The sequence below is a fragment of the Ursus maritimus genome, unplaced genomic scaffold (genome assembly GCF_017311325.1).
Source record: "Ursus maritimus isolate PB19 unplaced genomic scaffold, ASM1731132v1 scaffold_1, whole genome shotgun sequence".
NCBI classification, from domain to species: Eukaryota; Metazoa; Chordata; class Mammalia; order Carnivora; family Ursidae; genus Ursus; species Ursus maritimus.
Window position 1 is genome coordinate 94,595,187 of NW_024423343.1, and position 72,089 is coordinate 94,667,275.

The window sequence follows — 72,089 nt, forward strand, 5'->3', positions numbered from 1 at the left end:
TCCAGCTGTTCTCTGTGCTGACCTAACCAAGACTGTGGAAAGTGTCAGAGCCATTTAATGTAACGGAATTTCCCCAATGGCTTCAGCATTCTTAAAGTGACTAATTTAATTGGAGTTGTAAGGCATCAGATAATAATGATATCCTTCGGCTATGTTCTTAGTAGATTGTACACCTGTAATGAAATCCATAAAGGAAAATTGAAGTATATTTGGGAAGCAAATCTGAATTTCCTGTGAAGCCGGTAAAAACGTGTAATGCTTTTCCTTTGTTTTTACCTTCAGAGAATTATGATGAGTCTGGTTGTAGGATAAGGGCATTATATTAATAGAGGCAGTGGAAATTCCTATTGTACCCTAAATTCATACAGTATTTCTCTAAGTGGAAACCCAATTCATTAGTTTTCAGCCTTGTAAAACTGGGATATAATGTGGGCTGCTAACTGTATTAACTATGATTAATTTTTTCTCTTTCTCTTATTCCTTTTTTATTCTGGGGTCCTGTCTGCTATCTCCTTGGTCCTCATGCTGGGGTAATTCGCCATGGTATTTATTTTGGGGGGGCATAGGGGGAAGAAAGTGGCTAATTTGACTTCTCCTTTTCTAGTACATGCACCGAAAGCCTGACAGCTAAGTGTTCATGCATGTGTACACACACACACATACACACACAAAGTCCCTTTCCAATGTTGCCCGGGCTCCACAGAGAAAGCAGACAGGCGGAGAGATAAATGCTGTTCCCCTGCTCACAGATCCACTTCTCCAAACACAGTATCTTAGATACCTATGGTGGCAACAACATCCACCAGCATGTGTCCCTTAGACACCTTGTCTAAACCAGCCAGGTGGACAAAAGCAAGAGCCTTGATCTTGCCTCGATAAGGGCAGCTGCTGCCATCAGACATCAGGTAACTGAAACTCTCTCTTAGGATGCCATGGTTTTTCTGCCTTGTCTTTCTGGTATTTCCTTGTATTATCTTTCTAAGAATGTTTGTATAGCAGATAACCTTGGAAAACAGAGGTACTCTCCCCTTCAGGCTAGAGGGCAATATAATGATGATAATGTGACCCTCAGGGTAAATGTTGGACAGGTCTGCTTGTGGCCTCCTTCATAGATTGGGGGTTATATAATCTGAAGGTTCCTCAGCTATGGCACAGACCTACCATGTGCACCACACCCCCAGCCCAACTCTACACGATCTCCACCGTGGCACTTGAGGGACAAAGGCAATTGATGTGAGCACGGACCTCGTGCTCCTTCATAACAAAGTCCTTTGTCGATGATCCAGGAGTCTCACGTCTTCTTTGAACATCTATGAAACTAGCAGGCTAACTTGGGGCTCTCTGACTGGTAAATGTCAGACTCTTCACAGTTCTTGGTACCTGGTTTCTTCCTTTTAGAACCTTGGTCTGAGATGCAGGTAATCGATTCCTGCTGCACCGTCTTTCCCCAGTTTCAGGGGTTCAGCCCATATTTCTAGTATCCCTTCCCGCTGGATTAATCCCCAAAGTGTGTCTCCCTCCCTGTGTCACAATGAAATAGAAAATTCCTGTGGTGTATTTCAACTTATATGCCAATTCTGATTTGTTAGTAGTGACAGCCTGGAGCTTAGGATAGAAAGATTCAGATGTTATGTCTAAACTCGGGGTGGAAGGGTTACAGGATCTACAGGGCTAGGAAGGAGAAATGGTCTAGACGTTTCAAGTCCAGAACCTCTGCATTAAGGCTCTGGTGTCAGCCATACCCCGTGCTAAATGATATGGTCACTAGAGCAGTACGTATACACAACATGAAATTAACTAGTTTTGATGATGGTGAAGCCACTGATTATCCGAATAGATAACAACTCAAACTGTTTATAGAAGATACATTTGCTGAGTTCCCTACGATCCTGGTCCTGACCACTCTATGGCCAATCAACTAGGATCCTTCTAAGTAGTTTTAAGGGCGGAAAAGCACAACTAGCAAAGACATTAGTTTTATAATGCCACCGTCAATTTAATAGGTTTATAGAATGCACTATTAATTTGTGAGGCTTTTAAGTGATGACATTTCTCCCTATTTTCAACACCAGGAAAACTGGTAAACCTCCTGAACATTTGGCTTTTTGTTTTTGTTTTTTGTTTTTAGATTTTATTTTTAAGTTGACTTCTATACCCAGCCTGGGGCTTGAACTTACAACCCTGAGATTAAGAGTCACATTCTCTACTGAGTGAGCCAGCCAGGTACCCTTCTACCTTTTTTTTATTCTTTCCTTTGACTGCTAGAAAGATCAAGAGCACATTTCTTTATTAACCGGTAGTGGTTCTCAAACTTTGCTACACGTGGAACCCAGGGAAGCTTTAAAAATACTGATGCTTGGGTTCCACCCTCACAGATAGTTACTTAATTGGTAATGTAATGGATCGAGGATTTTTTTTTTTTTTAAGATCACCAGGTGATTATAATACGTAGCAATAATTTAAAAGAAACTATTTTATAAGATTTTCCATTGAATACTTTAGACTATCGATAATTTAATTTTGGACTGCTATATAGTAGGGTTCTTACTCTAATTTTCCCAAATAGCCAAATTTTCCAACATTATGAAATCCTTCATTTTTCTAAAACTAGTTTTGTTTTCCTTACTGATTTTTCAGTAATATTCTTACACGTATAAATTCCACATTTCTGATTCTGTTTCTGAATTCTCTTTGCTAGTCCATTGATCTATTTGACTGTTGCTTACCAATACCATGCTGTTTAAGTGCTACATGTTATATGCGTGGAAGGACAAGTTCTTCCTCTTTGAACTACTTTTTTAAGAAATGGTCTTGGCCAAGTTATTTTTCTTTTTCAGGAAAAAAAAAAAAGATTAGGGGCACCTGGGTGGCTCAGTCGTTAAGTGTCTGCCTTCAGCTCAGGTCATGATCCCAGGGTCCTGGGATCCAGCCCCTCATTGGGCTCCCTGCTCAGCGGGAAGCCTGCTTTTCCCTCTCTCTCTCCCCCTGCTGGTGTTTCCTCTCTCGCTGTGTCTCTCTCTGTCCAAAAAATATATTAAAAAAAAAAAAAAAACTTTCAAAAAAAAAATTAGAATAAGCTCATCCTGTTCCACCATCTAGTGTTTTCGGGCCATTCAGAATAAGTTGCTGTGAGCAAGGAGGTGTGGCATTCTGATTGCCAGACCTGAGTTCCACGCTCTAACCTTGAAGTACCATCTAAGATCACATAATCTAAGATCCAGAAAGAGGGTTTTAGTAGATAGGGTGTGCTGTCAGGACTGTAGCGTAAGCAGAATTTGGAGTTCTGTTACTTAAAATGGCAAAGATGGCTGTGACGCATCAAAAAGTCAAGTGCCCACTACAGTTTATTTTCTTTTCATGGCATTGGGAATCAGCTCAGGATGTGATACTACTTGGTCGTCCTCCAAGAAGGAAGCTATAGTTACAAGTGAAGAATGCCACGCGACCACCATTAAATTTGTTTTTCAACACTTCATTACCATGGCAATCTTCAGGGTTGTGTTGTATCATAAAATTTCCCTACTTTCAACTTTTTAGTTATTCAGAGCATCCCCTTAGTTTACATTAAAATAAAGAAATTAGAAAGATAAATAAGGAATAAAGGAGGCCTTCATAGTAGGGAGAATTCTATTACCTATAATCAGGAATGGAGTCTCTTAGAATTAAATTTCAGTTTCAAGGTCACAATTCCTATCAATCTGTCCTCTGCAAAATCAGCTTCCCAGATGAGCACTAAGACCTTGCATTTTAAGTGAGTTCATGATCTCTGATTTGAAATTCTATTGAAGATACCATGGCTTTTCCTGTCTCAGGGCCTTTGTACACGCTCTTTTCAATGCCTGAAAATTTCTCTGTTATCTTCCTTCCCTTTATTAAGCCTACTGCAACTCATACATTAGATATTTTTTCTGGTATATTTTTAGAAACACCTTAATGACTTAGAGTGACATTTAAGCTCCTTCCTACCCTGACTACCACCTGTTTATTTTTTTGGTCTATCTCCTCATAAATCAACCTAGTTGCCTAAATGCCCTTTTCCCTCCTATTGTTTATGCTGTGTCACTTGCAGAAATTTCCTCTTTCCACAGAAATCCTTCCACTTGGGAGTAATAGTTTGGTTTGTTTTTGTTTTTGTTTTCTTGGTTTTTGTTTTTGTTTTGTTTTGTTTTGTTTTCTATTCACATCCACTTTGCTTGTATTTAGTCACATTCTGACTAGAATTACAGGGCTTGGAAAGTATGTGTCTTGTTTGCATCTGTCTCTAGTCAAGGTGTTTCCTCCAGGTAAATTTTTCTTGTTCCATGGCAAAGACCAGACTTCACTCATTTCTGTGCCTTCCATAGACTTTGAACAAGTGGCAAGAGATGCTTGATGGCAGTGTTTCTCAAACTTCAAACCTCATCACAGTCACTCGGAGGACTTGTGAAAACACAGCTTGCTGGGCCCACCTCCAGAATTTTTGGTTCAGAAACCTGGGATGCCGGCAAAGAATGTGCATTTCCAGCAAGTTTGGGGGATGCTGATGCCGCTAACTCAGGAACCACACTAAATCACTGTCCTGTGATGACAGTGCTTTCAAATGTGGCTGTATATTAGAATTTCCTCCGGAACGTTAAAAAAAAAAACCAAAAAAACAAACAAACAACAACAACAACAACAAAAAAAGAAAGACTGTGTGTGAGCTCCATCCCAGAAAATTAAATTAAGATCTCTGAAGGGTGGAGCTTTTTTGATAACAATAAAAAAATCAATAACCACAACTCTTCAGGTGATTTTAATGGGCAGCTAGGGTTAAAATCCATTGCTCTACACAAATAGCGGATGAAGAAGTAGAGTTTTGAGCAAGAAAACATGCTTGCTAGGAGTCCAGACCAAAGAAAATGTCATAACTTAGCAAGCAAGTGTGAATTAGAGAATGCATTCACACTTTAATGTGCTTACGGTTAAGATGCAGAGAGTAAAGCTGGGATGGTGTCTGAGGTGCTGCTGGTCTGCAAGCTTGTAGGTGATTACAACCCATGAAGTGTACTTATTAGGGAAGAATTTGGGCATCTGTGAACAAATATGGTGGGGGAAAGCAGGGGATGCTAAGGACAGGTGGAGAGATGAGACTGGGAAAGCGAAACAAGACTAGAGGACACACATCCAATAATGCTTTCGGAATTCCAAAGTAGGAAGGAAGGGGGAGTGCTGGCAGATGTCCCTGCGTGGGAAACTACTTGAAAGCCATTGGTTTAAGATTTTAAGTGAATTTTTGGAGAAAGCATCCAATTTTGCCAAGACTGGCCCAGACTAAGGATTTAATTTCTACCTCATTGAGTAGGCAGGTATGTGAGTAAATAGGCAAGTGCAGCTTCTAGAGACACATCGTAAGAGAGTCCCAGAGAGATTTTGTTAAAGCCCGTGGGCTTTCTCCATCTTCTTAGTTGCCTTAGTCAAGAGGGTAATTTCCATTGCAAAAAATAGGATTTTGCTTTATTCCCAGTAGCTGGCATTAAATTAGTCCCATAGAATGTGTTTGGGGACCAAGTTGATGAGCAGAGATTGTCTAAGTAGCAGGTGCATTAGATTCGTCTAATCATTTAAACCATGTGCCCTGCACATATTTCAGCTTTCTTAGTTGGGTTGACTTTTATTTGCAAAACACCTATCTGAAGGTGTGCCGTAGTGGATGTCTAATTGATGATGCCTGTCGGATTTTATGTTCTATAAATGCCAAGTGCATTTTCCCCAAATATACTCTTCCCTGATCCATTTTTCCAAAGTAAGCATTTGAAAGAAGTTTAATTCTTTCGAGATTCTTAAGCAGGACCCACTTTCTCACAGATATTTAGGGTGAAGAGGGGAATTACAGTCTCCAGATTCAGCCTAAATCCATTGTACTCAGAAATCTTGTGAATACAGAGTACAAGGAGGGAACCTCCGTGTCACCGATCCAGAGCCGAGGCTGCTGCCGGTGGCTGTTTTCCCTCTTTCCTCTCATTAGGGGTGTGTGTGTGTCTGTCTGTGTGTGTGTGTGTGTGTCTGTGTGTCTATGCATTCTGTACATGTGATGGTTTGAGTGATGACCTCCCAAAAGATATTTCCACATTTTGGAGCCTGTGAATACGACCTTATTTGGAAAAAGGGTCTTTGCAGATGTACCTTATTCATGGACCTTGAGATGAGATCATCCTAGATTATGTGCTGTGTCCTAAATCCAATGCCAAGTGCCCTTATAAGAGACAGAAGAGAAGACATAGAGGAGAAGGCCATATGAAGATGGGGCAGAGACTGGAGTGATAGAGTCGTAAGCCAGGGAACACCTGGCACCACCAGAGGCTGGAAGACGCAAAGAACAGAATCTCCCCAGAGCCTCAGGAGGAAGCTGGCCCTTTGGACACCTTGATTTAGGGCTTCTGCCCTCCAAAATTGTGACAGAATACATTCCTGTTGTTTTTTAAGTTGCCCAATTTGTGGTAATCTGTTACAAAAGCAGTGGAAAACTAATACACTTACTAGTAGCTGGGCTGTGAACCTGAGAGAAAAAGGGAAAAAAGGAAAACAAGCTCACTGGCCCTCCAAAAGGTCATTTTGTTTAAATGTTGTTTCCATGCACCTGTTGGAAACTCCTGCTGATAACAGATTGTCAACAATGCTTCAATAAGACAGAGCCTTTTTTTACTTCTATCCTAACCTTAAAGCCAAATACAGCCCGGTAGGGCCTGAAGCCAAGGGGATTCTCTGTGGTTGGGTCAGTGGGGAGTTTTGGGTGTGCATGTAGGGTTGTAGCCAAAGTCTTCAGACCTCTGTGGACTAAATAAAATGCTTAAGATTTAAAAGAACATTCTCTGTGGGAATGCCTGTACACCAGCTTCTCTGTGTAGTGAATACTGTTACTTTTTCTCTCATAAAATAGTCAGCTAGAAAGATACTAAGTCTCCTGGGGGAATCCACAGACTTCCAAGTCTATTTCCTATGTCTGGTTGATGTTGTTAGTGGCAACATTGTACCTCTTCTCACTGGTGTTCAGTCTCGCCGTGGAACAATCAGTATTCATCTCTCAAATATTTTTAAGGAATTGATAAAAAAATAACGATTCTCACCTGACCGATTTTTCCCTGCCCTTACCATCCCAACTGTCATTCCAACAAAGACTTACCACGTTTCTACATACAGATAAACGGCGTTTGATAAAAGATTCTAAATGTCCCTGTGCCTCCTTGGGTCCCCAGGTGGGTAAGCAGCCTAACTAGATTACAGATGAACTACATGCGGTTAAATGACTCGCCCCATTATATAATATTTGGCTCCTTTTATTGTCTTGACTATTCAGGGCTAACGTTTGGAAAGAAGGAGAACCTACCTGCCACTGAGAAGGATTTGAAATCACTTAAAAATGGAGAGGAACAAAGAGCAGAGATAAATTCTGTGAAGCGATGAAAACAGTCTGTGGGAGGCAGGAGCCCAAACTATAGAGAGGACGGATCAGAAATCCTGCAGTCCTCAAGTGTGGTAGCAGAATTTAAAGCAGACCATATAAATTGACAATCTCTGGGCCAGGTCTGACCCATACATGTGCCATTGAAAAATTTAACCGTTATTTAAAAATCAGGATATTTCACATAAGAGGATGAATTTTTCTCTTGAAAAATATTTGGCTGATACAGCAGCAAGAACTGGGTTATGGAGGCCCTACCTGGCCAAGACAGACAGAGGGAGGAGCATATGGACTGGGGTGATTGGGCGAGACCTTGAACAGGTTCATAAGCTAAAACATCTTAAATTAAGGGGAGGAGATATTCGTAGGAGTCCTATTTTCTAAGGAATGGATGTGGAATTCAGAAATTAATGTTAATTTCAGTTCCTTTTTTTTCCCAACTTCCCCACTCTGTGAGCCATCCTGTAGTCACTTGGTGTTAGAGCTTAGATAAGTGATTAATATTCTTGAACCCCTAGTGCTTCATACATGAAACAGGAATAATAATACCTACCTCATAGGGTTTTTGTAAAGACTGAACAAGACAGTGCGTGGTAAGTGCATACCATGACTGGGACCTAATCAGCCCTTCCATAGTAGCTATTATTGTGATTGTTAGTATTAACAAAGTGATAATACTTGCCATTAATGATTTTGAAATGGAGGGTTCAAACAAAGAACAAGGTGTTGGATGGTGTAGGCAACCAGGACGGTTGGAAATAATAGGAAAGTTAGTTACTGTTATACTGCACTAGCCCTTGAAAAAACTGGTGGTGTTTAAAGAAATTGCCTGCTGAACTTCTGTATGGCTTCAGTAAAAAATTATGTTCCATTTTCACAGCATGAAAGAGGCAGTTAAAGCAAGAAAAGTGCGTTTAGAAGTTGGAAGAGTGCAAGTGTCTGATGGGTTGAGAAATGAGATTAACCCTTCACTGACTAGTGCTCCATTTTCTGTCGGAGTCAATTCTTTAGGAAAAAAGTGTATGATGGCTCATGGAAGCCAAACAGTGACAGTGTCCTCTTGGTTGTTTTCTGTGTTTCTCCTCCAGGTCCATTTCATTATCAAAAGTAGCTTCTTTCCCTAAGTCCATCTGCTTTTTGGTAAGATTGTTCTTTAAGTATGCAGTTGACATAATTAAGTGTGGTTTTGAGGTTACCTTGTATATCCTAAGGTGAGACCTCCATGGGATCTAATTATTTTTTTCATTGAAAAGAAGATGTTTCACAGACAGAAGCTATAGATTAGGACTCATTACAAAGACATCTCATTATTTTTAATGAGCAATTCCATTATTTCTGACTCTGCTTGCGAGCGGGACATAATTCTGTTAAGAAGAGAATCTTGTTAAAATTTGGTGGTCGGAAACATAGGGCTTCCCGTCAAATTCTACGGTCCCGATTCCTAAGTTTAAAGACATAATATTATGCTTACGTGCACTTCATAAATGTATGTTGATATAGGGAGCATACTTCCTTTGAAGGAATAATTAGATATATTGTGATTCAGTGTTATATATAGTGATACCTATATCTTTGAAATTCTAAAATTCTAAAAATGAGTAATTTTTAGCAAACATTCTCAGTATTCAAATTAGTTGAAATGGTCGAAAATTAATCATCTGATAACCCTAAGATTTGGTCTGGGGTCTTAGAAATCCTCGTTTTCTTCCTGACTATTGGGATCTATCTTTTGTTAAAATATAGATAGGTAATGAATTTGTCTAAGAACTTATGGAAGAAGATCAGTAAAAGGAAAGAAAGAAAGGGGGTCATATATTTTTAGAGCAGGGGAAGAGTTATTTATAGAAGAAAAGAAAGAGGATAAAAGAGAGAAGAGAAAGGAAAAATAATGTTCACATAAATTGCTTATCACTGATAACCATGAAAGTGAACCATCTTGTAGTAAATACCTGCAATCTATTGTTCCCATAGCCTACAAAGGGAGAAAGGAACCGAAATGTAATGGAACACCTGTTATGTGGTGTTGTGCTTGATGATAAGGATATGTAGCAAGTAAGAGAACATTTCTGCTTAAAATTATATAGTGTGTGTGGACATGTGTGTGGGAGACTGTATGGAGAAGAATGGTTGTAATGAGTAGAGGAGAATGTAGATAATTATAATAGAGAAAAAGGCACACAGACTGTCTCATGATAGCTTAACTCCATCTGTACTTTGAGAACAGAATGACACCCTCCAAAGGTAAATATATTAAAGAGTTAAGGACAAAGAGTCATTCAGCCTCAGTGGTCAAACCAAGTTAAGAGAAAATGAAAACTAAAGCAAACCAAACCAAACAAAAACAAAAACAAACAACAACAACAACAAAAACCCACAAAGATAGAAGCAAGTATATAAACATCATTTTTGCTTCAAACTCTTTGTGGAAAAGCTGGGGAAACAGAACTGTACCTATGGGAACATTGTAAACCTGGACCTGTCAGGGGTCTGAAGAGCCCATGGAGCTAGTACCAGGCCTGCGACCTGGAAGATTAACGTGTAGTTTCAATTTCCTGGTAATTCTTCATAGGCCCAGACTTATACCTGTTAAGATCCAAAGATATAATAAAAATTTTATCAGAAAATTTGTAATATACACAATTATATTCATATTCCCATGCTCATAATATTTTTAAAAGGATTTTTGTCAGTTTTAAACTTTGTCAAGAAATAGGCATTTCCCCCAAATATGTTTTAAATGGAAACTTTCCAGTGCACCTTTTCCTAACTAGTCATAATTTAATTTGATAACTTGTGCTATTGCCATATTAGTTATTAGTTGCTATTATTGGAGTTTTATACACTTAGTCAATAAATCAGCTTGTCAGATCTATATACACATTATTTTCAATGTTTTTTTCTCTATAATTTAAAATCATAAACAAAATAATTGTGTCCTTTATACATAGTTTAAGAATAACCCATTGTGAGAAAGCAAGGTATAATTATTATTCAACATATTATTTTTGCCAAATAACATGTTACTAAATTTGATAGAATTTCTTTGTGCGTGATATGTGAAACCAACTCCTTAAGCAATGCCTTGATCACATGTACTAGCATTGTGAAAAACTTGTGCAGCTTGTTGGTGTTTTATGAAATTCAAGCACAATTTGGTTCATGTGTAATCAGTTTGGGCTTAAAAACTCATATATTTTTTATTCTGTAAATATTAGTTAAACCTCTGTTATGTGCAAGACATTATACTAATTGCTATAAAGTTTATCAAGATGGATCAAGTTTCTTACCTTAAAGAAATTTCAATCTATCATATTCATATTATATATATATATTTATATATATATCACTCACAAAATCACTGGCAATTCACTCACAAAAATGAAGAAGATAAGCAGACTTCTATAACAGGAATAAGAAGATGAATTAAGCATCACTCTCCAGATGTAACCCATAGCTTGTGGCATGTACACCTTGTGTTGGTACCTGCTGTTGAGTGAAATTATTAAATCTTCTAGAATATGAGCACGGATTTGTGTCAGACATGTTGGAATGCCTCTGCCCAGGGAACCTGTGTAGCAGGAGGGTGTCAGTGTCCCTTTCAGATAAATAGATGAAAAAAAGAGACTATGGCTAGTTTAAAATTCTCTAGTAAGTAAATATTTAAACCAAAAAAAAAAATCAGAAGTGACTGTTCCAATGAATAGTAATAAGGGTGATGGAAAGACCCACATACCTGGAACTATTATCTTATCTCTGTACTGGTCACGAATGGTCTGATACATTAGGGATGGTGCCTCATTGCTGAGTTTTAAAAAATTCCCGTACCAAATAGGGTTTGGCATCAAAGCCAGACATTCTATTTTTGTTTTTTATGAGTTGGCCAAACATGATTGACTCAGAAAGCAGTCATCCAAGAATCCATCCACTGTCTCCTGTAGCAGTGCTCCCTTTATAAAAATAAAAATAATAACTTGGGAGCTCTGGTGGGTTAAATTCGGTCCCCAGAAAGGGTGTGTTGAAGTCCTAATCTCCAGTTCTATACATGCCACTTTATTTGGAAACAGGAACTTTTCAGATACAATTAAGCAAAAATGAGATTCCACTGGATTAGGGTGGGCCCTAAATCCAATGGCTGGTATCCTTATAAGGAGAGGAAAACTTAGAGCCACGTAAACACACGTATACACAGGGAAGGAGTCCCTGTGCAAACAGAAAAGTCGAAGTGGTGCTGCGGTAAGGCTAATAACACCAAGGACTGCCAGCGACCACCAGGGGTGGCTGGGAAAGCAGCGTGGAACAGATTCCCCCTCAGAGCCTTCAGGGAAAACATGACCCTACCAACACCTTGGCTTCAGATTTCTAGAATTGCGCGAGAGTAAATTTCTCTTTTAGGTCACTCAGTCTGTAGTGCTTTGTTCCAGCAGCTCTAGGGAACTGATACACGAGTGAAGAAAAAGAAGGACCATGAGTAGGTTATATCACATTTCCAGCCTGACCACCATCTTCAATAAATCTACATTTATGTTAAGAGATTTCATATTGAATGTGCTTCATATTAACACCTACATGTGTCATCTGGAGAAAAATCATGTTGATGTTTTTTTGTTTGTTTGTTTTTTAGAATAATTAGGCTTTCTCACTGACCCCTGCTTAGATCTTCTGGAAAGGGAGATTCCTGTGAATACTGTGTCTTACTAAAAATCAATGACCCACTGTCACCTGCAACCCTGATCTTGGGTTTGAGACAAGGTCCCCTGGCTAGATCTTGGACATGAGATCTAGAAAGATTTACTCAGTATCTAGTATGGCTTAGCCAAGTATTTCTTAGAAAGTGCAAAGGACTTGGAGGCAGTAGACCTTGATTAGATTCCTAACTCTGTGACTTTTTGGAAAGTGCCCTTGTACTTGCTGAGGAAACTTTCCAGACCTCATCAGTAACATGAGGGTTTTGTAGGAGGTCCCTTTTCAGCTTTCTGATTCAATGACTTAGGCAAATAATTTCCCTAACGTCACTCCCAAAGCATCTGAGTTATGCAACTAGAATTTACAGTTTATTCACCTATAAGCACGGGCTTTCAAATAATTTTAATTAGCTCTTGTTGAATTATGAAGTTTATTTTGTGTTTTGTTATAAATGAACTGCACTCTTACTCTTAGATGATTTTGCTAAGAACAAAAGGAAAAGCGGTCATTTGAATTTCAAATTTCTAGCCCATCAAATATGAAATGAATATTTAAAGATGAACAATAAAATTAGGCTACATTTTTGAAAAATATTTCTGCTTGCTAAAGTCAGAATTATACAGCCGCGACCTTTAAAATAAAATACAGAGTTTCAGATAAATGCAGTACTTGTAGATTATAGTTTCTGGAGAGTTCTGCCCAAAGTGATATATGCCCATTCATCTTTCCTTTCAAAGAAAAAAAAAATTCTTTAAGTCAGATGAGTGTTCTAGAATGCTAAAATAATATGAATGGCTTCCACTCTTCCATGTTAATATGGATTTCCCTCAAAGGTTTATAATCTTTGATGTCCAGTCATGCTTGACTTGGCATTTAAAAATTCGCCAGTAGATTTGCATCAGAATATGATTAACTACTAGGGACCCTGGAAAGAACACGGGGCTGCTTGTTTTTGCTTTCTCTTTAGATCAGATGCTATATTGAGTGATATATTACTGACAGTCTCAAGGTAAATGGAGGCAGAAACAAGGTAAATGGGAGTTTCCCATAGCAAATTTGATTTTGCTTGAGATACGGTAATACATGTACATAATATATATGACAATTACTCCACAAATTGGGGCATATGTGTTAATGTCATGAAAACATCAATGAAAAATAAACTGAATTTAACAATGTAGTTGTATGGGGGGGTGATTATCACATAATTTGTATGGTAAGACCGAAGAGAGGCAGTATCCCTGGAAGGATTCAGACAATACAAGTCAACACATAGCATTTCTCCATCTTTAGTTATCTTCTCACATCTTACTTCACCCACATTCATTAGCTACATAACTCAGGGCTCCCTATTTCTTTTATGTATATATTTTATTCTACTGCCCAAATGTAGTGCAAATCAATCTTTGATACAATCAAAGTACAAGAGAGATGCAGGGCATTTATAACTCACTATGGACTCCTTGGCATTTGGATGCTCAATAGTGTCGTGGTACTTTATGAAAATGTGGACAGTGGTAAGAGTTTTGCTACGTGTGTTCCAGGAACACCATGAAAGCATCGCTTCCTCAATGAAATAATGACACAGTAATGAAGATTCCTGCTGCATAATGAGCCCGGGGGTTAACAAAGGAGCTTAATCATTAAAAGCTTGGGCTCTCCAGAACCACACTACTTGGACTTACACAGCCCTGCTACTTACTAGCTGTGTGACCTTGAGCAGTTTACTTAATCTCTCTGCAGATTGCATGCCGTAAAAGGTAGAATGGGAATGATGAGAGGGTCTTCCTCTGCGGACTGAGTTAATACATATAAAGCCCTTAGAATAGGATCCTTAACATAAGCAGTTGATAAATCATAGTTGTTATTATTAATGAGAGTTTAAAGAGAGGTAAGAGAGGCAATCTGGGGGAAGAGGCATTAAGTGTGTATCATCTGCAAACATCCCAGGGAGCAATTAGATAAAATTCTACAGTTGAATCTTGCAGTTTGATTATTTTAAAACTTAGGGTACCACGTTTGAGATTCTTGTTGTGGTTGGCCAACCCAGAGCATGTTAAATCGAATTTTGATTATATTTTTTGCACCCGCAGCTGGCTCTTTCAGAGCTGGTCTGTGGAACTCAGGCAGCACGTGGAAGTGAAATTCTGAACTCCTTTTCTTCCCTGTCACTGAAGAAGCATGTGGGTAAATGTAGAGCTAGCAGGAGGGTCATAACAGCTTTGAGAGACTCAAGGGTATAACTGAGTAGGGAATGGTTATCTTATTGGAAGCTTTTTTTAATTAATTAATTAATTAATTTATTTATTTATTTATTTATTTATTTGACAGAGAGAGAGAGACAGCCAGCGAGAGAGGGAACACAAGCAAGGGGAGTGGAGAGGAAGAAGCAGGCTCCCAGCGGAGGAGCCTGATGTGGGGCTCGATCCCAGAACACCGGGATCATGCCCTGAGCCGAAGGCAGACGCTTAATGACTGAGCTGCCCAGGCGCCCCTATTGGAAGCATTTGTAGTCCCAGCCACAGTCAGGGGGGTGAAGAGGAATAGTCGCATAGGGCAGACAGAGGATGCTATGGATGCTACAGAGGGGGTCTTGACTTCCCTGACATAGCATAGGCTTCCCATAAATTCATAAGTGCAAATTTCATAACAAGAGAAAATGTATGCTGAGTAATGTGTTTGCATGTTGCTGCGTGCTTTGCCCTGTTGGACATAGCCTTATGAGTGGGTTCCACTGACCAGAGAAACCGGAACAAAGTTAAGAAGGTGGATGTCACACTGTTTGAGATAGGACAGTGGGTCTGTCTTTCAGGAGCCTCCGCCTAACAGCCTGATCCAGGGGTGCCCTCTCTACATCCCTGTCCTTCCCTCTCACTCATGCATGATCTCAGCCAAAAGGGATATGAGCTTATTCTTAACTGTATGCTTTTTCTTCTTCATTATTTTTTTTTCTCGTGATGCTGCCCACAATTGCTACAAGAGTTATATAACACAAGACTCTTCCCCAGATGCAAAGTGCTGTGTCTGTTGCCACTTCCTTGCTTCTGAGCAAAGGTAGAAGTGACCCATGGCTTCTTCACATCTGTCAAAGAAAGAAAACAGCTGTCTTTTGGAATTCCAGGACTAACCTTGTGTAAGACAGCCTAACAGAGGGGGCGCCTGGGTGGCACAGCGGTTAATCGTCTGCCTTCGGCTCAGGGCGTGATCCCGGCGTTACGGGATCGAGTTCCACATCAGGCTCTTCCGCTATGAGCCTGCTTCTTCCTCTCCCACTCCCCCTGCTTGTGTTCCCTCTCTCGCTGGCTGTCTCTCTCTGTCGAATAAATAAATAAAATCTTAAAAAAAAAAAAAAAAGACAGCCTAACAGAAAATTTTTCCTATCACCCGATTAGGGGAATTAGTTTGGAATCTGTATGGATACCAGGGGCACTGGCATTCTTAGCGTACTGCAATTCCTAGAAATACAAGCTTTGTGATCCCAAGGACTTGTACTGGTTCCAATGGACTTGAACAGACTAGTCCTTTGGAGAAGCGATGGGGTCTAGCTGCCCTCACTCACATCAGTTATTGCATTCTATTCGTTCAGTAATATATTTTTAGACTTGGGGACAGTCATGGAGTCGAAGGAAGTTATTTTTGCTTTAGCAGCCCAATGAGAATAGTAAATCCTGGTTCTGGCTGTCCGTCCAAAACTCAACATATCACTAAGCTTGAGTATAACTGAAGCTCATAATATACAGCTGATCAGATTAGAACCAGTATTACATTTAAACTAAAACACAGCTTTTGTAGGCCTGTATGATACTGAGCTTTAGTTTAAATATAATACTAGCTGATGGGACTTATCTTCAGGATTTAGAGTCTAACTCATCACCAAGCACTTCATCTGTATAATATCTATCCCGCTTGTGTTTTTCTCTCCATTGCATAGCCTAATGGTAGACACATGTTAGGCATTTAGCTTTTGTTTTTTTACAAGTGTATGGATGAATACTTGAGTATAAAATTAATGTTCTGTTTATATAAACATTCCAGTGAGCAGATTACAAGTGTAAAAATCAGGAAAGGCCAAATACATTGTGATTTTTCTTTTATACTTTATTTCTGAAGTTGACATAATTTGGCCTCCTTGAAAAAAGAATACCAGGGAAGAAAATGGGACATCATCTCCTTTTAGCAGAGGTGGGCAACTGTTTATTTTATTTATTTATTTATTTATTTATTTATTTATTTATTTATTTATTTTTGAATATGAAAACATGAAGCTCTACACCTATTAGTAGGAGCTGTATGATGGGTGTTCATCAAAGACCCAGAGTCTTTCAGTTTTGACTGTAAGAGGAGAATTTAGAATCTGATTGCTCTACTGCCCTCTGATATGTTAGAATTAAATAAGTGAGTGTATTTTTAACTTTTAAAGCCACATTGTACCGCTGTGGAAGGGAGATGGAACCAGAGGGGGCCAGAGATAGAAGTACCTTGCAGTTTATGTGTATGAGTCTCGTTTTCCCCCAACCATGAAAACTGGGGTCAGGGATGGATGGTTATACAACATATCTATACGACAGAATACTAACTGGGGCTCATCATGGAAAATAGGTATATGATAGAGTAAATAAAAAGGAAAATAAGGAACTTTGTATATGCTCTCATTGTTTTTTGTTTGTTTTTAAAGATTTTATTTATTTATTTGACAGAGAGGGAGAGCACAAGCAGGGGGAGCAGCAGAAGGAGAGGGAAAAGCAGGGTCTCTGCTGAGCAGGGAGCCGAATGTGGGGCTTGATCCTGGACCCTAGGATCATAACCTGAAGTTGAAGGCAGACGCTTAACTGACGGAACCACCCAGGTGTCCCTATATGCTTTCATTATAACTGCATAAAATTATGCTCATGGAAAAGATGACTAGTGATTTTTTTTTCATTTTTCAGGCATTCTCCTATTCATGCATTAGGAAACATTTTTTTTTTTTTTGGTAAAGAGCCAGATAGTAATTTGTTTTAGCTTTGCAGGCCAGGAAGCCTTTGTAGCGTGAAAGTAGCCATAGACACTACGTAAGTACATGAGGAAGAGTGTGTTCAGGGACTGTGCAAAATAAGGGATGGCCAGATTTGGCCCAATGGGCACAGTTTGACCACTGATGTTTTCTCCTTTCAACAAATGTTTATTTATCAAACAAATGTTACATACCAGGCACTGTGTTATATACTGGGATAAACAGGCAAATAAAATCTGATCCTTATGTTCAATTACATCTCAGTCCAAACCATAGTCATTGTCTTATTTTTAAATTAAAGTCGTCCATGAATTAATTTTCTCTTTATCTTGTTGACATCTTTCTAGTTGATGTAACCTAAAGGATAGGGTTCTTCTTCCAACATGCTTTGAGAGTCTAGGGAAGGAACAAATGCAAATGAGTAAGGCAACTTTGAGCCTATATGAATAATAATTCTTCACTGAATATAAATTACCATCAAAGTATGTGGTTACTACTGTTGCTTAGCTCTGCAAAGGAAGAACGGAACTCAGTGTTAATGTAGAAATTTGCCTTCAAAGACAATAGAGTCAGTGAACTACAGAATCCTTGCTATCCTTATGGAATATTCATGCTTGGCAAATCCCATTCTGTGTACTATTGTTGCTCAAAGAGTGCTCAGGGGATATTGAGTAAATGCTGCTAGAGAGGAGATAAGACTTCAGAAAAGACGAGCGCAAATAGAAACGTACATTTTTACAAAGGACTAAATTGTATGAGTGCTAATAAGAATGCAATCTAAGTTTAATCAGGAGCGCCTTGTAGATGAGGGGTAAGTACAAATCTGAAACATTCCGATGGCTTTGCCAGAGAATGTTCTACATGCTAAAACTTGGGCAAGAGTTCTTATCAAGTAATGTAAGTTTTAAAAATATTCAGTAAGTATACACTGATTATCTGTTGTGTCCTGTAGTCAGTGACTTCTTGAGATTTGAGGGAATGAAACATTACTTTTGGCCCAATGGGAGGTGGTCCAGTGGGAATTTTGCAATCTAACATAGAATGTTGGTCATGAGCTTGCTTCTCCCCACATAGAAATTTTGTTAGCCTTCAGCTCAGATGAGTCTAAGCAGCAGGGGAAAAAAACCCCTTCAAAATCCTTTCCATCCCACATGAAATCATACCTGAAAACTGAACAGTGTATCATAGAGACACTTGCACTCAGAAACACAGCTGGTTCTCAAAAGACATGTTAAGTTTAAAGTTCTTTCAAAGTGATAAAGAGCAGGTTAAGTCGGCTGGTCCCATGATGTTTTAAAGCTATGCACAGTTTTCTCCTGCTTAAGGGTTTACATAGTGTTTGCCATCTTGTGTCCTTCTAACCTTGGTAAGTTTATCTTTGGCAAAAGACACTCCACATTCAGTGCTTACCACTCTGGTGCGTTATTTCCGAGGAACACTAAGAAGAACGCACATCTGGGCTGCATCACAAGTTCCCGTGCTTGTTTCCTTGGAATTGCTGCCAAGCCTCTTATTTTCTTTATCTCTAAAAGTGGATAAAAGCCTATTTGGACGCCTGGGTAGCTCAGTGGGTTAAGCATCAGACTCTTGATTTTGGCTCAGGTTATGATCTTAGGGTCAAGACATGGAGCCCTGGCTAGGGCTCCCTGCTCAGCAGGGACTCTGCTTGAGATTCCCTGTCTCTCCCTCTGCTCCTCCCCTGCTCTCTCTCTCCCAAGCCCGCACTCTCCCTCTCTCTAAAATAAATCCGTCTTTGTATAAAAAAGGTAGTATATACTTTACGGGGTTACTAGAGTAAATATAGATCAAGCACTTCAAGTGCCTGACAGATGATATCTTTTCATAAAGATTAAGAACTATTATTAAGAATACCAATTAAAATATATTTATGGTTAGCAAGAGTGCAAGCAACAATTCAGTCCTTGTGCTTATTATTCTGAAATTAATTTCCAAACTTTTCCTGAATTATCAGCATGCTAGTAAGACATTGTATATAACTAATAATCCTGGAGGTAAAACTTGGACATTTTTCTTTTTTTAAAATTTATTTTGTCATTTAGCATAGTCTGGCACTAATGATTTTTAGTGTAGAAGTAGAGTTCTTCATGTTGTATATGGCTATATCCTTCACCAACCAAATAGGGTCATTTGTAAAAGTAAAAAGGGTATTAAAATAATTAAATTCCATAATTTTTAATATTTACTTATTGACCAATACAGTGGGTTTATTGTTTTGTAGACCTATATGATAATTATATTCAAAAACTATTTTCAGAAATAAAATTCTTTCAAAAAATAAAAGTAGCATATGCATTTTATTAAAGCAAAAATAATCCTATTTGATTATCTGGATGGTAAAAAAATAGCATTCATAGTTTAATTATTCTTAGTACACATTTTCATACTTTAATCAAATTCTTATTTGTATCCATTTCATACTACATTGCTAGTATATTTCTGAAGAATACATGTTCATTTGTGATATGGACTTTAAATTATTTTTCATAAAAATATGAAATCAAAAATATGTAATTTTCAAAGTTGCATTTTGTGGTTAATAAATTTGAGATTGTTGACATCTTCACTTGACTATCTTTATAAACCATAATATTTTTAACTGAGAATGTACTTTTTTTTTTTTTACATATGCTGAAGTCCTAATTGTGAGTGAGTTTCTTAAAATCTCTCTCTATAGATAGATAGATGGATGGATGAATATATATATGAATATATATATATTCATTCTTTTTGGTTCTGTTTCTCTAGATAACCCTAATACAAACATAATGCATTTTTTAAAGCTCTACTTTGATTCCATGAATTGACAGAAAAAAAAAAATGGAACCACTACAGGAATTAACTTTCTGTTTGATGAGTCTAACAACATTGATATAAGACTAGACGCATTTAACTATTTCCAGAGTTCTTTTGTTATTCAAGTCAATAAATTAACAGCTATCACTTCATATTTTATTCTTGCACATGAGAAGTTGGAATTAAAAGGGAGCAAGATTAATTTAGAAGAATAGTAATTTGATCTAAATAAAAAGTCATGTTGCATAGAATGTTATATAAATATGTCTTTTCTGGCTACATGTATTAAATCCTTATTTTCCAGTATAGTCATCTTAAATTAACTACAACATTGGAAGTGGTTTTTAAATATACTTGAGTTCTCCAGTTTTAATATGATCAGTGATATTGCTACAAGTCCTATGGTGGAGAGTGAATAATGACGTTTTGTGAAAGCGACATTATCAACTTTCTTTAAAAGCAGAAATCTAATCATTAAATTTTCATTAAATATGTACTTTTTTCATTTCTTGCTCCTAAAATGGTTTATTATGAATAAAAATAAGTTATAATTTTATACCACAGAACGAGGAAACAACCATTATGGCAACAGACATCAGAATACTCTCACTTGCTAAGTCAGGACTTCTTGGCTTCTGTTTCCCACTCAAATTTTACATATGCTCTTCCAGTATTTCCCACGTTTTCCATGGCCTTGCTGACTGATATCTTGGTGGTTTGAACTTCCTGAGAACTGGGGACTGGTTATGACCTTGGTGAAAGTAGATGGTGCACGAAGTGGGTCTTCAGGGGACAGCACCCACTCCGCAAGAGATTTGAAGCATTTCTGAGAGTGCTTCATTTTATCAGCAAGAGCCCAGCAACTATGCCTTAAAGAGTTAAGTTAAAGTTACATTGCATTTGAAAAGTGCTGGGAAAAGAAGAAAGGTATTGATGTTTGTCTTTAAATTTAACTGCCAGTGAAAGCGAAAACTCTGTTCTGTGAACCTAAATCCCTCATGTGCTAAGAGAGATCACAGCAAAAACTCACAGTATGAAGTAGAGAACTCCTAAACCTATACCAGATCATTTGAATTCAACTATTTAAAAAATAGCATTGCTTAAAAATGAAAATTCTGGAACAAATACCAAATCAGAAAGACATTAAGGCAACACATGTAAATTGGGCCTGTCCCAAACTAGGACATATGGTTAGCCTATGCATGAGTCACCACCAGACCTTCTGAGTTACTGCCACTCACAAATGATTTATCTGATACATACATAAAATATTTGTCAATTTCACTACTTTCTAATTTAATTATCTCAACCTTCATTTCTATAATAATTATGCTCTTCATTTATGTTCTTAAAATATCCTTAATGCTTTTGTAGTTGCTGGATATCATAGGAATAAAAACATGAGTTAAATACTTCAAAATTAAACCCAAACTTAGCAAAATGTGATACTTGGTCACGATTCCCACCACCATTTGTTGGTATGGGCAGAGCTAATGTATTTTGCTATGGAGCATACCTTTTTTTTCCCCCCATATGTGTGAAAGTAAATAACAGGTCACTAGAATAGAAGCTTCTTGTTTTAATACTATTGAGTAAATTATACAAAAAATTCAGGGTACCTAGGTGGCTCAGTCGGTTAAGCATCTGCCTTCAGCTTAGGTCATGATCCCAGGGTCCTGGAATCGAGCCCCTCATGGGGTTCCCTGCTCAGCAAAGAGTCTGCTTCTCCCTCTCCCTCTGCCCCTCCTCTCTGCTCATGCTCTCTCTCTCTCTCTCTCAAACAAACCAATAAAATCTCTAAAAAAAAAAATACAAAAATTCAGCCCACATGAAGTTACATAAAAAGATTGAAAAAATATGATCTATCACAGAAATGCTCAGTTATAAATCTGTGCCCCAAAACTGAAAACCAGAGCACTTAATAGCAGGGAGAATATTGGTTGACCTCTTGTTTCTGTATTGAATGACCATTCTACTCTTCTCTGATAGAAATATTACTGTTTCAAGTTTCAAAAGTTATGCCTTTCAGTACCTACTCTCTCTCCCATGGTTTTTTTTTTTTTCTTTTTAAGATTTTATTTATTTATTTGACAGAGAGACAGCCAGTGAGAGGGGGAACACAAGCAGGGGGAGTGGGAGAGGAAGAAGCAGGCTCCCAGCGGAGGAGCCTGATGTGGGACTCGATCCTGGAACGCTGGGATCACGCCCTGAGCCAAAGGCAGACGCTTAACAACTGAGCCACCCAGGCGCCCCTCTCCCCCATGTTTTTATCTCAACTTGTAGCTACATATAATGAATCATCATCATGTTCTCTTATAAATACTTGTTTATTTTTCTGTGTTGTATAAGGTTCTGTCTAGGACAAGGTCAAGTCTTATTCCTTAAATTTAAACATCCACTTAGTGTGATTTAAAACAGAATAAATAGTTTAAGGCATGTTTGTTGAAAAAACATCAAGATTTCATTCATTTTCTGGTCATAACTGTCCTACTAATCACCTAAATGATTGCCATTTTAAAAATTCAGATTAATTTATAATACTGAAAATTTTGTAGATTCCGCTGGGACAGTTGGATTCTTAGTAACTCTACTTGAGACAAAAACAGTATTAAAAACTATTCTGATTACTGTACTACTTTTAAATAAGTGTATAGGCAGGCAGAATTTGTGTAATTTTTAAAAACCAGTAATACACATGTTTCAGACCAGTTGTTCAGCCTGTTGTAATTGGCGTACATATATATTTCTAGCAGCCCGATAATAAATATGTTGCTCTTAAAGGGGCCTTTGGTCTTGTGGATGGGAAGATGGTTTTATATCAATAAATGAGTTGTATCTTTCTGCAGAAACTTTGTCTCTCTCATATTACAGAGTGTCAGATTCAGTGTTGAGTTGTTGGCACTATAATAGCGAATAGCAATTTTCACATGAAAGAGTTTAATAAAATCCTTTCCTTCTTCTGCTTACTACCTATACAAGAGAACAATTTAGTTCAAGTACTTAAAATGACATATTTAGGGGCACTTGGATGGCTCAGTCGGTTGTATGGCTGAGCCTTGGTTTTGGCTCAGGGCATGATCTCAGGGTCCTGGGATGGAACCCTGCATCATTCTCTCTGCTTGCATGGAGTCTGCTGATTCTCTTTCTCCCTTTGCCCCCTCCCTACCTCATGCACTCTCGAAAGAAAGAAAGAAAAAGAAAGAAAGAAAGAAAGAAAGAAAGAAAGAAAGAAAGAAAGAAAGAAAAGAGAAAAGAAAAGAAAAGAAAAAAGAAAAGAAAGTCTTTTTGAAAAATGACATTTAAGATTATTTAGTAATTTGTCATTTAGGCTGTCTTTAAGCCATCAACATTTTTGTCACATGGAACAAGCTTTGTCACATAAAAAGGGCCATTTTCTAAAATTATGAAGAACATAGAATATTTCAGGGAGAAACTATGTTTAAAGCATCTCCCTTTGTCAGTGTCATTAGGCTTGCCCTAAACATCCCATTTAATTTCTGCAAAATTTAAAGAGTGACTTTAAGCACAAAATCTACACATGCCAACATACAGAACACGTGATATTTCTATTTCAAGGGAAAATTGTGTTTATCCTATTACTTGTCATCATAATACCTGTCTGAATTGTTGTTGCAAGTCATTCATCATCTTAGAAGTAAATAATTTTCTTGATGTGTTGTAGGAAAAATACATCAATACAGAGAATGATGATGGTGTGATTATAGTAATTATCACATGTAACATGGGTAGTTACTATTATTTACTTCTGTTCTAATTCATTATAGAGCTAGTAAAAGTCACATTAGGGAGTCTATACAAGGTGAAATAACATTAAGGAATTTTTGTTCACTGGAAATGAAACGAATGAAGGGCTTTGAAATAGACTTGATTTACAGGGCTTTTTTCTGGCTAAACTCTAGGCAAATTTTAATTACCTATATTATGGTTTTGAGAGGGATTAAAATAACTTTCAACTGGGAACAGTATTATAAATAGTTATCTAAAAGATGAGAAAGTCAAGAGGATGATAGACTTTTAAATGTTCTATTTTTCCAGAAGTTATCATTTGTGTTGTTGATTATCATTTTCTTTTACTAGAGCCTGGATTATCCAGAGGCAGAAATCACTTTATTTTTATTTTTTCCATAATGCCAAGCAAAGTGGTCGATGGAACATACTGGTGTATGGAAAACGATCCATGTGTGCTGGGTCTCACTCATGCTGGTGCGTGAGAGCTGATTGTTAGATTTTTCAGGAATTGTACAGGCTGGCGTTGCCATGGTAGTTTGTTATCAGGCATGGTGGGAGTATTTATAACATAGAATTAGGCAGGGAGAGGGTTTTTCCCCAGAGAACAGATTATTAAACACTTACTAGCATACCACTAGAAAGCTTTCAATAAATGATGAATGAACAAAGAATGAGCGATCGATTTCTTAAAAATAGTGATAATCTACAATAATACAAAGAAATAAAAACTACTCATGAAGTAAACACACAGCATTAAATAAGATAAAATATTTGTAATTTGGTGTCAATCAGGCTTCCCATTCTAATGTGGGCTCTAGCACTGACTGGTTGTATATTCTTATACAAGAAATGTACCTTCTTGGAGGGGGAAGCTTCTTCCATCATGTGAGGATACAAGGAAAAGTCTGCACCCTGGGGGAGGGCCCTCACTCGGCCATGCTGGCACCTCGGTCTTGGACTTCCAGCCCCAAGAACTGTTTTGAACTAAAAGCCAGCAAAAATTATCGCTTTCAAGTGGATAAAGATGACAATGGACACCCGTTTTCTTTAAAAATAATCAGGTTAGGGGTTTGTGCAAGGGCTGAATTGTACATTGTTGAAACAGAGGCACTGAATTAGGAAGGCAGTCCAGTTACATCCTACTGGCAGCTTCGAAAATGTCCGTACAGCTGGTGGTTTCCCTCGGGACTTTGAAATAACACCACCTGTGGTCTTGTGGTTAAGTGTGGTTCAGGGTCTGTGCGAATTCATGGACAGTGCTTAGTGGCTCTAGATGAAATACAAAGTCATGTGAAGCCCCTAAGTATATCAGGAAAAGTGATCTGCTCCTGGAAGTGGTAGCAGGTTTCCACCAACAAAATAAAACTTGCAGCTGATAAAGACGAAGATGATAAAGATAATGATGATGATGGTTTTGAGGGTGAGGAAGCAAAGGAAAAGCTTCAATAAATAAATTAAGTGTGGGGGCACCAGGATGGCTCAGTCAGATGGTTAAGCATCTGCCTTCGGCTCGGGTTATGATCTCAGGTCCCCCTGCTTCTCCCTCTCCCTCTGCTCCTCCCCCACTCCACCCCTGCTTGTATGTGCTCTTTCTATCAAATAAATAAAAATACAATCTTAAAAAAATAATAAATGTAAGTATAATACTCCAGCCAAAAATGCACAAAAATCAAACCAGATCTTATTAACACCAAGATCAAAAGGTGAAGAATCCTTCAATAAACAGCAAAAAATTCCTAAGACACTGAAAAAACCTAGTTCTGTAGAAGACATAAAAACAAAAATGCAAACAAACATAGAAAAAAGGTGCCTGTCTTCCTAACTTGGAAGCCAAGTTTATCAATTATGTGAAGAGTTGGTTGTGGGTTTCTGACCTGGGAGGCTATTCAAGAACGCTGGCAGTGAAGACAGTCTCTTAAAGGAAGTATTTTAGATAGTTTGTTAAAATTTTCCGTCTTATTTCATTTCTTTAACAGTTGATATATGGCTGTACTTTTTTTATAATGCAGAATGTGAACTTTCCCTGCCATGTCTGATAAATATTTTCCAGGTCCCATTGCCAAAAATGTGTTGTCCAAAATGTCTGTTTAGTTTTTAAAGATGGAAATGTACCTTTGCTTGGTTTTAGATATATGTGGAATGTCATAATAGCAGTGGTGGTCAAAGAAATGGAAATGGTAGGGAGACAAAAATATACTTGTGAAATAAACTCAGTATTTTAATAAAGTAAAAATAAGTTATTTTTAAGTAGTTTAAGTAACTTGCTCAACAGTGTGTGTGTGTGAGAGAGAGAGAGAGAAAGAGAAAGAAAAAGAAAGGGAGAGAGAAATGGGGTAATAATGTTCACGATATAGGAGTATAATGGAGATTGCCTAAAATTTATGAGATCGAATCATAGGGAATGGATTTTGTTATACATCAAAAACAGGTCAATTATTTCATATGCTTTGACTTTTATAGTAAGTGTGCAATAAATATTGGAAGGGAGACAGAGGGAAAGAGAAATAAAGTAGGTTAGGAAGAAAGAAAAAATATAGAAGCATTCCAAATTTTATTCAATAATTTTTTTTTTCACTATGTCCATACACATCCTGCCCAAACATCCAGTTCACTACTGTGGTCAGCGACTTAGCACAACAAAAACTGGTGTTCTCACAATCTGACTTAAGGTACTAAAGCCCCTAGAGATACCTTCTGAACTGTGCAATATATGTGTAGATGTGTAATGTGTATTAGTATATCGTAATCTTTTGATAATGGTAGTCCATTCAGACTATATTTTGCGGACTAGGTTAAGAAACACTTTTTAATCTATTTATGTAGCTAGCTAACTCACTTTAAAAAGCAATATTGTGTCCTTTCTTAAAGAAGAAATTCCTATCCATACTGAAGTTTAAAATAGCTGTACATCAAAGGGAACACATGTAAATATTAATTAGAACATAAATCAGGGGCGCCTGGGTGGCACAGCGGTTAAGTGCCTGCCTTCGGCTCAGGGCGTGATCCCGGCGTTCCAGGATCAAGCCCCACATCAGGCTCCTCCGCTATGAGCCTGCTTCTTCCTCTCCCACTCCCCCTGCTTGTGTTCCCTCTCTCGCTGGCTGTCTCTATCTCTGTCAAATTAAAAAAAAAAAAAAAAGAACATAAATCAGATCATACTGTGCATCCCGTTCTGCAGAATGTGTTTCAAACGAACAAATATGCCATGTGTGTCTTTCTATTGCATGCAGAGAGATCCACTTCATCTCTTACTTATATATAGTCTTCCATGGTATGGATGAGTCAAAGAAGACCGAATCAGTCTTCTCTCACTTTTGGCTTTTGTGAACAATGCAACAATGAACATTTGTATGTGCGTGTATACATGTGTGTATGTATGTTTTATATGTATTTATACATATATTTATGTCTATGCACACACTATTACATATGCAGACACACACGTTGTTTTCATATGTGGATAATTACCTATGTATGATAAAGTCCTGGAGTTGGAAGTGTTCCAAATTTGGCTAGATATGGCTAAATTGTTCTCCAAAGAGATTGCGCTCCTTGATACTTTCTGCAAAAAAAAGTGACTTTTCTCCATATATTAAAAAACACTTCCTAAATAATCTCTGGAATATTTTCAAGTTTGGTCTATGAAAAAAACTCTTTTTTGCATTTATATTAATTGATTATTAATGAGGCTGATCACCTCCACGTGTATTTATTGTTTTTAATTTTTTCTCCACATTTTCTCTTCATATTTTTGGCTCACCTTTCTGTTGGGTTGTAAGGCATCTTTTTAAAAAATATATTTGTCTGTCAGTATGTTCCAAATAATGTCTACATTTTTGTTTTTCCTTAACTTTTTCTGTGGTGCTTTTTACTATGCCAACATTTTAAAATTTTATGTAATGAAGTCTGTCACTATTTTCTTTAAAGATTTATATCACCCACACACATCTATCAATCCTCCCCTTTTCCAATATTTTATATATATTTTTATATTTAAATCTTAGCTCTCTAGGGAATTTATTTTGGTGAAGTGAGTGAGCACTGGCTTCTTTATTACCTAATGACTGCAAGTTATCCCAAAGACACTTATCGAATAATGTACCTTTCCCTTGTCCATTTGAAATACTTGCTTTCTGGGGGAGAGAGATAAGATGGAGGAGTAAGGTGACCCTAAGCTTGTCTCCTCTCTTGAATACAGCTAGATAAATATCAAATCATTCTGAAGACGCAAGAAATCGGTTGAAATAGTTGAAATACTTGCTTTCCTATATTCTGATTATCAACATATCTTGGGTATATTTAGACTTTAAAACATTATTTTCCGGTGGTTACTCTGGTCTTGCAACTTCAACATCCTGTTGTAATTTTGGTTGTTTTATTATATATTTTAATACTATTTAGGACAAGTTCTTTTTCATTACTGTGTGTGTGTGTGTGTAATTTACCTGGCTATACTTAACATTTTCTTTTTCTAGATAAATTTTTATTTTTATTTAATTTTTTAGAAGGTTTTATTTATTTATTTGACAGAGCACAAGCGGGGGTGAGCAGCAGGCAGAGGGAGAAGCAGGCTCCCTGCTGAGCAGGGAGCCCAACGTGGGGCTTGATCCCAGGACCCTGGGATCATGACCCAAGCTGAAGGCAGATGCTTAACAGACTGAGCCATCCAGGTGCCCCTCTAGATAAATTTTAAATATTTTGACAATATATTGCAAATTTAAACAGAGATAGACACATAGATGCTCACACATTGGAACTTTCACTGAGCATACACTAAATTTATGGATTGGTTTAGAGAGAACTAATGTGATACAAATTGAATTTCTGTATTTCTCCATTTATTTAAACATTTCTTCTTCTGCAGTGTTTTGCAGGTATTTTTGAAAAGGTATTTTCAGGATTTTTTTATTGTTGCTATTGCAAATGGGATATTTTTTAAATTGCATTTTCTAAATTGTTATTATTTGTGTACCACAAAGGTAGAGGACTTTGTATTTTTTTTTTTTTTTTTTTTTTTTCTCGACCTTTTTAGCTCTGGCACTATTTTGAAATTCCTCAGCATTTCTAATGCCTTTTTTTGTAGTTTTTCCTGGGTTTTCTATTTTTGCTACTGTTTTCCATGTATTACATATCGAGTACTTTCACTCTGTCTCTGGTCCAATGGCATCGGCAAACAATTCCAAAATAATGACAAGAAAAGCAGGTATCTGTATCTTAAACCTGACTTTGATGGCAAGGCTTTTAGGATTTCACCAGTAAACAGGGTATGTATAGGCTGGTGAGATGTGTTACATGTGTTTATCAAAGTACGTGATCCATCAGCTCCTAGTTTCTTATAGTATTTTTTAAAATGTATTAAGCATTTATTGCAACTTTCCATGTGCTTTTCCCCCCACTGTTTTTAGAGAGTAGTAATCACATTTGTAATCAAATTTGGAATGTATATCTGTTGGTTACATTTCACTGATAGTTTAATAGGTGACTAAAATTGATTTGCTAATATTTTATTTAGAATTTTTGCATACATTTTCCTAAGTGGGAGATATTTGTAATTTTCTTTCTCAGTCCTATCTTCTCAGTTTTCCTCATGGTACTGTTATGATTATGTAAGAAAGGCTTGGAAGTATTTCTCTCAGTTTATAACAGTGGTTCCCAACCCTGCCTGTAGGTTAGAATTTTCAAAACCATAAACATTTAAAAGTTAGTTAGGGACTGGGCCCCACCCCAGATCACTTGCATGGAGCGGGGAGTATCGGTGATTTCAGTGTAACGCAGTCTCAAATTTCTTCTCTTTTTTGCCTTGTGTTGAACACATGTGCCCCCATTACCATTCTTTCCAACCTAGCAGAATAAGGGAATTAGCATACATCTGTAACCAAACCAAGCATCTCCCATCTTTCTCTGGAACAAAACTAGAAGAGGTTATTCAAGATATTGACCACTTGGGACTTTCATTAGGTTTGTGTGACCCTTCTGTAAACGGAACAGTTAATGACATTAAAGTATTAGGACTTTGATGAGATAGCAGATTCTGCTGAGTATCTGATTTTGAATCTTATTTTCCCCGCCCCTTTTTTGTCCATACATCTCACTTTTCCTGTGTTCCTTTACCAACTTTGCTCTTCCCTAGAGTGAAATTGGTCTTCCATGCTTGGATTCTCCCCTTTTCATGATAACAAATTTCCTATCCTCCAACTGTCTCTTTCTCACTGTCCTTACATTTTATTTCTCTATTACAGATGTCCCTCTTCTGCCAACTGTGACTGTACCATGTTTCTCATTGTGCCTCCGAATTCATCCCTTGAAGGCAACCTTCCCACCCAATCACTGCTCCTCTGCTCCCAAGTTAAGTTCTGGGCTCTCTATGGATGCCTCCCCCCACCCTTTTTTTTGGATAGTTGCAGGGAAACCAATCTCTTTGGTAACTTTCAAAACGTTTTTCATTCTTACAAAAGCACTATCTTCTGCTTAAGAGCTGACTTCAAATTCCCTTGGAAAAATCATAACTAAATAATCTCACCATTCTTAACATCCCTGTTACCCTTGGTCGCTCTGCAAGGTATAGATCTTTAGGACCATCTGCCCATTTGTGTGTTCACATACCCACCTGCTCCAACATTCTCCACCAAACTCACAACCTGTTTTTCTTACTCTAAATTTGGTTGCTGCTTGCCACTGAGAGATTCGATGTAAACCAAAGTCATTGTATTCTCAGCCACTTCACTGACAATGTGATATCTCTCTGGCCTGACTCACTTTCTCTGTGCTTTTTCACACTAAGACTTCTGATTTCCCAACCCTATGTACCTTGTGTAAGGATTTGAATAAAACTCATTCCACATTCCTACACATAACTCATTAATTTGTCAGGTTTATGTAAAAAGTTCTGCTCATCTGGGACTTCGATCATCTGCTAAATACCCCTTACCTTTCTTCTCTTCACTGCCACCTGCCAAACTCCCAGGCAGCTCTCCCTTCAATTCATTAAATATTTTAGCTTCGAGATGATTGCCTTCATTCACGCCAAGCCCTGCTACCACCATCCTGTGTGATACGTCATCACAGAACCCACCCATTCAATTTGACCTCCTAAACAATGATCTCCATTTTTATTTCAGACCAGTCACCCTCATCAATGACTGCACGTTTAAATTTTCTTCTCATGTAACAGATACACAATTCTAAAATTTTACATTTCGACATTCTACTTAACTTTCTATCCTCCCATCTCTCTACTGAATTACATCTTTTTCTCTATTATTTGCCTTGCGTCTTCATATCAGATGCATAAGTACGTCCTATTGGTTCTGTTTCCAAAACTTACTCTGCATCCAATCACATCTCGTTCCTTTGGCCACGATCACAGTCATTCTGGCCGCCATTTTACCTCACCTGGACGTCTTCAATAGTCTGCTGCGTGTCTCCCAGCTTGCTTTTTGCTCCTCTGCTTTTCTTAGAGACTAAACCTTTTTATAACCCCCATGAGCTACCTGTTGCAAATAGGATAATATCTGTACCCTTCAAAAGCCCTGTAGAATCTGTTCCCTTCCAACCTCTTAGGTCCTATTTCCTGTCACTCCCCTTTAATCACTAGATCCCCATTACAGAGATCTTTCTATTTTCTTCCTTTGAAGAGGCCAAGCTTAGTCCAGCCTTAGGCTTTTGTACCTTTTCTTTTTCCTCCTGCCTGAAATATTTCTCTCAGATCTTTGCTTGGCTGGCTCCTTTGCATTATTTAGATTTTAGCTCAAATGCCTCCTTCTCAGAGGGTTCTGTAAAAATACTCACCAACCACTCTCTTTCCAGCAAGCAGTTTTTGTTTTCCTACATAGTTCAGTCCTATGAAAACTTACGTTTTTCTCTTGTTTACATGTTTAGTTTGTATATTTATTTCTGTGCTTCCCACTAGACCATAAAGTCCATAAGAACTAGAATCTTTTCTTCTGTCTCTTTTGTCACAGTATCCTCAGCCTTAGAAGAATGCCCAGAATATAGAACATTCCCATTAAATATCTGCTTAAAGAAAAAGAAAGCATGAGAGAGAAGAACTTCTCTCACCCTACCTTTTGCTCCTCTTTACTTGACTCCCATATGCATTTTAGATTTGGGGCTCTTCATTTTACTCCTGTCCCACATGGGATTCTCTGAAATATGGCTGTATTTGTACCCATCTGGCAAATCTGCAAGATTCATCCAGGATCTTGTTATCTCCTGCCTGCACCTAGCCTGCAAAGCACTGTTGGGGAAAATCGCACACTGCACACATACTGCTCTGTGTTCCTGCCACTGCACTCTCATCAGTGCCTTGTATCTCCATCTCTTCCCTTTCATTATTTTCACCTGCAGTGAGGGAAGACCTGTCCTCTCCGTTAGGTAAGGAGAATACCTTCATTCTTCTCCGGATCTCCTCAGAGCCCTGCACCAGTCTGTACCTCCTTTCTTGGGATCAGTTGCTCTCTGATCTCTTGATACTACTCTTCATAAGCATTTGAACTTGTTTAGACCTGTCATCGCTCATCCCTACATTTTCAGGAAGAACTGCTTTTCACTTCCATTTTCTCCCCATGCTTCCCCATCTTGCACACAGTAGGTGCCCCATAGCCCATTGTTGATCATAGAGTTCCCCTGTGTAGAAAAACCTTTGATGTATCCCCATCAATTGCCTGAGGTCCAAATCCTTTGTCCTGGCCTCCACTTACTACACACATACATCCTTTCTTCCTTCTATTCTTTCTCCTTCTTTTCCTGCCTAACATTCTCTTACCTTCTATTCATTTATTCAACAAAGGCTATCTAATTGCCTGCCATGAAGTTAATACTCAAATTTGAAATTAATTATCTAGTACTAATAGATACATTCTCTTGGCAAAAAACAAACAAACAATACACTACAATTAAGACATATCATATTTTGTTACTACCTCTATTCTATCCTTTCAAGAGATATTGTTATCAGTTAGTGTGAATCCTTTCAAATACCTATTCACTTAACAGAAATTACATAGTATGGCTTGTGTTGTGTTTTTGTTTTCCTCTTACTCCGTTTTAATTGTTACATAAAGTGAATTATTATGCAAGAATTTTTAGCAGGTTGTTTTTTTCACTGAAGTGTAGATCTTGGAGAGTTAGTAATATTGGTGTACATATAAATCTGATCATTGTAACGCTACATAGCATTCAGCAGTGTAATGTTTATTTAGTTCACCAGCTTAGCTTATTTAGCTCCTCCTCCATTAGTGGGCATTCAGGTTATTTTTCTTTATTACTTATTCACTTATTTATTTTCTTATGTATTTTGCTGACAGAGTGAACATTGCTACTTCTAGCTCCTGGACATATGTCTCACGGTTTTCTAGGGCAGATATGTAGAAGTGTAATTTCAGTGACACAGGGTGTCCAGAATTTAGAACTTGCAGATGCTACCAAATTATCTTCCGCATTGTCTGTGTTAATTTATATTTTCACCATCACAATATGAGAATCGACTATTTCTGTACATTCTTACTTGCCAAAATTTGTTTTACTAAACTTGTATATTTGCCATTCGGATAGGTAAAAACAAACAAAGGAAAAGTCTTTTATCAAAGTTTTTCATGTTTGGGTTGTTGGAAGAGTTGAATATCTCTGCATATTTTATTGGTGATTTTTATTCCATAAAAGCCATTTATATCCTTTGCCTTTTGAAATTGAACAATTTTGTCCTTAAGAATTTTGAAGCATGAGAGACTATGGACTCTGAGAAACAAACTGAGGGTTTCAGAGGGGAGAGGGGTGGGGGAATGGGATAGGCCGGTGATGGGTAGTAAGGAGGGCACGTATTGCATGGTGCACTGGGTGTTATACACAACTAATGAATCATCGAACTTTACATCAGAAACCAGGGATGTACTGTATGGTGACTAACATAATATAATAAAAAATATTAAAAAAAAAGAATTTTACTTTTTAAGATAATAATCTTGTTATAGATGCTGAAAATAATTTCAGGTGTCTCTCACTTAAATTTTAGCCTTATTGTTTGTCAGTCACATTTATTTCTGTTTTCCAGTATGGACAGTGCTTCTGAATTTTAAATCTTTGGCTATTCTTAAGGGCATGCATATATTTTCTATCATTTTATACTCATAATTCTTTTAATCCTCACAATAGTGAGGATTAAAACAGTGAGGACACAACAGTACTATGAAGAGGGCACTTTTATTATTTGCTGGATCATATGGTAGTTCTATTTTTAATTTTTTGAGGAATCTCCGTACTTGTTTTTTTATCGCAGCTGTGAAATTTACGTTCCCATCAAGAGTACAAGAATCCCCTTTCTCTATATTCTTACCAACACTTACCCCTTCTCTTTTTATACAAGTCATCCTAACAGATATCTCCTTGTGGTTTTGATTTGCATTTCTCTGAGGATTAGTGATGTTGAGCAATTTTTATGTACCTGTTGACCATCTTTATGTGTTCTTTGGAAAAATGTCAATTCAGGACCTCTGCCCATTTTAATGTGATTATTAGTCTTTTTGCTATTGAGTTATATGGGTTCTTTACATGTTTGGGACATTAACTCCCTATCTGATACGTGGTTTGCAAATATTTTCTTTTACTCCACAGGCTGCCTCTTCATTTTGTTGATTATTTCTTTTTCTGTACAGAAGCTTCTTCATTTTTTTTTTTAATGATCACTCTTTTTTTTTTTTTTAAAGATTTTATTTATTTATTTATTCGACAGAGATAGAGACAGCCAGCGAGAGAGGGAACACAAGGGGGGGGAGTGGGAGAGGAAGAAGCAGGCTCATAGTGGAAGAGCCTGATGTGGGGCTCGATCCCATAACGCCAGGATCACGCCCTGAGCCGAAGGCAGACGCTTAACCGCTGTGCCACCCAGGCGCCCCAGAAGCTTCTTCATTTTATGTAATCCCATTTGTTTAATTTTCCTTTCATCATCTGTGTTTTTGGTGCAGGATCCAAACCATTATCAAGGATATTTTCTTTATGTTTTTTCTAATCTTACATTTAAAGCTTTAATCCATTTCAGTTAATTTTTTGTAAGTGGTGTATGATAGAAATCCAATTTTGTTCTTTTATATGGGGATAGCCAGTGTCCCAGCATCATTTTTTTGAAAAAACGATCATTTCCACATTGAGTATTCTTGCCTCTCTTGTTAAATATTAGTTGACTGTATGTGTGTGGGTGTATTTCTGCTCTCTTGATCCTGTTCTGTTGGTCTTTGTGTCTGTTTTTATGCCAATACTGTACTGTTTGGATTACTGTAGTTTTATAATATATCTTGAAAACAGAAATCGTGGTGTTCCCTGCTTTGTTCTTCTTTCTCCAGATTGCTTGGCCAATTAGGGTCTTTTGCATTTCCATACAAATTTTAGGATTTTTTTTTTCTGTGAAAAATACCATTGGGATTTTTTTTTAATAATTTTTTATTATGTTATGTTGGTCCCCATACAGTATATCCTTAGTTTTTGATGTAGTGTTCCATGGCCATTGGGATTTTCCTAGAGATTGCATAGAATCTGTAGATCACTTTGGATAGTTTGCTCTCCATTTATCTGTGTCTTCTTTAATTTTTTCATCAATGTCTTACGGCTTCAGGGTACATATCTTTTACCTCTTTGGTTAAATGCATTCCTAAATAGTCTATAGTTTTCAACACTATTGTATTTCATTATCTTTCTTTCAGATAGTTTGTTGTTAGTGGATAGTAATGAAACTGATTTTTGTATGAAGATCTCATATCTTGCAAATTTAATGAATTCATTTATTGTCCTAACAGTTTTTTGCTGGAGTCTTTTTTTTTTTTTAAGTTTTATTTATTTATTTTAGAGAGAGTGAAAGAGAGAGAGCGGGGGGGGGGGGCAAAGGGAGAGGGAAAGAGAATCTCAAGCAGACTCCTTGCTGAGCACAGAGCCCAATGCATGGCTTGGTTTTACGACCCTGAGATCATGACCTGAGCTGAAATCAAGACTTGGATGTTCAACCAACTGAGCCACCAGGCGCCCCTATGGTGGAGTCTTTGGTGTTACGTTTATATAAGATCATACCATATGCAAACAGAGGCAATTTTACTCTCATTTTCCTATTTGGATGCTTTTTATTTCTTTGCCTGTCCAACTGCTCTGGTTAGAACTTCCAGTACTATGTTGACTAGGAGAGATGAGAGTGGTCACCCTTGTCTTCCTGATTTTAGAGGAAAACTTCCAGCTTTTACTGTTGAGTATGTTGCTATGTATGGGTTTGTCATTTATTACGTTGATGTATATTCCTTCTTTTTTTATTTAAATTCAATTAATTCACATATAGCATATTATTAGTTTCAGAGGTAGAGTCCAGTGAGTCATCAGTCTTATATATTACCTGGTGCTCATTATATCCATGCCCTCCGTAATGTCCATCACCCTATTACACCATCCCCCCACTTCCCTCCCCTCTAGCAACCCTCAGTTTATTTCCTATTATTACGAATCCCTTGGGGCGCCTGGGTGGCTCAGTCATTAAGTGTCTGCCTTCGGCTCAGGGCGTGATCCCCGTGGTCTGGGATTGAGCCCCACATCTGGCTCCTCTGCTGGGAGCCTGCTTCCTCCTCTCCCACTCCCTCCGCTTGTGTTCCCTCTCTCGCTGGCTGTCTCTCTCTCTGTCAAATAAATAAATAAAATATTAAAAAAAAAAAAAGAATCCCTTATGGTTTGTCTCACTCTCTGATTTTGTCTTGTTTTATTTTTCCCTCCCCTCCTCTATGATCTGTTTTGTTTCTTAAATTCCACATATGTGTGAAACCATATGATAATTGTCTTTCTCTGACGGACTTATTTCACTTAGCATAATACCCTTTAGTTCTATCTCCATCATTGCAAATGGCAGGATTTCAATTTTTTGATGGCTGAGTAATATTCCATTGTATATATATACACCACATCTTCTTTATCCACTCATCTGTTGATGGACATATGGGCTCTTTCCATATTTTGGCTATTGTCAATATTGCTGCTATAAACATTGGGGTGCAGGTGCCCCTTTGATCACTACATTTGTATCTTTGGGATAAATACCTAGTAGTGCAATTGCTGGGTCATAGGGTAGCTCTATTTTCAACTTTTTGAGGAACCTCTATACTGTTTTCCAGAGTGGCTGCATCAGTTTGCATTCCCACCAACAGTGTAAGAGGGTTTCCCTTTCTCCTCATCCTCGCCAACATCTGTTGTTTTCTGACTTGTTAATTTTAGCCATTCTGACTGGTATGAGGTGGTATCTCATTGTGGTTTTCATTTGTATTTCCCTGATGTCAAGTGATGTTAAGCATTTTTTCATGTGTCCATTGGCCATTTGTATGTCTTCTTTGGAGAAATGTCTGTTCATATCTTCTGCCCGTTTCTTCATTGGATTATTTGTGTTTTGGGTGTTAGTTTGATAAGTTCTTTATAGATTTGGATACTAATCCTTTACCCGATAAGACATTTGCAAATGAGGTTTGTTCCTTCTATACTCAATCTGTTAAGAGCTTGTATCATGAAAGAATGTTAAATATCGTCAAAAATTTTTTCTGCATCTACTGAGAAGATCATGATTTTTATCACTCATTCTGTTAATGTGGTATATCATATTTATTTATTGGTGTATGTTGAACGATTTTTGAATCCCAGTAATAAATCCCACTTGATTATGGTATGATCTTTGTAATGTGCTGTTGAATTCAGGTTACTAGTATTTGCTGAGAATATTTGCATCTATATTCATCAGAGATATTGGCCTGTAGTTTTCTTTGCTTGTAGATTCTTATCTGGCTTTGGCATTAGGGTAATGTTGGCTTTGCAAAATGAGGTTAGAAGTGTTTCATCCTCTTCAGTATTTTGGTAGAGTTTAAGAAGGATTGGCATGAGTTTAAATATTTAGTAGAATTCACTGGTGAAACCATCTGGTCCTGAGCTTTTCTTTTTGGGAAGTTTTTGAAAACTGCTTCTGTCTCCTTACTTGCTATTGATCTGTTCATATTTTATGTTTTTTCAAGATTCGGTCTTGGAGGTTGTATGTTTCTAGGAATTTATCCATTTCTTTTAGGTTTGTTGTTCATTATTGTTCATAGTAACATCTCGTAATTCTGTGTATTTCTGTGGTGTCAGTTATGATATCTTCTCCTTCATTTCTGATTTTATTTATTTGAGTCCTCTCTTTTCTTTTCATGGTTGGTCCAGCCAAAAGTTAGTCAATTTTGTTTATTTTTTCAAAAATAAAAACAAAAACAAAAACCCAACCCTTTGTTTCATTGATTTTTTTTCTATTGTCTTTTTAGTCTCTACTTCATTTATTTCTGCTCTAATCTCTGTTATTTCCTTCCTTCTGCTACCTTAGGACTTATATTATTATTATTTTCTATATATTAAGTTGTAAAGTTAGTTTATTTCAGATCTTCCTTTTTTCTAAATGTAGGTGTTTATCATTATAAGTGATGGTGATAAATGATGGCTGGGAGAGCTTGAATTGACTATAGGACTCTTCAGGATCTCTGGGATTGCAGATGGGATTGTCTCCTGCTGGAGCCCTGGGTTAGCAAGTCTCTTGTCAGACTTTGGCTGTGAGGGGACTAGGGCCAAATATAGGACTCTTACAGGATCTCCAGGATTCAGGTGACAGTGTTTCCTATCATGTTTCTGTACTAGCAAGACTGTTCGCTGACTGGCTGAGATAGTCCAGAGCCCAGTTACAGGGTCCTTTAAGAATCTATGATCTGACTAAATTTGACAGCCTCACCTCCAGGGGCTCCCAGACTGTGGCTGAGAGGGGCTGAAGCTGGTTCGTGGGTCACTTCAGGGTCTGTAGTTGGGACCAAGTTCTGAATGCCTATTACCCAACATACCATGGGTAGGATAACTCCTCCCGAGTCCCTTGGCATGTGGTCCTAGTGACAGGACCAAGACAAACGGGGCTGTAGCCAAGTCCATAGGGGTGTAGAACTGTTTCTGACTGAGTCACTGAGACTTTACTTCGCGTGTCAGCCACCTTGGGGGCAAGCCTTCCTTCTCAGAATGGCTCTCCTCAGTCTTGAAATGGACTGGGGTTTCACAGTCTCCTTCCTGGCTCCCCAAACCCCAGGAAGGCATTTTTATCTGTGGACGAATGCCGCATTATTGTTGTTGTTCATAGGGTATGAAAAAGAGGGGCACATCTTACTTGGCCACCTGAGTGGCATCACTCTACCTTTGTGTATTTTTGTGTGTGGTGAGTGAAAAGCATTCATGCTTATATTTATTTTCCAAATAGATATCTTATTTCAATATCATTTATAGAAAATTATATTTATATATTTTCTATTTATTGGGAAAGTGGGTAACATTTAAAAACAGACAATAAAAGCACTTGAAAGAAAAGCAGGGTTAATGGAAATTATATGATTATCATATTTTCTTTCTGGAATACAAGTTTCCCCTGTGTGTCTTTTTCTTCCTTCCTACATCTCTCTCCCACTCTCCCTACAAAGAAGTGTTTGATAGATAAATTAGGTAACTGTTCTTCGCATGACTGAATTGTTTGTGTTGGTACTCAGCAATTGCATATTTATGTCAACACTTTCTGATTACGTTCCATTTGTAAAATTTGAAATCACAATCTCCATCCCAGCTTCAGGAGATAACAGATGAAATATGAGGCAAAGAAATGGGGAGGATGTCATGCTGATTGCTTTCTGGAAGACTCAATTTGTAAGCTAGTGAGAAACCATATCATTCCCAGTTGACCTTTCTTGTTACACTTTTTGTACTCTTTTTCTTCTAACACAAAAATTATCATGGGTGTTTGTGGGAGGTTTGATTCTCGGAAATGCATATGTTACTTTGCATAATTTATAGCAGCTCTCTGCAAATAATGTATTCTTGCTTGTTGTTAAATGCCCTGTGAAATATCTGCCAGTCCATACTCTCACAAAAATATTGAGGCCTTTCCTCCATATGCAGATTCTTTCTTAATTATATTTATTCCTGGTACTGGGATATTCCCAACAGTGATGTCAAAAAGAATGGTATCAGCCCTTCCCTGTGTTCTAGAGTCATCCCAGCTCCAACAACATCTTTCTGTTGTATTACCTGCTGTTCAGTGAATTATTAGCCATCTGCTACCAGCTTAGTACTGTGATTTAAGTATTGTATCAAGCGGGTACAAAGGGTAAGAAGATAGATGTAACACTCTCTTTCTCAGTAGGACACTTAATTTGCTTGACATATTATACCTTGTAAGTTCCTGTGTCTGTCAACACACCCTCTCTGCCCCCAACTTAGCCTGCGAGTCTGAGGTATGCTGTTGATTTTAAATCCTTCCCCCTTCCCTAGCTCCATACAGTGTCTAGGATGGGCACATAGTTTCTCATTCACATGTTCAATCAGATCCTTAGGTAATGGTAACTGACAGTGGTAGGAAAAACCTGAGGCCATGCATTTATTACTCAGAACTCATCCAACAGGAAAGATTTGGTGACTGATTTGGTTTCTACTTTTGTTATCTTTTTCTAGTATCATATTAAAAACATTGCTTTACATACATATAACATTTTCCTATTCTTTAGGATACATTCATTTAATTAAAACAAATTTAGATCATATTTTTAAAAATCTGCCTTAAAAGCAAGTTCATAAGTGAATTTATTGCATAACAATACTAGAATCTATGAGTACTCACACTTGAATTTCTTGAATCGCAGTTATATTCCACTGTAACATGTCAAGAAACAAGGGATCTTGATGAATTAGCTAGACCTGTAAGACTGAGAACAGGTGTCTTGCTTTAGTTTGAACTTAAACTTGGAAGTCTTTTATTTTCCAATAATTGAAGTTTTTCATGGAATATATTTAAAAATCTGAAAACTATAGGAGGAAATTTTAAATGGAAGAAAAATAACTTCTATGATTCTGAGTCACCATACTATTAATATTTTTATGTACATTGTTGTATTTTTTGTTATGCATATGTTTTTATAATACAATTAAAATCATACTGAATAAATAATGTATATCCTATTCATTTCACCCATCATTAAAACATAAGCATTCTCTGATGTTTGTAAACTCTTCATAACATTATTTTTTATGGATTCAGAATATTCAATTAACTGAATGTGTTTACTTCACTGAAGCGTTCTTAATATGGTACGTTTTCATTGATTTCCCATTTTTACCACAATCAACAATGCCCCAATGAATGACACAATATATTTTAGATTATCTTATTTTGCCAGAAGTTGAAGTTTCAGAGCAAAGGAAAAAGTATTTTAAGGTTATTACTAAAAAACTTCTTTCAAATAAACAAGTGAATGTTACAAGATATATCTGTGCAGTGTAGCTTTTCAACTTTGTTATTTTCTTAAATAAACGAGTCATATGGGTGTTGGCAATGAAGATCCCATCCTGGCAGGTAATAAATTTTTAAATGGCTTTGTGCTGACAATGATTCTGGACTTTGGATATCTCTTGTTGTGATAGGTACTGTGAAGGAAAGAAAAATATGGAAAAGTTTTTATTTTCGAGGACAGTTCATCCAGATTTCAGACATCAGATTTCAGACCACATATCATATAGCGTGCTTATTGAAATTTCTTCCAGAAAAGATGGAACTAAACACTTTGAAAACAATTAATTTTACTTTATATCCTATAAACTTAGTTGATAGTAGCAACTATGTATGCTTATTGGAAACTAATAAAAAATAAATTCATCCTATCAGCGTATTTTCCTGATTTTAAAGTTAGTGTAACCCTTCACTCTAGATGACTTTCACAGCATGTGCATAAGAAGGGTCCTTTTTACAGAAATTTTTTAGCACATCAGAGTTTTCCCAAGGACCTCACCTAATCTTTGGAAATTCAAATAATTCTCTTTTGAACTGTCTTTTTAGGATCCTCCTACCTCAGTTTCCTGATCTCTTCCTACTAATTCGTCTAGCTCTGTTGGCAAGTCATTTGCTGATGGCTTTGCATATGGTTCTTCCTCTTCTGTTATGAAATCCTGGATCATTTACAGAAATGCAAAGTTCCATAATATGACCCAGTTGCACTTGTGTTTTAAGCATTTCATAGATTTGTTGAATAGCAAAATGGGAAGAAATAGCTGTCAGGGGTAGGAAGGAGGACGGTTCAAACAGGGATTGATTTGGTAAATTGTCAGTTAGCACATGTTTTTGTATTATGAGTCCTAACCAATATCATGACTTTAGAATTGAGACTAATGAATGTTTGGATATAAAGAACCACATGTGTGTTCTGATCCTAGTGTACAATCTCTGTCCTTCTCACCTAGTGTCTGAGTTTACAATTCACCATCAGGAGTGGACAGCTTGATGGAGATATTCTTCACACTAACCGTGAAGCTTAGCTCTACTGAAAACAACATTTTCAACTTTGGCTTCACATTAGAATTGCCCGGGGAGCTTTTAAAAAATGCCAATGCTCAACCCACACTCAAATAAATTAAATTAGAATGTTTGAGGGTAGGTCCCAGCCATTAATATTTTTTAAGCATCCTTTAAAAGAGAAAACATGAATATGTATTTCCCACCTTCTGACTCTCAATTCCAAAGAATTCTGATTAACCATATTTGGGGTATTTGGTGCCTGAGAATTTGCACTTTTAACTGGTCCCTATGTGGCTGTGATATAAGTTGTCTTGAAGAACACGTTGAGACAATGCTGGTCTGCACAGACAAGAAATAGTATATAAAGAGGTAGATTAATATTATCCTATAGAATGCCAATACTCAATAATTTCAATTTTTACTTTTTATTTTCCAATTAATATCATCAAACATTTTTAACTCTCCATAAGACATTGGCTACTTCTGCAGATAACAGCTGAAGCTACTTAACATGCCAACTTCACCTATGTTATGGAAAACACAACTGATTATAAAGGATTTCAAAACACCTAATCAAATATTGGTGCACTGGTATATGGTATTTTATATATAAGTATTTATACACACACACACACACACACACACTAACACACTGTCATAGCCATAACTCACAGAACAATTACCATGAAAAACATTTTTATATCAGTGCTTCTATAAGTTCATTGTGCATCCAAATTATCTAAGGATCTTGCTAAAATTCCTGATAAGTTTCTGACTCATATGACTGATATGAGGCTTAAGATTCAGCATTCCCAACAAGCTTGCAGCTTTGGCCCAGTGCTATTAAACTGGACCAAAATTTGAGTCAGAAGGCTCCAGGCTATGTATATGTATATCTCTCTCTCATAGGACTAGATCCTCCAGGATGGATCATTCTCTTAAAATTAATCCATTATAATCTTCCCTATAATTATATACCCTTTAAAAACATAATTACTATGTATTCAGGATCTTCCATGGACAGAACACTTGAAACACCAAACATCAAACACATGACCTTGTTTATGAAACCCACGTAACTGAGGCTCAGAGAGCAAGGTCCTTTGCCCAAGGCCACAGTTTGAATTGGCAGGACCAGATTTGATACCCATCTTCGTGCGGTCCCCGTCTGTCCTCCAAGAGTCTTAGGGTCTGTCATCTAGCTAAACAGTGCTATCTTGTTCCGGCTTATCTTCCCCCTACCACCTCCTTCAGCCTGACTTCTCAACCTGATTTTTCGGTAATGATCGAAGATGAATGTTTGAACTTTATCCCATGCTACATATTGCACACTGAAGATAGCTGTATAGGCAAGACTATTAATTATTACCATCATTCTGGAATACATAAGCAAATAGCAGGATATAAAGTTGTTATTGCACATTTGGAAAGTACCTCCCTTCTATAGTCAAGTCCTTTGATACTTACTGGATTTGAACTTCTTGTAGGGAAAATGACAGTTAACCTCCATCTTTATTTTTGGTTGAATAAAGTCAAGGAAATAAATGATCAGTTACTTGAGGGTCGAAATGGATCTTATAGTGTCTCCTGTAATGGAAAAATAACTAACATTTATTGATGTGTAGATTATGCTACTCAGTCCTCACAAGCCACTAAATTAGTGTCTACGCTGTACAGATGAAAAAACTGAAAATGAAGAGTTAAAAGCCTGCCCGCAGTTAACAGCTGCTAAGTGATGATGGCAATGTCTGTCTTCTTAGCGAATCAATACAGTTAAAGGAGTATAGTGTTTGTTTCTATATAAACTGCAGATAACAATTTGGAATACATTAGATGAATTTGTAATATATTGTGCTAAAATAGATCTGTTCTTATTTTGGAGCAAATGAAAGCGTGTTTAATCTGATGATCGCTGCAGTAACTCTAGCCTGATTGAGATTCATGAGAATGGTTATTTATGTGAGGAAGATAAAGTGACATTTTGCAAAAGCTACAGCCAACCACCAATATTTTTACATGTGATTTATAAAGTGAAAGCTTCCTGAAAATAAAAGATACGGAGTGTTTCGCTTCTTGTATTTTAGCATTTGTAATAAACTTTACCAGGATAAATGAATCACATTATATTGATTAGGTTTTTGTTGTAGTCAGTTATCATTTTACTTTGTAAGCCCTTATGCTTGAGAGTGAAAATTAAACAAATGGCTTAATTACAATGATACGGAATACGTTTTCACTTCCAACTAGTAGCCATGAAGATTTAAAAAAAAAAAGCAGACACGTTTCAGGGATAACTAACTTCTCATTTATGATAAAGCCATGAATATATCCTAAAGCCTGTGTTTGTCTTGCTATTTTTAGATTAGGTCCATTTTCTAAATATCTGAATGGTTTTAATTTTTTTGTTGTTATTGTCATCTTGTTTCATTTTTTCCTGAAAATTGTTTTCACACTAGCCCTATATTCCTATAGGAGTTATTTGTCACAGCTATGGGAAAAGTTTGGACCTATCCTATCCCTGGATTTCCCTACTTCACCAGCTAAAGATGTGTTGGTTGACCAATGTCTGCGTGTGTGCTGGTGAATGGTTCTTTCTTCTGTCTTCTCCTCCCCCCTGCCTTTATTTCATTCCTTATTTACAGAAGTTCTCTACTAGGTATAAGCCCTTGAGGGCAGCATTTTTTTTTCATATTTGAAATTTCAGGCATCACACAATGATGCACATTCAATAAGCTCAGTAAATATTGGTGGAATTAATAACTATTAAATACCCATGCAGAAAATTGATTAAACATTACTAACTTTCTATAATTTGGTCTAGACAATAGTAACATGGTAATTCCCTTTTTTTTAATCTACTTTTGCTCTCAAATTTATTATCATGATGATATGATTCTAAGGAAGTTAACTCTGCAGGATAAAAGTCGTCCTTTAGGCATTCCTTACATTTCCATTTGTATCAGTCACCTGGATGCATCTCTTTAAAAGAAGTCTTTTCTCAGCAGGTTGTTTCCGACTAGAAACCCATTTGTGTCCTCAAACAATCTGAGACCTTCATTTTGCTTTAGAGCACAGATTTTCTGAGTAGCAGTGGCCATAGTAATATTGTACACAGAGCTGGAATGTGGTTTTCAAACAAGGTCTGATTACACCCCAGTGGTTCATGAAACTCTAATGCAGGGCAGTTGTTTCAAAGCATTTTATTTGTGAACACCTCAAATGAGAATTCTAAATTTTATTTGCTTGGAGCCGGGATTGAAATACAGAGAGGCGGATCTGAGATCTGTTGTTGCAATGTGAAAAAAACATCTTGGCTTTCAGTGCACAGAACACTTCCAGGGAGAACCGTAAAGGGTCTGTGGAATTACTCCTTTTCTACCTGGTATGGTAGTAGAGTAATTGTTCTCTAAAAGGCACTGCTGTTATTGTAATGGCACTACCTGCTCTTCTGTAGACTCTTCTTGTTTATATTATAGTATTTATTTAGAACTAAGTATTAGAGGACTCACGGGCCAGGGAGGAAATCCAGGATGTGAGTTGCCTATACATTTTGCCCAGTTAGCTTCCTAGAAAGCTTAAAAAAAACAAAAGGCTCTATTCTGTACTAGGAAGAACTTGGATTTTGAAGCTAGAGGATCTGGAATCAAATCATAGCCTCCTAATATACTAGTTGTATGTCAATAGGTAATTTTTATAAACCCTATAAGCCTCTTTTTACTTATTGGTAAATTGGAGGTAATAGTTCACTAAGTGATTGTGACTGTATACATACATATAAATACACACACCACAAAGAACCTACCCGTACCTGGCAACGTTGCAATATTAATAAACAGGACTTTCTCTTCTATGGTGAAACACTGTATGTCATTGGTGGTATAGTATTAAGGGATATTTACTGCAACTCTTCCAAAACTAGATTGAAAATAAAACTCTAGGTGTTCCAACTACGGAAAAGTTTTTGCATCATTTTAATGAAGAAACACTCAATTTTGACACCTGTAGGTGATCAGGAATTCCTGAAGCATTTTGGCAGTTAGAGTATAGCTTAGGGGTCAGTAAACTAACTCTAAGTATTTTAGACTTTTTGAGTCTTACGGTGTTGGCTGCAACTGCTCCATTCTGCCGTTATAATAGCAAGAAAGCAACCATAGACAATATATAAACAAATGAGCATAAGCCTTACTCCATTAAGAGATTATTTACAAAAAAAAAAAGATGGTTTGACCTTATTTGGCACATGAACCCTGGAAAATATCATAGGTAGTATAGCTTGTGACTGTAGCTTATTAGGTAGTATTACAGAAATTAAAGCACTACTTACTACTGATGGAGAGATGTGCATGTGTATGTCTATGTATATTTTATTTCCGAGTTTGAGAGAATGAAGAAGAGTAAGCTGTCAGTCTTACTTCCAGTGATGATTCGGACAACAGGAGGGGTTTAGATAATGCATCCTAACTTACTTCTTGGAGATACATCTGGAAGAATACATTTTTAAAAAGGATTATGAAATCTTTCCTTAGGGCTCTCCAGCTGATTGCAAGAATGCTTCACACTCTAATATTATGCAATCCTAAATTTTTTTCTTAAGAACTGAGAAGGTACGTCTGTTTCTGTTTTCATGTCTGTCACGGAGAACCTCAGCTCAACCCCTAGCCAAGTAAGCTCAACATACTGAACTATGTTGGCAAAGTGTGAGATCGAGGAAATGATTCTGAAAAATAAACACCTCTCCTATTTAAAATAGGGTGCAATTGATGGAAATCAACTTGCCCACTGTTATCTAGGACACATCTGTTGGCACATCTGTACTGTATATTTTAATGGAACTGTCTCCGGAGGTTTATATTTTATTTGAGGACATTTTTTAAATACTGTAGCATCAGTGTCCAGGCAAAAAGGTTTTAATAGGAACTTTCAGTGTTTCTGCTATTGATGTCTCTTCTGGGAAATTTGTGCAAGATTTTTCATGGTTTTTCGTATGTTGTGATCACTCCAGCCCATGGTTACTTTCTGACTTTTTTGTTCTCCTGTGTGTTTACCACTAAAACCACCTCCTCCAGTTTTATACACCTGGGTCTTGTGTTATAAAAGCTTTGTGAAAAGATTGAAATAATGGGTTCTTTCACCGCTCTGGTTCCACATTATCCACTCTGTCTTAGAAGTATAATTTTATTCTTTAAATCCTTAGTTTTTAAGAATTCAGTATTTTGCCTTTCTTTTTAAAAAGGTAATTATGTATTTCTTCGGTCCTTACAATAAGTGGTCAATTGAATAAAAATGTGTATTCAAACATTAGTGTAAACCCGTTGTTTAGGGTTATATAAATGCAGTGAAATAATTCTCCTTAAGTATAGAGTACAAAATTATGAGGTACCAATGAATATAGTCCTTAAAAAAATAAAGCAAATTGATTTTTTTTAAGTCTGTTAAATCCATTCCCTTAAAGGTTGTTTACAGAGGCAATTCGAACATACATTTGGCGGCCATTTAGTCAACTACATTTTCAGTAAAATAAATTATAGACCAGACACTGTGCTGGGTCCCAGAAAAGCAGATATGACTAAGACATGGGCCTGACATTAAAAGAAATTACTTGGAGAGGGGATGAATTTTGACTGCTGCATAGCAGAGTCCTCTCACATAAGAAGATATTCCATGGTCTCCGAATCTAAGACTCCGTCTCCTTCCATATTTTTCTGTGCTTAGAGCATAATAATTAGTCTTGAATTAAGCTGTTTTTCTCCCCAAATGCCCATCCCAATCCTGTCCAAATTATTCCATTTTGCTGGCCTTAGGTTAAATCTTACTTTTTCTCAGGAGTCTTTTTCCAGTGTTCAGTTGTATCAGCCAACCATGTTGCATTCTTTGAATTACTCTAATACAGCCTTTTGGAAAACACCATCAGACTGCCTCGGACACAGTCCATCACAGTTCAATGTATGGATCAGTCCCACATTCCCAACGGTTCTCTTGATTCATTTTGATTCTTTCATACCAAGAGTCTGGCATGTAGTAAGAATGTTTTCATTCTATAATTTCAGATTGCATTTGCTTTTTCTTATGGACGTGGTAAAGTCTTCTCTGATTCTTGATATTTTCAGCTCTTAAAACAGTACCTATCTATTTCATGGGGACTGGATAGACTCATAAGTTGATATGAGGAACAAAACAACAATTACTTTTCATTGGTTCCCCCAGTGAGATAGAGTTCAGAGATGCTTATTGCTGTAACTGCATTCCTGATTTCTGAAAGGCCCTCTAAAAGAACCGCCTCCACTGGGTAATGGAGGCTGTGTGCGGGCTGCCTCTATTCTTCAGCAGCAGGGACTATCTGTGCATTAACAGCAACAGCAACAAATATTCTGAAAGAATACATTTTATGAAGCCGGTGCTAGAGTAGACTGAGCATGACTCAGTGTTAGAGTTTTAAAATTGCTTTGGAAAGAAGATAGCCTGTTTTTATTTCTTTGTCATATAACATTGTTATCATGAGAAACAATTAATTTGCTTTATTTTATGTTCCTGTTATAATCTCTATTGTGAGACAGAGCTGTGGCATTTTGCTGTCATCATAAGAACAGATAAACAGCACTACAGTGTTTAGGGAAGATTACGTTATTTCCAACCATGGACAGCCTGAGAAATTGAGCAAAGAGCTGACCTGGTTTTTGGCCAGTGGCAGAGCTTAGAAGAGATGACTTAAAGCATTTATTCATCACCCAGTCCCATTTTTTCAGTGAAAGTGCTGAAAACTAAGGCTCAAGTCCTGGGCCCTGTTGAACTCATTTCCAGGATGGCATAATTGACAACATTTCTTACAACAGTCAGCAGGACTCTTGGCTTAGTTCTCTCTCCCTTTCTGTTTTTCTCACCCTTGCTCTCTCTCCTTTTCTTTCTCTAAAGAGTAAGTAGCCTTTAGACCTAGTCTTCCATCTAGCCAAAATCATCCCACAGGACTTTGGAGTGCCATTCGTCTTCCCAGGTGTTTGGAAACATGGTTTGAGAGTCTCATTCAACCCCGAGAGTCTGTGGTTCATGATATTTTAGTGTGCCTTTGATCTCTGCATTTTTTCTTTTAAATCTCATAATACTTGCAGGATGGATAGCCACTCTCAACTATTTAGTTGTAAAATACTGTTTTCTTGTACTTTGCATACACCCACAGTTCCAGATGTTTACCCACCAATCAATTCTAAATTACAGTTGCCAGGTTGTTGTTGTTGTTGTTGTTTATTCTGCTTTCAAATAGTATTGGATATGTCCTTAAAAATTAAGTATACTTTCCCTCCCACATTTTAAAGCAAAAGTCTGTATAAAGTTTAAGTTCAGATGTTTTATTCCCAGGGAATGTTTATGTTACTTGTGGAACTTCGAGAAGTACAAAGAGCATGCACATATCATGAGTCATCTCTGTTCAACCTGTTGCAAAACCACCTTCACTCTCCAGATTACATACGACTAACGTTCTGGTTCTTTAATTGGGGTTTCCATTTAGGAAGCTAAAGGGTCCTCTACGTCTAAAGCTTTGTTTATCAATATAATATCTAGCATTTACGGAGTGTGTCTTATGGACTAAACATGCTGATAAGCACACTTACATATATTCTTTCTCCTTGAATTCTCTTAGACGCTCCTTACTGAGCTATAGTCGTTTTCCCCATTTTGTAGAAGAGGAAACTAAGATTATGAGCTATTAAGCAACTGCCTCAATGTAAGACACATTCTTCCTATGTTATGTTCTCCTTTTTGTTTATTTTTCTTAAATTTATTTGACAAATATTTATTTAGCACCTATTATGTAGTGGGTACTGCGCTGAACACTAAGCATATAGGGGTAGGCAAAAGCAGAAGTGGTCCCTGTTGTCATGGAGCTATCTAACAAGCAAGTGACGGAAATAGAATCCTTATCCAGGTCCATCCTACTCTAAGGATGAACTCTTTAACACTCAGTGTGTCTTTTAAAAAACATTTTCGTTTCTCCCTGCATCACAATTAAGAATGTAAGAGGGACAGTGAGTATGAGTAAAATTCTAACGTGGTCTCTGGTTTACTGATGCCTTCCTGCTCTTTCATGAGGATGCAGCTCTTCTCCTATCTTAGGCTCGCTGCCCATGCTTCCTTGCCCTGCAAAGAGTCCAGAACACCGGCCCATTGGAGTGGTTGGCATCCCATCTCTCAATATTTATGCTCCTGGACCTCACAGATTTTCTCACTTCCCAAAGTCCTCTCTTAATATGTTCAAACCTACTGCTTCAGTAAGAAGCGACCAGAGCTACCATTGCTACATATTGACACAAACACAAAATGTTCATATTTGCATAAGGCAGCTACTTGTGGCCATGATAATAGCTGCAAGGGTCCCGGCTGCCCCAGAACTCCTCTGGCCGCCTTGGGCAGGAAGAATTCTTGTCTCAGCACCCTGTAAACTACTAAGAACATTTGAAGTAGGGAAGATTTTTCTTAGGTATTTCCATTTTAGGTTGGTTTTAATGGGTTTTATTTTTCAGGTAACCCTGAGCTGGGTCCCGTGGGCGTTAAAAGTCAAGTGGGCCTTCCCGACAGTTACACAGAGAGAGAGCTGTGAGGAACTTTCTCTTTCACCCTCTGACCACTTTATGAGAAACGGAAGTTCAAGGAGTTGGTTTCACTCTACCGCTGCTTCACTGCGGCTCGCAATGTGACATGTTCATATGGTGTTCAAAGGTTGGAAAGAAGTGGATCCCGTAGTACAGAGAGAAATATAAAACGCAAAGGCAAAAGCAAAGACAAAAGGGGAAAAACAGGATGAGGTCAGCACATGAAAGTGTTTTCTTTCTCCCCTCCTGGGCTGCTTTCACAATGCTGGCACAGCAGGGTGGCTATCCTCCTCAGGACTTTGCTAAAGGCTCTGACTGGGTAGGAAACTGCACTAGAGGACATCAAACATCCAGCAAGCCTTTGGTCTTACCCAGGTTCCAGCGGCTGGGTCCTGTGCTTCTGTTCTCCTGTTCACCACATTCTGCTGGTGGAGTCCAGTTTGCTTTAGACACTCAGTTACCTGTTCCACAAAGGAAAGAGGGTGTTGGATAGAAAACGATCATCCTTTTCAGTAGGTGAAACAAAGAAGACCTGCCTCTCTTCCATCATGAGAAACCTGTGCCGGCATATTGGATTCATGTGCATAAGTATAGTTTTTACTAGTTACTGTTATGTTTTTAGCATACTTAATGTGTTTGTAAAATTAAGCCGACTCTACCTAAGGAAGCCCACAGAGACCCATTAAGCGATCATGGCTGATTGTGTTTGAATTCTTAACTGGTGAACATCTAACAAAGTAGTGTACCTGTCAAGGTCAGCAGGCATTTCCCACTGACTGAATCAAGCGGACATATTTTGGTTTTGCTTTTACATGAATTCTCTGCATAGCCTGACTTGGGTCATTATTTTCCATTTCCATTTCCATTTCCATATACTCTGTTTTTCCTTCTTCTGAATCTCTGGTTATTCTTTCTCTGAGTCTTTCTTGGATTCCTCATCCCCTGTTTACTTCTGAAGTATGACTGTTCACCAGGTTCCTTCTTGACTTCACCCTGCTGATCTCCTCACTCTGCCTCCTTGCCTGTTGAGTTCCCTACTCGCATATTTCATATGATAATAGCAAGATTTGCATGTAAAGCCATTCATCGTGCTAGGGAGGCTTTACTTATTTGGCTGCTGACTCAAGAATCACCACCTGGTCTCTGCTTCCCTCTTCTTGTCCCTGTTTTGCCAATAATTAAATAATTAACTTTTGGCTGTAGGAAAACATAGATCAAGACCTGCTTTTGCCGGAAAGGGGGCTTCTCTTTTTTAGACTCTAACTAATGGCTTTCATTTTTATCACTGGACCATGAGACAACTCCCCTGAACTCCAGAACCGGCTATCAGTTTGTTAGGATTTCCCATTTGATATTCTATATTCAGAGACGCAAAATCGAACTTGCCCTTTCTTTACCCAATTAGCCATCATTCCTATATTCCCATGTTCAGTGAATGTTACCATTCAATACACGGTTGCTCAAAGAAGCGTACTGAAATCTCTTCTGATTTGTTTCTTCTTCTTTGACTTCTTATATCCAATTATTCTGCCTAATTAGTTTACTGACTATGGCTCTGTCCTTTCCATCAATCACTTAAGTTTAGACTCCATCATTATTTGTCCACATGAACATAGAAGTCCCCTGTCTGGTCTTGTTTATGCTGTAGCCTTCTTCCAGTGCATTATCCCCACTGCTGCCAAGCTTGTTTTTCTAATGTGTAAATGTAGCCTGTTTTTCCCTTACTTATGTTCTTTCGTGTTGTCTCCCTCTTTGACTCTAGCAGCCACCTCTCCCAGTACACTCCATCTTCTTCTTTGAGTGCTATTTACAGTTCCCGGGATAGGACATGAACACACCTCTTCCCGCCCAGAATAAATGTACCCTGCTCTCCTTTTCTACTGCAACATCTCCTTTTCATCTTCAGAAGACAAGGATGTGCAGGGAAAAAAACATGCCCTCAAAGCATAGTCTCAGACCTTACTTCTCAAAGAAGAAATACAAAAATACAGAGAGACAAAACAACAACAACAACGAAAACCCCACAACAGATGGTCCAAAATCTTTGGGACACAGTGAAAGCAATTCTAGGAGGGAAATATATGGCAATACAGGCCTACCTCAAGAAACAAGAAAAAGCTCAAATTACAATCTAAACTTACATTTAAAGGAACTAGAGAAAAAAAGCCTAAGGTGAGTAGAAGGAAAGAGAAGATCAGAGCAGAAATAAATGACAAAAGAGACTTAAAAAAGAATAGAAAACATCAGATATCAAGAACTGGTTCTTTGAAAAAATAAGTAAAATTGACAAACCGTTAACCAGACTCATCAAGAAAAAAAAAAAAAAAAAGAAAGAAAGAACCCAAATAAATAAAATCAGAAATGAGAGAGAAGTAACAAGTGACACCACAAAAATACAAAGAATTATAAAGGTTACTTATCAGTTCTAAAACTGCTGAGCCAAGTGACTTTGGAAAATTACCTGACTTTACTGAGTATCAGATTCCTTATCTGTTTTGCAGACAAAAATAATAAAAGTTACTTTAAAAGGTCAGAAGGATTGAGATACACATGTAATGTTCTCTATTGTTTGGACTTCTTTAAGCAGCAATGACTAGCAGACCAAAAAAAGAAAATAGTAATTTGCTGGTAACAGTCTATGGTACCTCACAAAATCACAGAAAAGAGTGCCAACACAAGGATAGACTTATAGATTTAAAGAACTAAAAATGAGGACATCATAACCCAAGGATTTACTTCTTTCTTTTCTCTTTTCTTTTCTTTTCTTTTCTTTTCTTTCTTTCTTTCTTTCTTTTTTCTTTCTTTTTTTTTTTTTTTTTTAAGATTTCATTTATTTATTTAACAGAGAGAGAGAGACAGCCAGCAAGAGAGGGAACACAAGCCGGGGGAGTGGGAGAGGAAGAAGCAGGCTCCCAGCAGAGCACAGAGCCCACAGGTCCCTGGAATCACACCCTGGACCAAAGGCAGAGGCTTAAGGACTGAGCCTTCCAGGCGCCCCCATCTCCTCTTTATTTCTTATCTCTGTTTCTAAGTTACTATTAATTCTCACTCTCCATGACTCCAAGAGATAGCATTTACCCTCTTAGACCCCTTAGAAAATCTAAGGTGATATATCTGATTGGCCCAGCATGAGTCTTGTGTCTAACATGAGTTAGATTAATAGCGTTGGGGCCTTGATTTACTTCATCTTGAGTCCCATGCCTTCCTGTGTGGTAGAAGGGCATGGGCAGGGAAAGGCTGTACCTACTGGGGTCAAGTACTTGTTTATCCAATATACAACCCCCTCCCCCCAAAAAAAATTCCAAATTTTCCCTATCTGATATAATTCATATATCACATATGCATTCTGTCTTTCAAGGTATAGAGACCTTGAAATTATGTCCAACTACTAAGTTTAGGGTCCTGAGTGTAGAATCTCTTTGTGATGTACATTCTTTTAATAATGTATAGATTTGGCAGTCATTATCTTACAATATACGAGCCAAATCTATATATTTAACCATTCCTCAGATACCTATTACATAATGCTGGTGAGTAAACAATAAAACATGAATCAAGATTCCCATGTAGGAAAGGGAAATGGGGATCTCCACACATCTGTCCCCAGTTGAGGGAAGTATTATATACTGTGGACAAGGACAGTGAGGAGGAGCCATTGGCTAGCTCAAGCCCTTCCAATTGTGTGATTGCCTGGGCATCTTTTCTGGTTTCTCTTCCCCTTTATGGTACTTCTCCTGAAGATTATTCTTTCTAGCAGCACCTGGGGGGAACTTGAGGAAGGCCTACCTGGGAACTGGGAACCATACTTCTCAGGCAGTCCTTTTCTGGTATGGTCACAGGAGGTAGTCTTTGCCTTAGAAGTTAAATATTAACAGGTCTGTCTTTGAAACAAGTTGGATTTCTTTGGTAATTTAATGACTTAATTAACCAAATTGTCTACTCTATTTGGGTACTTTTATTTAGGCATATCTTCTTTATTTAAAAACCAAAGGCAGTATTCTTGTTCAGTTATAATCTTTAAATCTGAACCCTGACTTTGAAAATTTTATCTTGAGTAGGTTTTGTCCAGTCTGATAGAACACATTTTAAAAGATTCAATCCAGCCCCTGCCTCAGAATCCTAGGTTGGGTACTAAGGCAGAATTGAAAATTAACCTGGCCCCAGTAGGAATTCTTGAGAACTGGGAATTTCAGTTAAAGGAACAATAATCTCTTTTACATGCCAGGAAGTAATAATGAGGGATCAGACCTCCCCCATTTCTCTGACTGCTGCCATGTCCCAAATGTGTACTTTTTTTTTTTTTTTTTGGCATGGCCTCTATAGCCCAGATATTAAGCCATTCCTACAAACACCTGGAAATATGCAGTCTTTCATCTTCACAGAATGTCTTTTCTTGTCCTGTCTATTTATTCTAATCTGTCAAAACTTCATATTCTAGTTAAGGCATTTTTTCTTTTTTTCTTTTTGGCAATTTCTTCTATAATAAAATATTTTCTTCTAATTCTGTTTAAATTTTTTTTTCTCCACTTGAACATCCAGAGATGAGAAATCTAGCACTTCATCATACAGTATCTTATGCCACTGTCTGTTCTTATGTGTGAGTCATATCACCTAAAAGAAATCAAAGGGAGGAACATGTTATGCAGTTCTATATTTTTTTCTATAGTACCCAGTTTAAGATTGAATTTAACTCACTCCATTATTCATGTATCAGGAATCATTTATTGTATACATATTATTTGCCTATTACTATGATAGGGCATTGTGATAGAAATATTAAAAACATGGTACTCACTCAAGATGCTTATAATTTAGTGGGTGGGACAGAGAATGAAATGAATAAATGAGTAAACAGATAATGTGTCGTGATGGCTATACACACAGGCACTGGTGGAATGCTGAGAAATCTTTGTCAATAAGTGAAAGGAGAGCTTAGAAGTCTTCATGTTAAAGGTGATAATTGACGTACAATGTGAAGGGCCAGTAGGAATTAGTCAAGTGGATAAGAGGGTGGAGTCCAGCAAGGGGAAAGTCCCAGAGGCACAGTGCATTAAAAGACCTACGCGTGATTCTACAGAATGAGAGCAATGATTCTCCTCTATTTTTCCTACTTAGATGCACCTAAGGATTAGAACATACTCCTTTCCGCTGCCCTGTGCAGTGACTCAGACAGTAGTGATTTATCCAAAGAGGTGAAGGCCATACCCTCTTGCAGGAAATATGACAAAAACATCAAGCCTGTGCTTGGTTGGAAAAACCTCCCAGAAGATTCTTGGCGCTAAGAAATCGTTTTTTCCCCTTCTGCTTGAGAATCGCTGGGCTAAATGGCTGGATTAGTGTGGAAAGCTGGTGGAAAAGGAGGCCTATGATGAGCTTCTCTTGTATTCTGGGCATACAGAAGTAAACACGCTCTAGTCTCTGTGTGTGAAGAATCCACAATCCAGGTGAACTGATAAGCACATATAGGAATACAAGACCCATGACAGAGAAGGGCACAGGGTGCCATGAGTCGGAAAGGAGGAATTACGTAGAGTTCCTGAGAGAAGTAATGTCTGGGGTGTTTAATAAAGGATGCTATATTAATAGTTACCATTTTCAACAACAGTAAATAAATAGAATCATAGGAGTATATCTATCTCTGTGTCTTCTTGGCTACATCAGAAACCTGGATGGTGCTACTGGCTCATCAAGAACATATTTTGGTAAATTAAACCCAGCCGTATCTTTGCTGAAAAAGCTGTAGGCATCAACTCAGCTGTTGTCTTATCCTGGTTGGTTTGCTAAAATATGTGTGTATATAAGATACAGGTATGAAAAAGTTCTAGGGAGGTGAAGAAAGTAATTTATGTTTTTTGATGAGAAGGGAAAAGAGGTTCTACTGCCCAGGAATAAAGGGTCAGATCTTGTATTTTTGGAAGTTTCTAAGATGAAATTTATTTTCCTTCTAATTTTGACTTGGGACAGCTTTATCCTTGGTTAAAAATAAAAACAGTGACTGAAAGGAATGTTTTATTGAAATATTATCAGCCCAGAATATCTGTGTTTGATTTAGATCATCTAATTATCTCTAGTAGAGAGCAGCTGTGAGAAACTCTGAGTGAATCAATTGTATAGTGCCTTGGGGTAGAGAGCAGGCTTTGGGGTAGGGGAGGCATGAGGAAGTCCTGGTTGGCTGGGTACAGCGCAGTAACATCAAATATCTGGGGACCTTGATAAAAGAGAAATGAATTAGACAAAATTTACCTTCATCAGTAGTTTTCCAGCGAATTGACACGAAGACATGGACAACAGTAATTGGATGTGGAAAATGTGTGTATGTATGGCCGTGTGTATATGTGTTGATAGAGGAGTGGGGAACAGTGAACAATCAGAAAGGACAAAAACTATTCCGGTGTCCATTTTTTCCAATGTTGGGGTCCTGGATCACGTTGGAACCCTTTAATAATTAGCAGGACGAGTTAAATTAGTTTCATAATCCATGATATTGATTTCAACATCTTATTGGGTCAGTTCTCCTGCAGCATGATGAAATTTCAATTTTTTTTTGCATTATTTACACTTCAGTATATTGGTAGACTTATTTTCTATTGTCATATTAAAATGTAAAATATTTCTATAACATTTTTGTAATAAGACGACACTTGTTTGGAGGCATCTGCCCTTAAATGTGGGATGTCATTAACAGTCCAGGCCGTTCAACCCTGTTTTTGTTTGTTTGTTTTGTTAAATTCCTGAGTTGTCTACTTTTCCCAGAGGTATATTATAATTTACATTCAAAACTGATTTTACTGCATAAGAGATAACATTTAAAGAAAGGTGTCGTCCACATCGTTTAGGAATTTTCTGTGTATTTGTGTTTCTATGTGTGTGTCTGTGTATGATGGATCCCAGAAACCATATTCTAGAATAAGAGTTAGTAATGTGTGTGTGTGTGTGTGTGTGTGTGTGTGTGTGTGTGTGTGTGTGTGTTTTGTTTTCCTCTTAGTGCTGAGTCAAATAAAGGACTATCAAGAATGTTTCAGACAGTAGAACATACATTTTGGAGTAAGAGACTTAAATCCTACCATTGCCACTTACAATGTGTGTAACCTTGGGAAAATTACCTAAATGTCTTTGAACTCAGCTTATTACATTTTAAAATGAAAATAATAAAAGTGCCCTCCTCATAGGACTGTTGTGAGGATTAAAGGAATTATAAATATAAAATACAGCACAGGGCCAAGCACATGGAAAGACCTCAAGAAATTTTCTTTCATTGATTTAAGACACACACTCTCCCCACCCCCCACATTTTAATATCTTTGTGAAGGGAACATGTCTTACTGTTTATGGTGTCTTATACTCAGTCTTATAGTTGATGAAGCACAGAATTGTTACATATATGATTAATAGTTGAAACGTAGCATTTAGTTTTAAAATGTTAGAAATCAACACTGTGGAATCAGAGACCAACTATCCCATTGGGTATAGTTTGCAGTGAAGAATAAAAATGGGAAATTTGCAAATTAGGTTGGATTAATATATGTTCTTTCTATCTTGAGGTTATTCATTTATTTATCCCATAAGCATTCCTTTGTTGAATTGACAGCCAGGTACCAGATTCAGTGTAGGTCAAGAATCTAAAATATGATCTTCATCTTTAAAGGTCTAGCAGATGTCTCATGAAAGACAGCCTAACCATGTAAGTACAGTATCAGACATAAGTACCTAAGCTAAGAGTTTATATAGAAAAGGGATCTAGGGGCACCTGGGTGTTTCAGTCAGTTAAGCATCTTGGTTACGGCTCAGGTCATGATCTCATGGGTCTTGAGATAAAGCCCTGCCATGGGCTCTGTGCTCAGTGGGTAGTCTGCTTGAGATTTTCTCCCTCTCCCTCTGCCCCTCCCCCCACTTGTCATTCTCTCTCTCTCTCTCCCCCCACCCCTCTCTAAAATATATAAATAAATGTTAAAAAAAAAAAAAGGACCTAAGCCATAGGAGAAGAGAGGGTGAGAAAAGTCACAATGAAAGATGTGATTCCTGAACTGCATCAACAGACTAGTAGAGTAAGCCAGACAAGAGGTGAGGGGAGTTGTGCCCTAGGAAGAGGAAACATATAGAAAGGGATTTGGGACATGGAAAGAGAATGGCTTCTGGCTCAGGAATCTACACGATGTTTAATTTGGATGAAATATTTGGAGAAGGAGTAAAAACCCTAAGCTAGAAAGGTGTAAGGGTCAGCTCATGGAGGACCATGAATTATCATGCTGATGGGCTGGGGTTTTAGCATGACTTAACTATAAATACTCTGGGATAGTTAGAAGTACAGGGATGGTATCATCACAGCACTATTTCCAAATACTACTCAGGATGAATTAAAGTGGACAAGATGGGAGACTTGTAGTTAGGAACTTACTTTGATAGTTCTTAATAATGGTATTGGAGATGTTGTTAGAATGGGCAGATTTGAGAGATTATTAAGGAGGTAGAATTCATGAGACTAAGTGATTAGCTGGATATGAAACAGAGATTGAAATCAACTTGAATTAGCAATTCTCAGTTCTTTGGACTAGTTTACATGTGATTGGTATCACCCATAGTGCCTACCAGTGCGGGGTCCATAATGAACATTTGGTAAACAGTCATATGTTGTCTGATCACCCATCCCTCTGGAGATTCTTTGTGTATTTCATAGACAGCTGACCATAGTGAATTAATATCTAATTATCAAGAGGGGGAAAAAAATCCCCGAGTCAACATTTTAGAAATGTTCAATTGCCTTAAGTGGATTTTTTCATTGTCTTTTTCCATAACCACATGGTGACTTGGAATACAACATGACACCAAGAAATAGCAAAATAAAAAGGATCTCTGAAGCAGTTCCTTTTTATCTTGCCTTATTCTTAACAGCGTTTCTCTGGTCTAATTCTTTTATGGTTCCACGGAGAATTACATTTCAAATTCCATAATTGTACAGGAGAATTGGAGTCTTGTAAAAATTTAGAGTACTCTGTTCAAAGGCAATTTTTATTATCAACTGAACCTATTCTGTGTTGCAGCCAGAGATACTGTTTAGAGCATCGTTAAAAGAACCCCTTTTAATATGACTGCTTTCTCTTGAAAAAATGTAGCACACTCTTATTTAATATTACGGTAATACTACAATTGACTGCATATTTGTTGAAAGTCTCATAGTATGGTATCTAGGGTATTGAACCAGCACAAAATATACATGAACTTTATCAGTTTTCATTTTCCCTTTACAAACCAAGAACAATATTAAATGACATTTTATGACATTTGATAGGTATTTAAAATTTGTTATTGCGGCTGTTCAGTGAACCATAAAATACAAGTGTAATAGGCTGGCTGTGCTTCCATTAGGAGAAATGCAAGCGAGAAGCCCTGAAATCAGCATCCTACAATATGTGCCCATTTTCCATCTACGTCTTGCTCCTGACCCTCTGCCAATTCATTATCTCTTCTGTGGCCAAATTTGTCCATATGAAAAATTAGGAGAAGAGAAAGAATAAACTAATGCTTGCCTCTAAAATGATCTGAAATCCAGATATGGAAAATCTTAGCACTTTTAAAAGACCAGTGTATTAATTTGTTTGAACATACTACAGTGTTCTGTGGGAGAGTAGCTGAGAGACTGATGTAATAGTCTTTTTCTCACCTTCCATCCATAAAGATAGTTCTTTTATTTGCAGCCGAAGCTGTTATATCTAGAGCCTATGGCTGTTTGGTGCTTTTAACGATGGAAATTTTAAAAGAGAAACAGCGAGTAAAATGTGAAAATGTCCTCTGGGATATTATCTTATTACTACATGTCCCTTATCATTTAGCAAACTAGATGCAATATGAAAAATTCAGTCAAAAGGTTTGTTTTGTGGTTGGTTGGCAAAGAATCAAATAACAGGTACTAAAAAAAATGATGCTTAGCTAACTAATAAGCAGTGTGTGTGTGTGTGTGTGTGTGTGTGTGTGTGTGCGCATGCGTGTACCATAAGCCAAGTTGAAGAGGTGACTCAAAAAATTCATCAAAGGAAAGGCAAAGCTATCTGGTTTGAAAAAGCCGCATGGTGTCATGAGGGAAGAATGAACTCTGGAGGTGGCAAGCTTGGGTTTGGGTTATATATTTAGTATGTTATTTATTTATGAACATTAATTTCTTCAGGAAAAGAAAAATAAATGGTCCTACTAATAGCTCAGTGACTTTTAAGATCAAGTAATATAATGGAGGTCAGGCATGTGTAGAGATGTGTGCCACATTGTTGGAACTCAGAAAATGGCATTCGTGCTTTTTTTTAATTATGGGAGCTGTTGACAAAACGAAAGTTATCTAGAATAGCAGTATGAAAGTAGCATGCTCCATCTTCCCCAACCACCTCGTCACGTAAAGGGTTGGATCCTTGGTTGAGGTCTCTTTCAAGTGAATATATTTGAGCTGCCTTTGCATTGATAGAATCTCTGGGTTATAGCTGATGTGCAGAAAAGACACCAGAGATGACACTTCCAAGCTGCCTTACTAGGCCTAAACTAGTCAGCCCTAGTAGAGACTCTTTGGTGCATAGCTGTAACTGCTCAACTGAGTGGGGCTGAGTTGAAGACATTGATCAACAAAGGAATCTAATGCATCAGAAAAGGGAAAGATAACAAGATTAGTTAGGAGAAATAAAATAATCTAAGTAATTTTATGGTAAGTTATGGAGGTAGAAGAGCTCATATTATAATTAAGACTTTAAAGAGACTAGTAGAAGTGAATCAGCAATTATTTTTCAGGAAGTTCAACCTTAGTATCCCTCTTCGCTCTATCAGCTGGAAGTCACATTCCTCCCCCTTCAGGAGAGGTGGTCGTAGGTCTCTTGGAAATATACTTTTATTTTATAGATAGAAATATAGTACTATCTTATAGATTTTGGGTTGGTTTTAAATTGTTATTATTATTTAGATATTATAATTTCACTGTGTCTTGTTTCACCATTTGTATAGTTGACTTCATATATCATGTATTTTATGTTCTATCATATTTCAGATTCTTATAAATGTCCTTTCCCGGAAGATCATATCCTATGTAGGGACGTCTGGATTTCATACTGAAATAAAAATCAGGACATTTTCAACATGAGGATAGGTGTAATGTGCTTCTGAAGTATTCAATTATATCCCAGCAGAGTGAGTTACACTTTGTGACTCTGCTCTTAATCATTAACATAATCACCATAAGCCTAATGAAAGATATAAAACACTCACAGTTACCATTCGGCTTCACCAGTTCTGATGGTGCCCAGGGGTCCACCAAATCTTCCTCTAGCAAAACTGGGTGTTTTTCCTGAGAAATGAAACTAAGCAAATAAGCAATAATTATAGACTTTTACCTTATTCTGTGCAAAGTTCTGAATGTTCTAGGTTCTAAATTCAGTAAAAACCTCTCACCTTAGCCTGGATGTGGGCCCTCTGTTGACATCTGAGCCTTTTTCCTTCCTTGAAGATTGTATCACTATTCCTTTATGAGTTCAGTCTAACATGATGGTGTTAGGCATCTTTTCAAAGCTTTGTTAACGGTTTCACAAAGCCTTAGTCGGCTTGAGTACTTAGCTTAGACGATGTCAGACTGCCTCCTCTTTCTATTAATGCACATTTATGGGATTCTCTACTTTCTTTTCTGGATAACCAATTAATGAATTCTTTTTTTTTTAATGTCTTTCATCTTCTAGGTTTAAACTTTCATTATTTTTTTAAGATACTGTACTTCACTGTTCTTCCCCCCCCCCACTGTTTATATATCTTATAGTTAGCAATTCTGGATACTAGAAAATTTTCTTAGAATACAGGCCTAATGATAGTATATTTACAGTTCAGACAAAGCCCCATTATCCACTTAGCCTTTTATTTATATTTATTTAATTTTATTACAAAAATGTATTATTGCAAAGTTGGAAAACACCAAAATAGAGAAAGAAAGAATTTAGTCATTCTTTATGTCATATTTCAAGAACAGATCATCTCACATTTTTAAGTGCATTTTAGATGTGTCATTCAGATTATAATTCAGATGACTTCCTAATTACAACTCTGCTTTTTATCGACCGCTCTAACGAAATTGAAAATTCACAATTTTGTCTTGTGAAGATTTATTTTTTTTATTCAAATCCGCCATGGTTTTCAAAAAATATGGGCACATTCTTCATGTATATTTTGGTATATTTGGAAGAAAAATACCTGCGAGATTTCTATCCCCCCTCTCTCACAGGGTGATGGGAATTGGGTCAGGGATGCGTGGCCCTGTGTGGTAGGACTTCTGAACCTACTGAGGGTATATGGTTGTCACACTTGGCAGAAGGCACTTGATGATCCCCATTTACTGGTGACCATATTTCCATATATTCCCCTTTTGTATGTATTATTATATTAAATTAGTCTCTGTGTTAAAGTCTTGAATTAAAGTTGGTCTGTGTAGCCAAAAGAGTGACAGAAGTGATAGTATGTTACTTCCAAGATTACGTTTAAGAAACATTGCTGCTCCCCAGCCCCCATCCCTACACCCCCTCTCTTAATCCCTCATTGCTCTCTCTGAGAGAAGCCAGCTACTGTATCATACAAAGAAGCCCATCTGGAACAGAACTACGGTCTTGTGCCAAGAGCTCTGTGAGCGAACCTCCTTAGAAGTGGACCCTTCAGCCCCAGCCAAGCCTTCAGATGATGGTAGCTGCACCCAACACCCTAACCGCACCCTCGTGAGAGACTCGAAGCCAGAATCACCCAGGCGAGCTTCTTCCAGATGCCTGACCTCAGAAAGTATGCAGTATAAATGTTTGTATTTTTCACTGATAACTTCTGATATGGTTTATTATAAAGCAGTAAATAATACAGGGAGATGGAGAGACCAGGTGGTACTTCTATACTCACGACAGATGAAGTCAGAAAGGAGCAGCCCCTATAGAAGACTTGATGAACTCTAAGTCAGGAGAATGAAACTCAGTCAAGAGATCCTAGAAAAGGGGGAGGGGTGAATTTGGAGAGTTGAGATCAAGGCCATTCAGAGAGACCTATGATCTGAATGAATTCCAGAAATCAAGGGTAACTGCATACCCAGCTTTTGCATGTTTCCAGCATGTACTTGGAAAGAAGAGCTTGGTGCATTGAAATGAATGAAAACAAGAGGGTCCTAACATATTCTGAAAACTGTTTGCATAAGTCAGGAATGCGTTCCAAGGTGATAATTGTCCCTTACATGCTAAATTTTTTAATTATTATCTTATGTTTATAATTTAATGTTAAACTGTCATAAAATATAAGTTCCATTGGTCAGGAAAAGGCAATTGCTATATTTAAATGCTCTCATAATGTGTTCAGTAATCCCAGCTCTTCCTTGCCAGACGTTATGCTTCTTTGTAGACAAATAGCTTGTCATTTTTTAAATAAGTAGATAAGCTGGACCTTATGATCCACTTTAGTACTGTGATCCTATTACTCTTCTAAGTAGGAGATAAAAGTACAAACCATTAAGTGGCAATAAATCTAAAACACCCTACAGAATTGTCTCACAGAGGTAGTCAAACTCAGAAGAACCTTCTTTCTCTGTACATATTGGTGGTACTATGAAGGAATGAGCCAAGGTATAGGAAGAAGGACGAAGGAGAAAGAGAGAGAAAGAGAGTGGAAGGGAGGAGAGATAAATCTTTCACAAGGACAAAATATGATAAGTTAATTCCCAGGCATAAAAATAAAATGTCTGATGTGAGAGGTTTCTACTTGGCCATATATTAGCAACATTCCCCCATGGTGATCTTTGAAAAACACAAATATGACTCTTGTATCTGTCCTTAAACTCCTTCGGTAGCTCCCCAACATGTAATGCAAGTATTTTTAGCTTGAACTTGTGGATTCTTACAAGTTCCATGGCATGCTGGGGACTCTTCGAAAACATTGCAAACACTACTATGGTAGAATGTTTTTCTCCCCATCCCCATAACCCTACGAGAGAATGTTTTTACCTTCCTCTGGGGTTCTTGGTTGATATCTAAGCATGAAGAAGAAAACCTTTGCAGTCTTTGGTGGGTAAGCAAGGAGGCAGAGATTATTAACATTGTAAATCCTAGAAGTGTGTGTGTGTGTGTGTGTGTGTGTGTGTGTGTGTGTGTTACTGGAGATATAATTGACATATAAGACTGGGTAGATTTGAGGTATGCAATGTGTTGGTTTGATACACTTACATATTGCAATATGATTGCTACAGTAGTGTTAGCTAACACTCTTACCATGTCAAGCAATTATTATTTGTGTGTGTTGAGAACAATTAGGATCTAGTCTCTTAGCAACTTCGAAGTTTATAATGCAGTATGGTTGACTATAATCACTATATAGTGGATAAATCTCTAGGACTTATTTACCTACTAGTTGCAAGTTTATAGAGTTTTGTTTTAAGAGGACATTAGTATTACGAGGAGGATTTGTTTATTAAGGTAAACAAATGAAACAACTGAGTAAATGCAGGACATAAAGTCCTCCTAACACGCTCCCAACTCCATCAAGGCAAATGTAATTAAGTACTGAGAGTTGAGATCATGCAGTGTGGGCAGAGTGTGTGTGTGTGTGTGTGTGTCTCCCAAGAGGGAGAAGGACAAGACAGAGTGCAAAGGAGGCACTCACTGTGTTGGTTCTGTATGGACAAGTAGAAGAGTATATATCTATTTTTTTTTGCAATGTATTATTTAGGATACTGTTGGATACCAGTAATCAAAATCTAATTCAGTTTCATTTAACCACATAAGAGACTTAGTGGCTACCATAAAAAGGGCCCAGTGGTAGGTGGGCATCAGGGATGTATTGATTCTGTGACTCAAAAGTATCAGTAAAAGCTGTGTTTCTTTCCACCTCTTCATTCTGCCTCCCATGGTACCAGCTTAATTCTAAAGCCTGGCTCCCCATCACGGTCACAGAGTATGGCTGGCACTAACCCCTGGAGATACTATGTCCTTAACCATATAGATGAAAAGAGAGAAATTGTGCAATTTGCTTCTGGAAGCCCTCCCAGAAAAGCCAGGATGCTTATTTTCCAGACGCCTTCAGCAAACCTTTTCGGTAAATCGCTTGGTCAAACATGTGTCTCACATCCTCCCCTGAATCAATAACTGTGGCCAAATGGTGGGATTTTGATGATTATCTTAAAGTTGGGCCACATGTCCTACCCCCAGACCCTAAAGATTGAGTCAGTTTCTCTCAAAGCATTTTTATGTGATATGAAGGAGTTGTAGCTGTTGAAATGAAAACTGGGCAAGCCTCCAGGATAAAAGAAACAAAAACAATTGATGTCGAAGAACCAGCCACCACACCCATGACTGTTTCATCCCATTGAGGCTCCAAGTGCTTGTCTGATAGACTAAGAGTAATTTTTTTTTTTCCTGGCTGTAGACTATACTTCCCACTTTTTCCAGCACTCAAGATATTTTATAGAAACATGTGCATGTGTGTGTTTTCCCAAAGAGAGGGTGCATAACATTCACTGGAAATTGAAAAAAAAAATTGTAATTCCAAAATATCCAGAATCTCTGAAATTTAGGAGGAGTTCCTAGATAAGCTGGTTATTTCTTCTCTTCTAGTGTCTTCCCAGCTTCCATCCGTACCTCCAATACAAAAACAATTCCAACCTTTCCCTTGGCCTTCATGGGCCATTTCATGGTCTCGGGTTCTGTAAACATGTCACTTCCTCTTCTACCTCTTCTCCTGGTAAACCCTCATTCTGCCTTCAAGACTAACTTCAAGAGCAACCTCTCCAGTGTAGTTTTTCTTTTTTGCTGTATGTGAAGAGTTGATCTGTCTCATCTGTACCCTAAGCACCCCGTAACAGTAAGTACGTACTCCACTACATCAGTATTCTGTTTGTATGTTTCACTCCCTAGTGAGACCATGAAAAATTAAAACACAGGCTTTGTCTCTTTCCTATTCATCTTTACATTAGCCTTTGTAGTTTGTTAACCCCTTGTTTAGTGAACACACAACCATTGGTAGGTTGACGTGTCAGTGAAGCAGCTGTCGAGAATGTGTGGGGGCTTTGTTATGGTGTGATGTTATTATTGGCAACTTGAAAGAGTTTTTTCTCATTCTTCAGTATGACTTGGGTACCTTCAGGACAATGTGGCAAAAATAGATCTTTGGGTAAATGATGTGATTCCATTTATGATCTTGGGAATTCATGTATTATGTCCCTAAATCTAGATAAAAGATAAGAATCTTAAAAGTTATTTGTTGAATGCTGTCTATATGTTGGGCACTTTGCTAAGTGCTCTACAAACATTATTTCTTTTTATCTTTACAAAAACCTCAGGAGGTAGATCCTATCATTATTGTTTCCATTTTATCAATGAGAATGTTTAGGTTTAGAGAGAGTATTTAATTTGCCTGCTATCATATTCTCTGTAGCTAGAGGAGACAGGGTTTGAATTCAGGTCTATCTAACTACAGGTAAAACCTTGAGATCAGTTACAGATCATGGGTTAAGGGTCTCTGTGTACCAGGCAGAGCACTAGATATTTTACTATGAAATTAAAAAAAAAAAAAAAGTTTACAACAATCCTGCAATGTAGGAATTACTACTCTAATTTTAAATGTGGGAAACTCAGATTTAGAAAAGATTTTTTAAAAATGCCAAAAAAGCATTATCTGTCATTGTAGAGCCACTCTTAAATAGTAGTGTTCTCAACTCCTGCGTGCATGCATGCGTTTTTCAGTAAAAACCCATGAAAATAGAGTGCTAGCTATATCCTAGGAATTGTTTCTGTGTGTGTGTCTGGAAAGTTGAGGAAGTTACAGAAAGAAGTCTCTGCCTTATGGGAATTTTAGCACTGCCAAGATGGTAAAATCCAGTACTATAAAATCTAAGAGTCGGAATGACTATTTGAGGTCATTTAAGAAAATAATGTGAAAAGTTAAATACCAATGAAAAATTTAAATAGCAATTTAGCAAAAGCCTAGAGAGCTATCTTGGGATAGAAGGTGGTTAATTTTTCTATTGGTTGAATAGTTATAAATACAGGCACTTGGGGGAGGGGGATTTGAGCTCATGCCTCACTCCTTTTGAGGAAGCCCCTCCTCTGAACGTCTATGAGAGACTTCACTCTGGTGTAATGTAACCATCACCTTGTCAGTCAACCCCACTAGTCTATAAGTTACTTGAGGGTAAGTAAGAATCATATAATGTTGTATTTTGTTCTCAGAACTTCACCCAATTTGTGGTCATTGGTAGTTATTCAGTGAAAATGTACCGGACCAGTCCAGCATCATTCCAACTATGAGAACAAGGTCGGGGAAACCATGACAGAGGACGCAAGTTTAGAAGTGAGGAAAGGCTTTGATAGGTTAAGACGATGTGGGAAGGTCTTTCAGCAAGATGAAATGTGAGCCACTTCATGGTGTCAGGAAAGAATCACAGTGAATGCCCTCTGTTCCCAGCATCTTCCTGGTCCAGTGGCAGTAGGCGTCATCACTATCTGGAGGTGGCCCTGCAGATAGGACACAGATACCTGAGGATATCACAGATGAGAGAGAAAACTGTAGATTCGAGAAGGTCTCATCACAGCTTCAAGGTTGCTGTGAGGCACCCTGGAAAGTACCCTGCAGGAATAATCAAGACTCGTGCTCTTTTCTGAGATGACAGTTATTTTATTATGTGATACTGGAGAAGTCATTTAACTTCTCTGAGCCTCAGCATAGAAAATAGTAAAGTAGGCATTATTATCTAGTTGAAGATGTTTGACCCTGATCTTGAAATGTTGAAATCCTACCCTGTTTCTTTCTATGCTTGGCTCCTTCTCCCTCAGGACAAATATCCATTTTATTGTTAGCTGGAGCCATGGCTTTACATTTCCTTGTCACAGTAAACGTTGATGGTGTGGCCTGCTGACATGTGAGTCACAGGACCTCTTCTGGCATGGAAGAGACCTAAGAAGACTGACTCATCCCTTACCTCCTTGGTCCCAACCAGGATTCCTCTTCTTTCCTAATAGCAGGATGTATCCCCAAGATAAGTGGCAGCCCCAGGCCAACAAGGTGCATGGATTGAAAGGAAAAAAGTAAATACAGAGGAAGCCCCTGGAAGATATTTTGCAAAGACGACAAAGTCTTTCTCTCTGTGTTCTTTTTACCACAATCTCCATGACCTTTGTTCCTTGACCAATTTGGGGCCCATATTGTCTTTGAGCTAATTCAGATCTCTCCGCACCGGGCTGAGTAGGGTGGGAAGGGGGGTGGCAGAGAGATGAGCTCCTTCTGGAGGTTGGAGTGAATCATCCATGTAAAATCACTTTAAAAAAAATGCTAAGTAGTAAGCTGATTATTGGAGTTAGATGATTTTATTGATATGGAGGTTTTACATTAAATAATTATTCTGCCCTCCTAAAAAGCATATCTAAATGTCTTTCTCCTTAGGAGGTATGCTCCTCATTCTGGAAAAACAAACAGATAAACCATTAAAAAATAAAAACAAGAGAACAAAAAAATCCCAGAAAATCATAACTAGGTGCACAGAGCTACTAAACACGCATTAGATCACAACTGTGATTTTCAATACATCTTAATAAAAAGAGTGAATTACTTTTCATTTTCACAGACATATATTTGCTTCCAGGCTTGCCCAAGCTGATTGATATACTTGTTTGAATGTGATTTCCATTTACCTTTATATTAAAATGAATGAAAGTGAAAAGGTCAAGTTTATTTAGAAAATTGTTAGCTATCCTTGGGAAAAAAAAATAATTCAGCATGTGTGATTTTAATCAATTTTCATTCATTGTTAAAGTTCACACAAAGTTTAGCTTGATGTCCGTGGGAAATGAAAATGGTGACTGGTTTTATAAGTATAATAAATATACCTGAATCTAAAGTCCTCTAGATAATATTGTTAATAAAGCATATTTGTCTGGTTCCATAAAATAGAAATGTTTAAATTAGAAGAGCTGCTTGTTTAGATCCTAGGTTAATAGGAGCATTTTCAATTCTCAATCTTTATTATTTACAGTGCCAAGAGGGAAAATTGATTTGAACACAGTATCTGGGCTGTAAATCAGTATAGTTACATAATGTCTGGGGAACAGCCACAGGGGGAAGGATCTGGAAGTGGGAAATCCCAAAGAAGGGATTTGGGCCTTTTGCCTGCTGCTGTCCCAGAGTGGGGCTACACCCCAAGATTTTCAAGTTCTTAGTTAGCTCCCCACACAGGGCCATGAGGGCTTGGTCCTTTTCTGGTGTGATGAGTTTAGGAATGGGTGACCCTCAGAATGGTGTATTAGAGAAAGCAATTCAGGCCCATTAAAAAAAAACAAAAAAACAAAAAAACAGACAAAGATGGATTAGACACTGAGCTGTAATTGTGCAGGTGGTATGGGGGTCCAAGATGGAGAGGATCAGTGTGGCCTGGAATAGTAGAAGGGTTAGGGACGAAGTAGGTCTCAGTGTGAGTTGTATGGTAAGGGGAGGATTTGGACAGGCTGTTAGAGTAGAGTAGTTCTACTTGGAACCCATGGCCTGAAGTAGAGAGGCAGGCATAGAGATGTGGTGTGATAGAGTTCTGTAGATACTAGTCTAATCTGTTATGGGCAGCTTGTTTGTGTGTGCTGGGTGGTTTGATTGACTGGGGCAAACTGGGCCTGAATAAACAAGCCAGACAAATAATGGCTATCTCAAAATAGGATGCCGACTGACTGCAACTTTTTGCAGGGTCATTATGACTGAATCTTTTACCATCAGTGTCCCTCAGTAAATGCTAATATTCTTTTATAAATAGGTTTTAAAATTCCTCCTTTCCCTTTTAGGTAAGTGTGGGGGGGTGCGTATGGTGGATTGCAAACATAGTATGGCTTCAAGACGAAGAGGTGTAGTTAACAAAAATCAAGAGGGCTGTTATGTGCTGAAGTACATCCTTCGCCAAATCCGTATGTTGAAGCCCTAAACCCCAGTGTGAATGTACTTGGAGATAGGCCCTGAAAGGAGGTAATTCCGATTCATGAGCACAGAAGGGGAGGGTCCGAATCCAACAGGACTGGTGTCTGTAGTGCACATACTAAGAGAAAAGGCCGTGTGAAGACAGAGAAGGTCATCATCCCCAAGCCAAGGAGAGAGGTCTCAGCAGGGACAAACCCTACCAGCCCCTTGATCTTGGACTTCCAGAATCGTGAGATAAAACATTTCTGCTGTTTAAATCACCCAGTATGTAGTATTTTGCCAAGGCAGCCCAAACGCACTAATATAACAGGTTATAGTCAAACAGCAATTGCAAAACGACAGAAAATCAAAAGGCAAGTTGAGCTACATCCCTTCCTGGACCCAGCTGGAGGACTGTGACTTCTTCCCCAGAATGGAAATATTTAAATCCTGACCTAACCTTTCCTCCCAGTACCTTTTAAATAGCTTTGTTATGTTAAGTGCACTATAAACACGTGCTGTAAATTCACCGTGTTAGGGGAGGATGTTCCAAACCTCAGTTTTTATAACTTTCTGAGAAAAAAGCAGAATAAATATGGAAGAATTTTGTTCCGTTTTAACTTTTCTATAAACAATTTATAACTCAATTCTATCTTTTTATTTTACTTTCCTTGATCGTCATAAAGTCTATCATTTGGCAAGAGGAAATGGAAAACAACATATCTTGTTATGTTTATACTAAGAAAATTCTGGCTAACTATGGGACTAACACTCTTAAAAAAAAAAAACATGAAGCATAAAGGCCTACAATTCAACAATGACTTAGTAACTGCTGAATTTATAAGTAGAAAAGAGAAAAGAAAAGAAGAAGAAACAGAGAGGACAAGAGAAAGATAAGAGAGTACACCAACGAGGATACTTTTAGTGGCAAGTGATAAAATGTCTAGTACAAACAGACTTAAATAATAAAGGTTCTTATGCTCTAGTTATTGGGAAGACTACAAGGTATACTTCAGGTGTGGTTAGATCAGGGTGCCAACTCTATTTTAATGTTATTCTCTCTAATCCATGTGTCATTTTTATCCTTAGGCTGGTTTCTCTCATGGTAGCAAAATGTCTGTATTAGTTCCAAGACTTCACACGAATATCCTATGCAGAGAGGAAGGAGAGGGCGTCTTTGTTGGGTCAGTTTATAGACTGATCCACACTGACGCACAGGTTATGCTCTAAACTTGGCGCAGACTAGCCTCGTAAGGTTCCTAGCATCTTAACTCTCAGTGGAAGTTCTAGGTCACTGAAGGAGATGCCTGGCCTTATCTTTGGAGCCAAGAGTTTTGTAAGAAAGAATCTGCACCCAGTTCACAATTTGATTTGGAAATATACAAGCTATGGAGTGTGTGTACTGAAGGGTGTGTCCTCCAAGAGACTAAATTGTAAAGAGAGACAATAGGATCTTGTATTAGTTTCTAAGTCTGCTGTAACTGATTACCACAAACTTGATGACTTAAAATAACAGAAATTTATTCTCTCCTAGTTCGATAGGCCAGAATTTAAAAAAAAAAATCAAGGTGTTGGCGGGATTGGTTCCTTCTGGATATTCTGAAGATGAGT

General features: G+C 37.7%; 1 pseudogene; it reads left to right on the plus strand.

Annotated features, from left to right (window-relative positions):
* The first annotated feature begins 24,596 nt into the window (after window positions 1-24,596).
* On the plus strand, window positions 24,597-25,640 carry LOC121104282 (annotated as a pseudogene).
* The last annotated feature ends 46,449 nt before the right edge of the window (window positions 25,641-72,089 follow it).